Source organism: Cetorhinus maximus, chromosome 36 (genome assembly GCF_964194155.1).
Source record: "Cetorhinus maximus chromosome 36, sCetMax3.hap1.1, whole genome shotgun sequence".
Classification (NCBI taxonomy): domain Eukaryota; kingdom Metazoa; phylum Chordata; class Chondrichthyes; order Lamniformes; family Cetorhinidae; genus Cetorhinus; species Cetorhinus maximus.
This window is the reverse complement of record NC_135914.1, coordinates 4388644-4459466: the sequence shown is the minus strand read 5'-3', so window position 1 is coordinate 4459466 and position 70823 is coordinate 4388644. Positions and strand designations below refer to the sequence as shown.

Below are 70823 nucleotides of genomic sequence, written 5' to 3'. Positions count from 1 at the left end.
TTCTAAAAATGCTCCCAATCCTTAGGCTTACCATTTTTTTTTGGCAACTTTATACGCCTCTTGCTTTGATCTACTGCAATCCGTGATTTCTTTTGTTAGCCTTGGTTGGAACGCCTTCCTTGCTGGGTTTTTGTGCATCAAAGGAATGTACTTTTGATGTAAACCATATATTAGTTCTTTAAATGTTAGCCATTGCCTGTCCACCATCATACCCTTTAAAGTCGTTTCCCAATCCACCATATCCAATTTGCCCCTTAAACCGTCATAGTTTCCTTTGTTTAAAGTTAAGACCATTAGTTTCTGATTGAGCTATATCACTTTCAAACTTAACGTAAAATTCTATCATATTATGGCCACTCTTTCCTAAAGGCTCCTTTACAACAAGATTATTAATTAGCCCTTTCTCATTGCACAATACGAGATCGAAAATAGCCCGTTCCCTAGCTGGTTCCTCAACATATTGCTCTAGAAAACCATCTCTCATACATTCCAAGAACTTGTCCTCCACAACATTAGTACCAATAAGGTTTACCCAGTCTACATGTAGATTGAAATCCCCCATGACTATTGTATTACCCATGTTAAAGGAACCTCTAATTTCACAATTTATACTGAGATTTACATTACCACTGCTGTTTGGTGGCCTATACACAACTCCCACCAATGTTTTCCGCTCCTTGCTGTTTCTTAGTTCCACCCGAACTGATTCTATGTCTGGATCTTTAGAACTAAGGTCATCTCTCACTACACTACTCTCTTTAGTTAACAAAGCTACCCCACCACCTTTTCCCAGCTTCCTTTCCTTCCTGAGTGTCACATACCCTTAGATATTGAGGTCCCAGGTTTGGTTCCCTTGTAGCTAGGTCTCTGTAACGGCTAGCAGATCACCCATATGAATTTCTATTAGAGCTGACAATTCAACTGTTTTATTGTGATTGCTGCGGACATTCAGATGCAGAGTCCTTAATTCAGTTTTTTTTACTGTTTTTGTAAACTCTGGCCCTATTCACTGGCATAGTTTGCAATCACTGTACCTTTCTGCCATACTCTGATTATCGTTACCTTTATTGCTGCCGTGATCTATTGCCTTGTCACCTTCCTTTAATTTACTAAATCTTCCTTGACATGATCCCTCCCCCGCAACCATTTAGTTTAAAACCCTCTCTACTTTCCTAGGAATGCGGCTCACTAGAACACTGGTCCTAGTACGCTTCAGGCGTAGATCGTCCCAACGGTATAGCCCCCAACTTCCTCAGTACTGGTGCCAGTGCCCCACAAACCGGAACCCACTTCTCCCACACCAGTCTTTGGGCCACACATTCATTTCTCTAATCTTATTTACCCTAGCCAAGTTGCACGTGGCTCAGGTAATAATCCAGAGGTTATTACCTTTGAGGTTCTGCTTTTTATACATTTAGTGCCTAGCACCTCATACTTCCTCAACAGAACCTTTCCCAGCCTTACCTATGCTGTTGGTACCTACATGGAACACAACAACTAGATCCTCTCCCTCCCACTGCAAGCTCCTCTCCAGCCCCGAGTAGGTATCCCGAACCCTGGCACTGGGCAGCCAACACAGCCTTCTGGATTCTCACTCTCGGCTGCAGAGAACAGTATCTATCCCCGACTATTCCGTCCCCTGCTACCCACTAGATTCCTTTAATTACCCCCACGTGAATGGCTTCCTGTACGATGGTGCCTTGGTCAACCTGCTCATTTACACGACAGCCCTCACTCTTGTCCATACAAGCTGCAAGAACCTCGAACTTGTTGCTCAAATGCAAGAGCTGAAGCTCCTCCAATCCTACCTTCTCGATCCCCTTACTTGCCTGTCTCGGCTGTCACACCCTCCTCTCCCTGACCGCTTACCAAAGCAGATGACGCTAACCTAAGGGGTGTGACTGCCTTCTGGAACAAAGTGTCCAGGTAACTTCCCCCCCCCGCCCTCATGCATCGCAAAGTCTGCAGCTCAGCCTCCAGCTCATTAACTCTGAGCCGAAACTCCTCAAGCCACAAATGCTTACTACAGATGTGGTTGTCATGGATTGCAGTACCATCCAGAAGCACCCACATGCTGCAGCCGTGACGCACCACCCATCCGGCCATCTTTATTGTGTCAATTACGTTTATTTTTCTGAGTTAATTTATAACTCCCCTCTTCACAGAACCCCCTCACTCACCAAACTCTCAGCTTGATGCTCTGTGCCTCAAGCAACAGTCAGTGCAGACCAAGCAGCACTCAAAAACCCTTGGATTTATACTTTCTGAACAACAACGATGAGTCAAGCTCTGTGAAGGCTCAGAAACCAGTTTATACCGGCTACTAATTAGCTAGCTACGGCTGCTCTCAGAGAGCTTGTTTAAGCCTGGAAGAAACTTAACTTAGCTCTTAGCTTAAACAGTCATTTTAGCTAATTGCTAAATATAAACAAAAACTAGACTGTGGAGGAAGATTAGCCCTTAAAATCCCTCACTCACCAAACTCCCAGCTTGACATTCTGTGCCTCAAGCAGCACCCAGAATTAAAACAGCGAGGAGACTGCATTTGGGCAGCAGCTGTTGGTAGTGATTCAGCCGTTGCCATTGACACCTCCTCTGGACCTATCTTGTCTTTTTCTTTACTTGCCTCACAACGACTCCATTTTTAGCCTTGCACCATCATTCCCTGGTTAAGGATATGAACCTTTTATTTATTCATGGGACATGGGCATCACTGGCAAGTCCAGCATTTGTCACCTGTCCCTTGAACGAGTGGCTCGCTCGGCCATTTCAGAGGGGCAGTTAAGAGTCAACCACATGACTGTGGGTCTGGAGTCACATGTAGGCCAGACCGGGTAAGGACGGCAGATTTCCTTCTCTAATGGACGTTAGTGAACCAGATGGGTTTTTACGACAATTGATGATGGTTGTCATGGTCACCATTAATAAGACTAGCTTTCAATTCCAGATTTTATTAACTGAATTTAAATTCCACCAGCTGCCGTGGTGGGATTTGAACCACCTGGAGCATTAGCCTGGGCCTCTGGATTACTAGTCCAGTGACATCACCACTGCATCACTATCTCCCCTCAAAATTCTGCTCCCATTTACAGGACTAAGGCAGGCAGATGGAGTTAAGAGACAGACCAGACGGAACAGGCTCAAGGGGCTGAATGGCCTCCCCCCTGTTCCTACTGAATCCCTTTTCCCCTCCACACCACATCACAGACCTTCCAGATTATTCTTTCCTCCCCTCCCCTCTGTACTTTTTTCAGAGATTTAACGCTCATTCATTAGCAAAATCCTGCAGATGCTGGAAACACGAAATAAAAACAGAAAACGTTGCCCCCGTTTTTACCCCCAGCGCTGAAAGTGGCCGGATATAAACGTTGTTGCCCCTGTTTGTCCATGAACAAAATATCGCAAAAACTAAACGGGCGGATTTCATTGCAACTTGGTACACAGATAGGGTGTGGCCCAAAGAAGAACTGATTAGTTTTTGGCAAAGATCCGGATTTGGATTCTGGAATTTTTTTTTAATTATTAAAAGGATCCATTAAAAAAATTCTCAATTCTCCCAGTGTTAAGAATGTTGTGGGTTGCCTGATTTTGAATGTTGTTGACTGTTTTAGAACGTCACAAGATTGTCTCAGCCGCTGCGGTGCAGTCTGTCACAGCTGTCGGAAGGTGGGCAGAGTTTTCAGAGCAGGTTGTTGGAGGTGGATTGGCCTGAAGCCGCCTCAGCGAGTTGGAAGCTCTTGATAAAAAGATTTTTTTTTTCTCTCAGCTTTGTAGTTACAGAGAACCAGCTGGGCAGGGGGAAAAGCGCCCCATCAGCCCTCTCAGGTGGAGGCGAAAGATCCCACAGCCGCTAGCCGAAGAGCAGGGGAGTTGTGCAGGGTTTTAATTCCACGTAACAGGGTGAACATAAGAAATAGTAGCAGGGGAAAGCCTCAGGGAAGAGTTAGGTAATTGTAATAATGAGCTAACACAGCGTGGCGGAAGGATGCTCATTATTACAACTGAGTACGCTCTTCACTTATGTTATCTTTCGCTTGGCTGGTTTTGCTCTCCTTTCCCTTCCCCGTTTTTGCTTTCAGACGGCAGGTGTCGATCATTCTGCCATTCACACCTCCTCTAGACATCAGCTGTTTCTTTACTCGTCCCTCTGGCCTTGCTCTTTTGTCATTCCATCTCGCCCGTCTTTCCCTCCCATCGCGAACCTTCCCTTTCGCTCCTTTTCCCTTCCACTTGCCTTAAACCCGTGAGATTTCTAACCCACCTCAGACCCACCCACCCCTGCCAGCGCCACACCCCCCACCCCTCAACCCACCATCCTCCCAGGCTCGGCGCTCTTACCCGGTTGTAGGAACGTGCGTCCCGGTAATACAGGACTTTCAGGCAGCGCTCAACCAGCTGACGCGCCTCGTCTTTCGTGATCAGTGCCTGCCTTTCAGCGACCTCCCTCATCAGGGGCTGCGGAGACGGAAAAGGGAGAAGTCAGTCGGGAGCCGTGGCGGGGGGGGGGGGAGAGAACGGGAAAACAAGGAAGCTCGTGCGCGGGCGGTGGACTTACCTGCGCCAGGTAGGCCCCGAAGCCAGTCGCCACCGTCGAAGCCTCGTAGGCGACGCCGAGCTTGTCCACGTAACCTAGGAAACTGTTAAGAGGCAACCGGTGAGTTTGAAGCCAAAAAAAAAATCTCTCACGCTCTGGCCGGGTTTGACCGCGCGGCTGACCGACTCCGCTCCGTCACGGACACACGCACGCGTGTGTGGGTGATCAATCGATCCCTGCGACCCATCTCTCACTCTGCACCGGGTACCCTGGCACTCGGACCTGTGCACCCGGGAGGGCCAAGGGGGTTGGATTTGGTGGGAAAGAGCGCTGCTCAAACCCCCCCCACCCCCAAGCAGGAAGTCCCAAAATGAAATTGTTGTGAAAATTGCAACAGCAGAGGGTGCATCTGCCCTCTCAGGCGGATGTAAAAGATCCCACGGCCGCTACTGGAAGAGGAGGAGCAGTGGGAGGGGGGTAATTCTCCCCAGTGTCTTGGGGCCCAATGTTTATCCTTCAGCCGCTATCACGAAGAAAAAGAAGATTATCCGGTCAATGCTGTTTGTGGGAGCTTGCTGTTCATAAATTGGCTGCTCCGTTTCCTACACAACAATACTTCAAAAGCACTTCATTGGTGGTAGCATTAAATCCAGGTTTAAGGCACATAACTGTGCCTGGTGCCGACATGAGAGTTAATATTGCAGGGTGTCAACCTTGGCTCAGTGGGTCGCGCTCTCTCTCTCGCCTCGGAGTCAGAAGGTCGTTGGGTTCGAGGCCCCCACTCTAGAGACTCGAGCGCCATAATCCAGGCCGGCACTCCCTGGTGCCGGTCCCCAAGGAGTGCTGCACTGTCAGAGGCGCCGTCTTTCAGGATAAGACGTTCAATCCCCGCCTGCCCTTTCAGGTGGATGTGAAAGATCCCTACGGCTGCTAATGGTGGGGGGGAGGAACAGACCACTTGGCCCGTCTACCCTGCTCCGCCATTCACGACGATCCTGGCCAATCTACTGCCTCAACCCCACTTGTTCCGCACATCCCTCGATTCCCTCAGGGAGGAGAAAAAAAATCTGCCTGTCCCAGCCTTAAATGTACTCAACAATGGAGCATCCACAACCCTCTGGGGTTTATAATTCCAAAGATTCAACTGGTCAGTGTGTGAATCTTTGGAATTCTCTACCCCAGAGGGATGTGGATGCTCCATTGTTGAGTACATTTAAGGCTGGGACAGGCAGATTTTTGGTCTCTCAGGGAATTAAGGGAGACGGGGAGTGGGGACAGTGGAGTTGAGGCAGAAGGTCAGCCATGACTGCACTGAACGGCAGGAGCAGGCTCGAGGTGTTAATTGGATCCCAAGCCAGCTGAAGTGTGAAACTAGACACAAGCCCTTTCCTCGATAGTAGGTTTATTGACAGAATGCAGCATTACTTAGGTCTGCCCTAATATCTACTGACCCCCTACAGTCCCAGCAGGGTCTCTTTATACTCTTTTCAGCATCAATTAACTAATAAACAAAATTTTTTAAAAAAGAGTTAACCACCCCCTTCGAAGGGGACTATAACTAAAACAAAATTATTAAAATTAAAATGTCGTGATGGGGAGTGATAACGCACTCCAGCCACTGTGGTGCCCACTAGTCGCAGAGGGCCTCAAGCATGCACAGTGGACACTACTTACTCCCTCTCCAAGGGCACCTGGGCACGGATGTAACCGTGGAAGTGGGCAGGCACTCGGGCTGAATGACCCCCCCTCAACCTGCTCACCACTCTTTCTTTTTCACTCTTTTGGAGTAGACCAATTGAACAAATTAATAGCCCTTTACTTTCTGCTCCAGATGTTTTTCAATCATTCAACGCCCTTCACCTGTGTATACTCAAGCTCGAGAAGACAGGCGTGGTCTACTTCTGCTCCTATCTCTCATGTTCTGACGTGTTAGCAGAGTCACAATGAGGAGGCGGTGGCATAGTGGTATTGTCACTGGACTGGTAATCCAGGGACCCGGGGTAATGCTCTGGAAACTGGAATTAGGTCTAATGATGACCACGAAACCATTGCTGATCGTCGTAAAAAATCCATCTAGTTCACTAACGCCCCTTTAGGGTCCACATGTGGTTGACTCTTAAATGCCCCCTGAACAAGGGCAATTGTCCACATCCCATGAACGAATAATAAGATTATGTGCGGGCAGTGCAAGCGAGGTGGACAGGGAGGGTAGCAACAAAGCAGATGGATCTCCAGTGCACGTTACCACCAGATTATTAGATTTAATCTCACAGTTTTGACCGTAAAGCCAGGGCACGTTGCGAGTGTTTGCAGCTGCGTGCACGTCCTCAACTTACCTCTCGCCGTTGTTCATCCCGCCGATGATAACGGTGTTCCACAGAGGGTTCATCTTACATCTCCTGTAACAGAGAGGGAAAGGCTTGAGCCATGCCAGGTTCACAGTGCTTGATCAGCAGGTAGGGTTGCCCAGTGCCCCCTCGAGGCGACTTGATCTCGGGCACTAGCTAACCTTTCAACAAGCGAACAACATCACATCTGACATGTCTGCCAACAGCAACTTGCATTTATATAGCACCTTCAAACATTGTAAAACAGGTGCTTCACAGGAGTATTATCAGGGAAAAATTTGACCCCGCGCTACATAAGGAGATATTAGGGACAGGTGAGCGAGAGCGCGCAGCGGGAGGGAGAGCAGCAGGAGGGAGAGTGAGAGAGAGGCGGGAGGGAGAGAGAGAGACAGGCAGGAGAGAGAGAGGGGCTAGAGAGAGCGGTCACATAGATAGATAGAGAGGAGTGTAGGAGTTGAAGGAGGTTACAGAGAAGGGGAGTGGTGTAGGGGTTGGAGGAGGTTACAGAGATAGGGAGGGGTGTAGGGGCTGGAAGGGATTACAGAGATAGGGAGGGATGTAGGGGCTGGAGGAGGTTACAGAGATAGGGAGGGGTGTAGGAGCTGGAGGAGGTTACAGAGATAGGGAGGGGGTTGTAGGGGCTGCAGGAGGTTACAGAGATAGGGAGGGGTGTAGGGGCTGGAGGAGGTTACAGAGATAGGGAGAGGTGTAGGAGCTGGAGGAGGTTACAGAGATAGGGAGGGGTGTAGGGGCTGGAGGAGGTTACAGAGATAGGGAGGGGTGTAGGGGCTGGAGGAGGTTACAGAGATAGGGAGGGGTGTAGGGGATGCCGGAGGTTACAGAGATAGGGAGGTGGTTGTGGGGGCTGGAGGAGGTTACAGAGAAAGGAAGGGGTGTAGGGGCTGGAGGAGGTTACAGAGAAAGGGAGGGGTGTAGGGGCTGGAGGAGGTTACAGAGAAAGGGAGGGGTGTAGGGACTGGAGGAGGTTACAGAGAAAGGGAGGGGGTGCAAGGGCCATGGAAGGGATTTGAAAACCAGGATGAGAAATTTAAAATCAAAGCATTGCTGGACCAGGAGCTAACGTAGGTCAGTGAATGTAGTGTAACGGAGGCACAATCCCATGATTCAGCTGTTAGGATATTGCACTAGACGAGGCTGGGCCTGGATGTGAGGCCCCCATGGTGCACTTGCCTGCCAACACTCACCTGTTGTACATGACTCTGGTCAGCCAGGAATGGATCGCTTTTGGACTGTAGCTGTGACCATCTCCAAGTAGTTCTTCATCAATCCTAGGGACAAACGTAGGAAATTACACCAGATCCCCAGCACAAAAACAGGTCATTCGGCCCCTCTGCTCCGTGCTGGTGTTTCTGCTCCACACGAGCCTCCTCCCACTCCCTCTTCATCTCCCCCCCAACACCATATCCTTCTATTCCTTTCTCCCTCGTGTGTTTATCCAGCTTCCCCCCATTTCAACCCATCTCCGCGATTCACCTTGACCACTCCCCGTGGGTGCGAGTCCCACATTCTCCCCACTCCCCGTGGCAGCGAGTCCCACATTCTCCCCGCTCCCCGTGGGAGCGAGTCCCACATTCCCCCCGCTCCCCGTGGGAGCGAGTCCCACATTTTGGGAGCGAGTCCCACATTCCCCCCCGGTCCCCGTGGGAGCGAGTCCCACATTCTCCCCGCGGGAGCGACTCCCACATTCTCCCCGCTCCCCATGGGAGCGAGTCCCACATTCTGCTCGCATCCCACATTCTCCCCGCTCCCCGTGGGAGCGAGTCCCACATTCTCCCCGCTCCCCGTGGGAGCGAGTCCCATATTCTCCCCACTCACTTGTAAATGTGTTAAAAAGGATGCCCTGTGCAACCGATGAGCATTATCAAATAACTTGGAACAGAAAACACACATGCAGGCAGACACAGGCACACACACACACAGGGACACATACACGGGCACACAATGTGAAGTCACAGAATCTCCAAGGACTGAAATCAGATCCTGGTCTAACCACATATTGAGGCTGATGGCATCAATAATATCAAACCATCACAACCTCAATTTTTGATCAGAATGTTTATTGACACCACAACGTTCGGCTAAGAAGTTTGTGGTAAGGGTGAGACTTGACCACAAACAGTCCAATTCACATCACGCAGTCTACTCATGCAGCTAAAGTCTATTTAAACAGCGCACTACAGCTGTCTACAGAGTCTATTTAAACAGCGCACTACAGCTGCCTACAGAGTCTATTTAAACAGTGCACTACAGCTGCCTACAGAGTCTATTTAAACAGCGCACTACAGCTGCCTACAGAGTCTATTTAAACAGTGCACTACAGCTGTCTACAGAGTCTATTTAAACAGCGCACTACAGCTGTCTACAGAGTCTATTTAAACAGCGCACTACAGCTGTCTACAGAGTCTATTTAAACAGTGCACTACAGCTGTCTACAGAGTCTATTTAAACAGCGCACTACAGCTGCCTACAGAGTCTATTTAAACAGCGCACTACAGCTGCCTACAGAGTCTATTTAAACAGTGCACCACAGCTGTCTACAGAGTCTATTTAAACAGTGCACCACAGCTGTCTACAGAGTCTATTTAAACAGCGCACTACAGCTGTCTACAGTCTATTTAAACATTGCACCACAGCTGTCTACAGAGCCTATTTAAACAGTGTACCACAGCTGTCTAGAGTCTATTTAAACAGCGCACTACAGCTGCCTACAGAGTCTATTTAAACAGTGCACCACAGCTGCCTACAGAGTCTATTTAAACAGTGCACCACAGCTGTCCAGAGTCTATTTAAACAGTGCACCACAGCTGTCCAGAGTCTATTTAAACAGTGCACCACAGCTGTCTACAGTCTATTTAAACAGTGCACCACAGTTGTCTAGAGTCTATTTAAACAGCGCACTACAGCTGTCTACAGAGTCTATTTAAACAGTGCACCACAGCTGTCCAGAGTCTATTTAAACAGTGCACCACAGCTGTCCAGAGTCTATTTAAACAGTGCACCACAGCTGTCCAGAGTCTATTTAAACAGCGCACCACAGCTGTCTACAGAGTCTATTTAAACAGTGCACCACAGCTGTCTACAGAGTCTATTTAAACAATGCACCACAGCTGTCCACAGAGTCTATTTAAACAGTGCACCACAGCTGTCCACAAAGACTATTTAAACAGCATGCTACAGCAAACAGCCTAGAGTCTGTTTAAACAATGCACTACAACAGTCTACAGAGTCTATTTAAATAGTGCACTACAGCAAACAATCTACATAGTCTATTTTAAAAATAAGAGTCTCTTAAGAATTATGGCAAACAGAACTCATGCCCAAAACAACAGCAAGTCCCCCTGAGGACAAAGCAAGGTGATTTCTTCGCAAAATGCAGTGAGTGGAGGTCAGTTACAATCTTTGTTCTGGCTGGGAATAGTGGCGTTTCTACTATAAGCAGCCGTGTTTTATCGGCAGGTCTGTACTGCAGCAGAATAAGCTTTTGACCAATCAAGGACTCACTAATACCCAACGGTATCAAACTGGAGGCTGACTGTACCAATACCGTCGTGCTGGTCACTCACATCATCTGCTCGATGGCATGTTTGAGGTACTGGTAATCTGCGTAGTCGCCCGATGCTCCCAGTATTGTGCTGTTGTTCACCTTCATCAGCCTGGATATGTTACGGAACCTGGCCATCGACCCATAAGAGCCCAGCATGTCAGCGGCAAGGATGACCCCACCATCGAACTTCGCCCCCAGCACCGAGGTACCTGTCACCATCGGACTCCTGCAAAATCAAAGAAAAGGACGGATGCCTTAAGGACGCAGTGACAGCGGGAGGCCATTCAGCCCTTCGCACCAGTTCTGTCATCCAGCTACATCAAGGCTGAACTGTATCTGAACACCATCTGCCCACCTTGGTTCTGTAACACGTAATCCCCTCAACCCAACAAAAATCTATCCATCGCGGTTTTGACATTTCCAATTCACCACCCTCGACAGCTTTTTGTGGGGGAGGGAGTTCCATATTCCCACTCCCCCCTGTGTGTGCATGTGTGAAGTGCTTCCTGACATCACCCCTGAATGGCCTGGCTCCCATTTTAAGGTTCTGCTCCCCCTTGCTCCGGACTGTCTCCCCCTCTGACCCCCACCAGAGGAAATAGTTTCTCTCTATCGACCCGATCGAATCCTTGAATCATCTTAAACCCCTCGATTCGATCACCCCTTCATCTCCCACCCTCGAGGGAATACAAGCTGAGTCTGTGTGTGACCTGTCCTCGGAGTTTAACCCTTTCAGCCCCGGGATCGTTCTGATAAATACTGAAGAAAACCAGATAATTTGCATTTATATAGTTCCATATTCATGTCCTCAGGTACTCCCAAAATTCAGTCCATTCAAATGTCAACAATCCCTATAGATTTCTTCTGTTTTAAGCAGCTGGCTTTTTTTAGTGCACGGTACTTATAAATTTTTTTATGCTTGGCCGCATAAGTGTAGTGTCCTAAAGAGGGCAACTTGTGTTAATTATTAATTAACACTGTCCCACATAATGAGACAAATTGTCCCAGATCATCTGCTTTTCTTTTAGTGATGTTGGTTGAGGGATAAATATTGATCCCAAGAAGAATTACAACCCCACCCCCACCCCCAGAGTGTTCCAATAGCAGCCATGGGATCTCCTACATCCACCTGAGGGGGCAGAGGGGCCTTTGGTTTAAAGTCTCATCCTGAAACACAGCAGCTCTGGCTGCAGCACTCCCTCAGTACCCACCCTCCGACAGCGCGGCGCTCCCTCAGTACCCACCCTCCGACAGCGCGGCGCTCCCTCAGTACCCACCCTCCGACAGCGCGGCGCTCCCTCAGTACCCACCCTCCGACAGCGCGGCGCTCCCTCAGTACCCACCCTCCGACAGCGCGGCGCTCCCTCAGTACCCACCCTCCGACAGCGCGGCGCTCCCTCAGTACCCACCCTCCGACAGCGCGGCGCTCCCTCAGTACCCACCCTCCGACAGCGCGGCGCTCCCTCAGTACCCACCCTCCGACAGCGCGGCGCTCCCTCAGTACCCACCCTCCGACAGCGCGGCGCTCCCTCAGTACCCACCCTCCGACAGCGCGGCGATCCCTCAGTACCCACCCTCCGACAGCGCGGCGCTCCCTCAGCACTTACCCCCACGACAGTGCGGCGCTCCCTCAGTACCCACCCTCCTACAGTGCGGCGCTCCCTCAGTACCCACCCTCCGACAGCGCGGCGCTCCCTCAGTACCCACCCTCCGACAGCGCGGCGCTCCCTCAGTACCCACCCTCCGACAGCGCGGCGCTCCCTCAGTACCGACCCTCCGACAGCGCGGCGCTCCCTCAGTACCCACCCTCCGACAGCGCGGCGCTCCCTCAGTACCCACCCTACTACAGCGCGGCGCTCCCTCAGTACCCACCCTCCGACAGCGCGGCGCTCCCTCAGTACCCACCCTCCTACAGCGTGGCGCTCCCTCAGTACCCACCCTCCTACAGCGCGGCGCTCCCTCAGTACCCACCCTCCTACAGCGCGGCGCTCCCTCAGTACCCACCCTCCTACAGCGCGGCGCTCCCTCAGTACCCACCCTCCTACAGCGCGGCGCTCCCTCAGTACCCACCCTCCTACAGCGCGGCGCTCCCTCAGTACCCACCCTCCTACAGCGCGGCGCTCCCTCGGTACCCACCCTCCGACAGCGCGGCGCTCCCTCGGTACCGACCCTCTGACAGTGCGGCACTCCCTCGGTACTGACCCTGTCCAACAGTGCAGTGCGCCCTCAGTACTGACCCTCCGACAGCGCAGCGCTCCCTTGGTACTGGGGGATAGTGCGGGAAGGTGGTGTTGAGGTGAAACATCAGCCCCAGTCTTATTGAATGGCAGAGCTGAATGGCCTACTCCTATTTATATCTGAAGTGTTTCTATCACTGACAGCACCACCTAATGTCCTCAACCAACCCTGAACAGTACTCTACCGACAGGGATGATTTAGTTCATTGTGGATAATCCCCTCACAAATCAATAGAGATTACAGTCTAACTGATAACTCCTACACCCGGGACAGTGCACAAGCCCAGTTATCTCCCATTTGACAATCACTGGACCTTCAACTCAGTGTGAAGTAAGTTGTGGGTTCATGTCCAGCTCTCGATAATCTAATCAGGCATTCAGCATTGGGAGAGCGCTGCACTGTCGGGAGGATAAGGAGTTAACCCAAGCTGCAGTCTGCCTGTTCAAACAGCCGGACAAGATATCCCGGCGCTGTTTGAGAACAAGGTTCTCTCCTGGTGTCCCAGGCAACATTCCTCTGTCTCCCTCGCTCTCTCGAGCAATAACCAGGGTATATGTTGCAGTCAGCTATTGCACACCCAGCAGGTTATGCTACCTGTGAAGGCACCGTGTGTGGGGGGACGTCAGAGGTAAGGCCATAAGACGCAGGAGTAGGCCATTCGGCCCATCGAGTCTGCTCCGCCATTCAATGAGATCATGGCTAATCTGATAATCTTCAACTCCACTTTCCTGCCTTTTCATCATAACCCTTGATTCCCTCACTGATTAAAAATCTGTCCATCTCAGCCTTGAGTATACTTAACGACCCGCCCTCTGTGGTAAAGAATTCCACAGATTCACGACCCTCAGAGAAGAAATTCCTCCTCATCTTGGTCTTAAAGAGACGACCCCTCACTCTGAAATTATGCCCTCTGGTCCTAGACTCTCCCACAAGCTCTCAGCATCTACCCTGTCAAACCCCCTAAGAATATTATATGTTTCAATAAGGTTGTCTCCTGTACTCCAGATTGGTGCTATTGAACTGTTTTATCTCACCCTTAAAATCCATGTTTTGTGTGTCTTATGTGAGTGTGTGTGTGCGCGCGTACAGGGGTTTAAGAAGGGGTAGAGTTTAAGTTATTGAATTAGAAATTAGCAGTTCATATTTCTGTCTTTTGCCACTTGTTAAAGACAATTTGTTCATTAAACAGTTATTTACTGATTAAGTTTGCAAACCTGGTGCTCGTATTCTGTTAAGCTAAACAGTTGGGTAGAATTGGGGCAATCTGGTCAGACTTTTTACCTTTGTCGTTGCTCGGGGAGCAGTGGGGCTGATATTACAGCGCACTATCCCCAGTGAGTCGTGACACCCTCGAGTCCTTTCTAACCCTTCCAATCACTTTCATCTACCGCCCTGGTTATTGACCTCTCTGCCGAGGGCAATAGGACCTCCCTATCCACTCTATCTAGGCCCCTCACACCTCAATTCAATCTCCCCTCAGCCTCCTCCGTCCCACAAGAACCAACTCCAGCCCTGTCCAATCCTTCTTCGTTGCTAAAAATTTCCCAGCCCCAGCAACCTCCCCGTAAATCTCCTCTGCGCTCTCCCATGTGCGATCACACCTCTCCGGTGATGCCGTTAATCCGGAATAAAAAGCCAGTATCGGGTATTAGTGGTCGCAAAGCTAACCTGACTGTCACAAAAAAAACCTACCTGGTCCCTCTGGGGAAAAGAAAACTGCCGTCCTTACCCGTTCCCCACACACAGTGTATGTGAAACTCCAGACCCACAGCAATGGGTTAGCAAAAGAGGTGGGGATTTGAAGGAAAGACGCTCAGTCGTGTCGGAGAGGGCTGTTCACCACCACCTCTTCAAGCAGCCACACCACATATTCTGGCGACTCCTCCACCCCTGCTCCACCCACCGCCCCACCTGCACACGCCCTCCCCACTCCACCCCCACACCTCATCTCCCCGCAAACCCCCACTACTCCCAACCCCCGCCTGCCATAACACACACCCCCAACACCCACCACCTCATCCACTGTCCCCCCAACCCCCACCACTTCGTCCACTGTCCCCTCCCAACCCCCACCACTTCGTCCACTGTCCCCTCACCAACCCCCACCACTTCGTCCACTGTCCCCCCCAACCCCCACCACTTCATCCACTGTTCCCCCCAACCCCCACCACTTCATCCACTGTCCCCTCCCAACCCCCACCACTTCATCCACTGTCCCCCCCAACCCCCACCACTTCATCCACTGTTCCCCCCAACCCCCTCCACTTCATCCACTGTCCCCTCCCAACCCCCACCACCTCATCCATTGTCCCCCCAACCCCCACCACTTCATCCACTGTCCCCTCCCAACCTCAACCCCCCTCTCCAATTCCAACATCCCCATCTTACCACCACCACCACCTCCTCACCCCCCAATACCACCACTCCCACCTCACCCCGCCAACCCCTACCCGCCTCACCAGCTCCCCATAGCAAATGAATAATGCGATGCCCCACGTGGCCGAATAGCCAGGAACCCTAAACACACCCCACCCCCCTCAACAAAAGTAAATAAAGTTGACGGTTTTAATAGGAGGAGGAGGAATGACCACCCACCACCACCTTTTAACCCCCTCCACCGTGATTAAAGAGGTGGGGAGAGGAAAGGGGCTAATTTTACCCTCTCAAAGTGAAAGGGTGACTCAGCAGAAAGAGCTGGATTTACTGTGTGTGTGTGTGTGTGTGTGTTTTTGCGGAGTGGTTGTACTCACAGGGTGTGTGTGGCCGGGCCCAGGTTGGAGCCGGGCACCGTGTAGAACCGGCCAGGCTCAGGCCCCTCGGCCCACATCCCGCTCCTCATCGCAGCCGCCGCCATTTTAGTGCCGGCAACCCACTGGACTGTACCATTCACACTTATCCCTCCCCCTTCACCGACACAGAGAGAGGGGGGGTTCACCACAACACCGCTCGACATAAACCCCCTCCAACCCGCACCTCAACCCCTCCTCACTCACAATACCAGAGCATTAACTTTGTTAATCATCGATTCACCCATCTCTGTCCCAGCCATCAGGCTTCAACTAACTTTTACACTTTTTATTCCTTTAGATTCCCCCCTCCCCCCGATTTGGAATGGTATGGCGCCTGTCAATCAAACCCTGGGGTTCCAGACTGCACCACATACAGAGGAGGGGAGTTCATTCCCTACCCTTTAACACGAACCGCCTCAAACCCTCACCTCATCCCCTTTCCTCTCCCATAGCACCCGACTAATCCCTAGATTTACCATCATTTCACCCATCTCTGTCCTTGCCAGCGGGCCTCTGCCGGCTTTTAAACCTTTCACTGGTTTTGTTTCCTCCGTCCTCCATTTGGAATGGAATGGGCCCCATCAATCAAACCCCTGGGACGGTCTCGACCGCACCACTCATAGGGAGAGGGGGTTTCACTCCCTACCACACCCCAAACCCACCTCAAACCTTCACCTTCAACAGCCTCAACCCCAACACGCACAGAGTTCACATGCAAATCATAATTCAACCCATCTCCGTCCTTGCCAGCACACCTCGGCTGACTTTAACACATTTTATTCATTTTGTATTCCTTCATTTGGAATGGTATGTCCCTGTCAATCAAACCCTGGGGCTCTGGACCACACCACGCACAGAGAGAAGGGGGTTCACTCCAACGCCACTCAACACAATCCTACCTCCAACTCTCACCTCAGCCCCCTTTTCCCAACACCCGCATATTATATCCAGTTAAATTATCATTTAACTCATCTCTGACCCAGCCAGGACGCATTTGCTGAGCTGAGGTTTACACTTTTTATTCATTTTATAGCCCCTCATTCGGAATGGTATCTCCCTTGTCAATCAGACCCTGGCATCCCAGACAGCACCACACAAAGAGGGGAGGTTCGCCTCCAACCCACTCAACATAAATAACCTCAAACTGCACCTTCAACGTTCCCTCACCCCCAACTCCAGCAGTTTCATCTATTTTTATCAGTACCTAAGCCACTGTTGGCCCTCTCAGGAGGGGCTTTCTCACTGTGTCAACCAATTATTCAATGCTTCCCCCCCTCCATTTGTAATGCATGGTACTCTCCCAGTCAATCAAACCCGGAGGGGGTTCCGGACCGCACCACCCAGAGAGAGAGGGGTATCCTATCGTCCACACATCACATTTGCACCCCAACAGTGCAAATAAAAAACACCTCCTTTATCTCAACTTTAATATTAAAGCATATTTCAATCATCCACCCTCTTGGATTATTATTCTGTTGGCATTCGGGCTTCTTTTCCTCCATTTGAGTCTGTTACCCCCCCCCAAAAAAACCAGCCCCAGTGGGTGTTCCCTCTTCATGCTCTTGGAACACTCCTTTCTTTGAGTTGAGCTTGGGCTCCTGGCTCCCCCTCGAGAGTATGTGATGCGGTCCGCCAGTCCATTCTCTAACCTGGCAGTCCAGAATGTGCCATTGTCAGAAAAGGGGAAGCCTTCCCCCCCCCACTGACTCTGCAGATACCTGAGGACAGGCGAATTAAGGGCAGGAGTGGGCCACTCGGCCCCTCTAGCCTGTTCAACCATTCAATAAGGTCATGGCTGATCTGGCTGTGGTCTTAACTCCGCTCTCCCCCCATAACCCTGCCTAATCAACCTTGAATAGACTTAGTGACTCACAAAGTTCCAAAGACTCATGACCCTCTGAAAGAAGAAGTTACTCCTCGTCTCCGTCTTAAATGGGAGAATCCCTCATCTTGAAACCGTGTCCCCATCGTTTTAGGCTCCCCCAGGAGGTGGGGGGGAAACATCCTCTCAGCATCCGCCCTGTCAAGTCCCCTCAGGATCTGATATGTTTCAGTAAGGTCGCCTCTCGTTCTTCTAAACTCCCAACGGGCACTGGTCCAACCTACTCAACCTCTCCTCATAAGACAAACCCCCCTTGGTCCCAGGAATCAGCTGAGTGAACCTTCTCCGAACTGTTTCCAATGCCAGTGTATCCCCCCCCTGTCTGATGTCCTTGCATGTGACTCTAGACCCACAGCAATGTGAACAAATGCTGGCCCAGCCATTGATGCCCACATCCCCTGAACACATTAAAAAGGAGACCAAAACTATGCACAGTCTAGGTGCAATCTCACCAACGCCCTGTACAGTTGTAGCAAGACTTCTCTACTTTTATACTCCATCTCCCCACCTCGCAATAAAGACCAACACTCCATTTGTCTTCCTAATTACTTGCTGCACCTGCATGCTGATTTTATTTGTGATTCATGCACCAGGACACCCAGATCCCTCTGTACCACAGCGTTCTGCTGTCTCTCTCTCTCCACTTAAATGATAATCTGCTTTTCTGTTCTCCCTGCCAGAGTGGACAACTTCACATTTTCTCACGTTACATTCCATCTGCCAAATGTTTTCCCACTCACTTAATGTAACTATATCTCTTTGCAGGCTCTTTGAATCCTCCTCACAACTTGCTCCCCTACCTATCTTTGCATCATCAGCGAATTTAATTACAATACAGTCAATCCCTTTGTCAGTAATAGGGATTTATTACTGGCCCCAGAACTGATTCCTGTGGCACAGAAAATGACCCATTTATGCCGACGCTTTATTTCCTGTAGGCTAGCCAATTCTCTATCCAAGATAATTGTGGGAGAATAAAATACATATACAGGATAACAAAGGGTTAAGTGGTTAAAATATATAATGGAATATTACAACAAAGTGTCCTTGTAACTAGGCCCATCCGTTTTCTCACTAGCACATAAAATAATAGACTAGTCGCACTATGAGCTACCTTCCCAGACTAATGGGCGCCAGATGGGTTCTGCAAGTGTCAGATGTGGTTGTAAACGAAAAGAACTATTGTGTGCATGCCAAAAGATATGTACTTTTGTGCTATAACTATGTGTGTACTCTGATGCTTCCTCAGAGTGTCGGCTAGCTCCATTGTATGCTGCTGGGCTCTCCGTGATATCACGATTTAATAAAGGCTTCCGAGACAAACCTCCTGGGTCTGAGTGTTCACTCCGTTTTCCGCGACAATAATATATCATCCCCAACGCCATGAGCTCTTATCTTGTGCAGTAATCTTTTGTGTGGCACCTCACCAAATACCTTTTGGAAATCCAAATACACCACATCTACTGGTTCCCCTTTATCTACCTTGCTTGTTAATTCCTCAACGAACTCTAATAAATTTGTCAAACGTGATTTCCCTTTCACAAAACCATGTTGACTCTGCCTGATTGTATGATGATTTTCTATATGTCCTGCTATTACCTCCTTAATAATGGGTTTCAGCATTTTCCCAATGACAGATGATAGACTAACTGGCCTGTGGTTCCCTGCTTTCTGTCTCCCTCCTTTCTTGAATAGAGGTGTTCTTTTTGTGGTTTTCCAATCCACTGGGCGCTTTCTAGAACCTAGGACATTTTGGACGATTACAACCAATGCATCCACTATCTCCGCAACCACTTCCTCTAAGACCCTAGGGTGCAGGCCATCAGGTCCAGGGAGACTTGTCAGCCTTTAGTCCCATTAGTTTTCCTACTACTTTTTCCCTAGTGATCGTGATTGTTTTTAAGTTCCTCCCTCCCTTTTGCCTCTTGACTTTCTACTATTCTTGGGATGATTTTTGTGTCTTCTACTGTGTAGACAGATGCAAAATACTAGTTCAAAGTCTCTGCCATTTTCTTGTTTCCCATTATTAATTCCCCAGTCTCACCATCTAAAGGTCCAGTGCTCACTTTAGCTACTCTCTTCCTTTTTATATACTTGAAGAAGTTTTTCACTTCATACTTCTTGCTAGTTTTCTCTCATTCTCCCTCTTTATTATTCTTTTAGTCATCCTTTTCTGGTTTCTGGCCTACCACTAATCTTTGCAGCATCTTTTCCTTCAATTTGATACCATCCTTATTTCCCTTACTTAGCCACAGATGGTGCATCCTTCTCATCGAGTCTTTCTTTCTCAATGGAATATATCTTTGTTGAGAGTTATAAAATATCTCCTTAAATGTCTGCCACTGCGTCTTTATTGTCTTACCTTTTAACCTATTTTCCTAGTCCACTTTAGCTGATGCTGTCTTCTTATCTTTATGATTGCCTTTATTTATATTTGAGGCTCTAGCTTCAGACCCAAACTTCTCACCCTCAAAGTGAATGTGAAATTCCATCACGTTATGATCACTCTTTCCTAGTGGATCCTTTGCTGTGAGGTCATTTATTACATCGATTACACATTAGCAGGTGTAAAATTGCCCATTCCCCTGTATTGCTGTTTTTGGGAGCTTGCTGTACACATTTCTGACCTCACAATAGTAGTCAGGCTTCGAAAAACAAATAAATACTTTGTTGGGCTTTGGGTTATCCTGAGGTGGTGAAAGGCAGACGCCAGAGGAATTGCAAAGTATGTCTTCTTATTAACTTCCAACTGGCCTGTCACCAACTGGCAAAAGGGTGAAGAAACGGAGGTTTAATGCTGAGCAGAGCTTCTAACCTGGGCTGCAAAGAGTTAAAAGGATTGTGTTTTTGGATTGGCTGGTGACGTAGCAAGTCAGCTTCACTTGAATTGTGTACTTTGGTCTGTTGCTTCGCTCTCTCTCTCTCTCTCTCTCTGAGTTTGTATGCATGTTGGCTTGTTTTTTCTGTCTCTCTCTCTCTCTCTCTCACTTGCCAAGGTACTCCCAACCATTTTGTGCCCTCTGTCCTGCCTGTGAAAGCAAGATTCCTTGTGCTGGAAAGTATGGGTAAGGCTCCTGTTTGCTTTTCTTGCCATGCATCGACACTTACTTGCGAGAGGCTGCAAGCAGCCTGCTGTGTTGGGGGCTGCGCAGTAACTCCAGTGTTGTCGTTTCCAACAACTAGCTGGAAAAGTTATAGCCACGGTCGGAATGTCGAGTCCCTGGTGATAAAGGTTCCATCTCCGGCCAGTGGAAGGGTCATTTAAGGGCACCAGCAACGGCGCTTTGGCATTTCTGCAGCGGGGGGTGGGGTGGAGGGTGGTTGGGGGGGTGGTGGTGGGGTGGGTGGTGGGGCGGTGAGGGGATTGGGGATCCCGAATGGTCTCAAAAGCAAATTGGACGGGCTCTTGAGGGAACTAAACTTGCTGGGCTACGGGGTTGGAGTGGGGGGGTGGGGGGAGAAATGGGACTGACCGAGGTGGGGGGGTGGGTCGCCCGCCAGAGGGGCTAGCATGAACTCGAGGGGCCGAATGGCCTCCTTCCGTGCTGTTAAGACCCTACATTGGAAACGTAGAAACCTTAAGGCGCAGGAGGAGGGCCACTCAGCCCCTTCCGTCCGTGCCGACGGAAAAAAAGAGACGTCCAGCCCAATGGCCCCCTCTCGCTCCACGCGGGTCAACACACCTCAAGCACCTTGACAAAACGTGTTTTTTAAATGCATCTCTCGTCGAGGGGGCAATGGCCCCGGGGGAGTGGGGGTGGTGGAGGGGGGGTGGTGCGGGGGAGTGAAGGAACGAAAGAAGCAGTCCCGGTGGGGAGAGGTGGCCGGGAACCCAGTCCGAGGGGGTGGGTGGGGTGTTAAGAAACCTTCCGAAGGAGGGAAAGGTGGGAGGGTTAGGGAGGGGGTTCCAGAGTCTCACGGAGATAGGGTGGTTTATTATTCCCTCACTCATGCTTTATCTTCGCCAGACGCCTTGCTGACAGAGCGAATCCCCTGTCGCTAACAGCCTCCCTCGTCGATTATCACCACGTCTATTCAGAAAGAAAGGACTTGCATTTCTCAAGCTCCATTTGCCACCCTCAGGATCCTTACCCACCACCCCCCTCCCCAAAGCGCCTCACAGTCAATAGCGCACTTTCTTTTCTCGCAGTGCGTGCACTGTTTTAATCTGGCACACGTGACAGCTGGCTTGCGCACAGCAAGCTCCCACAAACAGCTACGTGCTGATGGCCCACGGCATCTGTTTCTCAAGAGTTGCCGGTTGAGGGAAAGATATTGGCCCCGGGACTGCGGGGAGATCCCCTCCACCTTTCCGCTTCCAATAGCGGCTGGGGGAGCTTTTACACCCGCTTGAGTGGGGCAGACAGGTGTCATCTGAGAGCTGGCACCTCCGACAGTGCGGCCCTCCCTCAGTACTGACCCTCCGACAGTGCGGCGCTCCCTCAGTACTGACCCTCCGACAGTGCGGCGCTCCCTCAGTACTGACCCTCCGACAGTGCAGCGCTCCCTCAGTACTGACCCTCCGACAGTGCCGCACTCCCTCAGCACTGACCCTCCGACCGTGCGGCGCTCCCTCAGTACTGACCCTCGAGAGTGCAGCATCCCCTCAGTACTGACCCTCCGACAGTGCGGCACTCCCTCAGTACCGACCCTCCGACAGTGCGGCACTCCCTCAGTACTGACCCTCCGACAGTGCGGCACTCCCTCAGTACTGACCCTCCGACAGTGCGGCGCTCCCTCAGTACTGACCCTCCGACAGTGCGGCGCTCCCTCAGTACTGACCCTCCGACAGTGCAGCGCTCCCTCAGTACTGACCCTCCGACAGTGCCGCACTCCCTCAGCACTGACCCTCCGACCGTGCGGCGCTCCCTCAGTACTGACCCTCGAGAGTGCAGCATCCCCTCAGTACTGACCCTCCGACAGTGCGGCACTCCCTCAGTACCGACCCTCCGACAGTGCGGCACTCCCTCAGTACTGACCCTCCAACAGTGCGGCACTCCCTCAGTGCTGACCCTCCGACAGTGCAGCACTCCCTCAGTACTGACCCTCCGACAGTGCGGCGCTCCCTCAGTACTGACCCTCCGGCAGTGCGGCGCTCCCTCAGTACTGACCCTCCGGCAGTGCGGCTCTCCCTCAGTACTGACCCTCCGACAGTGCGGCGCTCCCTCAGTACTGACCCTCCGGCAGTGCGGCCCTCCCTCAGTACTGACCCTCCGACAGTGCGGCACTCCCTCAGTACTGACCCTCCGACAGTGCGGCACTCCCTCAGTGCTGACCCTCCGACAGTGCAGCACTCCCTCATTACTGACCCTCCAACAGTGCGGCGCTCCCTCAGTACTGACCCTCTGACAGTGCGTCACCCCCTCAGTACTGACCCTCCAACAGGGTGGCGCTCCCTTAGTACTGACCCTCCGACAGTGCGGCACTCCCTCAGTACTGACCCTCTAACAGGGCGGCGCTCCCTCAGTACTGACCCTCCGACAGTGCGGCGCTCCCTCAGCACTGACCCTCCGACAGTGCGGCGCTCCCTCAGCACTGACCCTCCGACAGTGCGGCGCTCCCTCAGCACGACCCTCCGACAGTGCGGCGCTCCCTCAGCATGACCCTCCGACAGTGCGGCACTCCCTCAGTACTGACCCTCTGACAGTGCGGCACTCCCTCAGTACTGACCCTCCGACAGTGCGGCCCTCCCTCAGTACTGGCAGCGGGAGTGTCGGCTTGGATTAAAGGCTTCAGTTTCTGGAGTGTGGCCTCGAGCCTGGTTGAACTCAGCTGACTCAGAGGTGAGAGAGAGAGAGAGAGAGAGCTGTCGGCTGATGTTGAGCGACAGACGTCGCTGTCTATCACAAAGGGCCCCGTGACACAGTGTATAGTCTGCACTGAACTACTCAGGAATCCATGACTGCATTTTGCCTTGTTCTGTGCCTTATTTCTGGCAGGAAGAACTGCTTTCTCCCTAAGCGCAGACGATGCTGAATTACAACCCACGCTAGACTCCCCCAGGGTTGGGAACAGGCCAACAGGAGGAGGCCATTCAGCCCTTCAAGCCTATCCCACTGTTCAATCAGATTACAGCCGATCTCTATCTTAACTCCATCTTCTCGCCTTGGTTCTGTAACCCCAAATCTCCTTAACCTTCAAAAATCTAACCAACCCAGTTTTGAAATTTTCAACTGATCTGAACACTTTCTTGAGTTCCAGATTCCCACTCCACCCCCTGGGGTGTGAAGTGCTTCCTGACATCGCCCCTGAACGGCCTGGCTCCCATTTTAAGGTTCTGCCCCCCCCTTGTTCTAGACTCTCTCCCACCCCGACCAGAGGGAAATAGTTTCTCTCTATCGACCCGATCGAATCCTTGAATCATCTTAAACCCCCCTCGATCCGATCACCCCTTCATCTCCCACCCTCGAGGGGATACAAGCCAAGTGTGCGTGTGTGTGTGTGTGACCCGCCCTCGGAGTTTAACCCTTTCAGCCCCGGGATGGTTCTGGTCAATCTGCCCTGCTCCTCCCCGCCTCCGAGGGCCAATATGTCCTTCCTGAGGTGCGGGAGAGGGGCCCAGAACTGGACCCGGTTACTCCCCGATGGGGAGGGGGGGTGTCGGAGCAGAGCTTTCCCAAAAACTGAAGCTCCCTCCCCCTTCGCAACCCCCGGTTCCCCTCGGGATTAAGGGCAACGTCCCATCCTTTCGAAATGATTTTTTGGCAGGCTGAACCAGTCCAAGTCTGACGCGTCCCGGAAAGGGCAAGCCGGGATTTAGGGCCGGATATACTTCCGAAGAATGTAAACAAACTGCAAATCGTTGAGGCCAAACCGATGGAAGCAAACATTACTGGAAAGCCCTGCGTCTGGTGTGTCGGACTTTGAGCTTGTGGAGAGCTGCCGTTTAACCATTGCGCTCCCTGGTGCTGGTTATGGGTAGTGCGATTTGGAGCGCGTTGCTGAGAGTCAGGAACCCAGCCGGGGCCTGTGGGATTGGCGCTCGAACCGAGGGGGGGGTACATTGTAGAATGTTAAGCCTGTGTGGGTTTTTTTTTTTAAATTCTTCTTTCACGTGGGTCAGTGCTCGTTGCCCATCCCCAAATGCCCCCTCGAGAAGGTGGGGGTGAGCCGCCATCTTGAACCGCCGCCGCGCCTCGTGCTTTTTTTGTCATGTCCGATCGAGTCGCTTGCCAGACCATTTCCAGAGGGGGGTGGGGGCGGGGGGGGCAGTTAAGAGTCGACCACGTGGGCTGTGGGGGTCTGGAGTCACGTGGAGGGCCAGACCAGGTAAGGACGGCAGATTTCCCCTCTCCCTAAAGGGGGGCATTGGTGAACCAGATGGGGGTTTTTACACCAATCTGGTCGCCTCATTATTAATGCTATTAATTAAATAAAGAGAGCTAGCCTCATTAATTAAATTTATTTAATTAATAGCATTTATTTGCAATCAGGTTTATTAATGATGATTTAATTGATTAATTAACTGCACTTTTTAAATTCCCCCAGTGTGGGATTTGAACTGAGGGAGAGCTACCAGTGAATAGGCCCTCACTGAAGGAGAGCTACCAGAGAATAGCCCCTCACTGAGGGAGAGCTACCAGAGAATAGGCCCTCACTGAGGGAGAGCTACCAGAGAATAGGCCCTCACTGAGGGAGAGCTACCAGAGAATAGGCCCTCACTGAGGGAGAGCTACCAGAGAATAGGCCCTCACTGAGGGAGAGCTACCAGAGAATAGGCCCTCACTGAGGGAGAGCTACCAGAGAATAGGCCCTCACTGAGCGAGAGCTACCAGAGAATAGGCCCTCACTGAGCGAGAGCTACCAGAGAATAGGCCCTCACTGAGCGAGAGCTACCAGAGAATAGGCCCTCACTGAAGGAGAGCTACCAGGGAATAGGCCCTCACTGAGGGAGAGCTACCAGAGAATAGGCCCTCACTGAGGGAGAGCTACCAGAGAATAGGCCCTCACTGAGGGAGAGCTACCAGAGAATAGGCCCTCACTGAGGGAGAGCTACCAGAGAATAGGCCCTCACTGAGGGAGAGCTACCAGAGAATAGGCCCTCACTGAGGGAGAGCTACCAGAGAATAGGCCCTCACTGAGGGAGAGCTACCAGAGAATAGGCCCCCACTGAGGGAGAGCTACCAGAGAATAGGCCCCCACTGAGAGAGAGCTACCAGAGAATAGGCCCTCACTGAGAGAGAGCTACCAGAGAATAGGCCCCCACTGAGGGAGAGCTACCAGAGAATAGGCCCCCACTGAGAGAGAGCTACCAGAGAATAGGCCCCCACTGAGGGAGAGCTACCAGAGAATAGGCCCTCACTGAGGGAGAGCTACCAGAGAATAGGCCCTCACTGAGCGAGAGCTACCAGAGAATAGGCCCTCACTGAGGGAGAGCTACCAGAGAATAGGCCCTCACTGAGCGAGAGCTACCAGAGAATAGGCCCTCACTGAGGGAGAGCTACCAGAGAATAGGCCCTCACTGAGGGAGAGCTACCAGAGAATAGGCCCTCACTGAGTGAGAGCTACCAGAGAATAGGCCCCCACTGAAGGAGAGCTACCAGAGAATAGGCCCTCACTGAGCGAGAGCTACCAGAGAATAGGCCCTCACTGAGGGAGAGCTACCAGAGAATAGGCCCCCACTGAGGGAGAGCTACCAGAGAATAGGCCCTCACTGAGGGAGAGCTACCAGAGAATAGGCCCTCACTGAGGGAGAGCTACCAGAGAATAGGCCCTCACTGAGGGAGAGCTACCAGAGAATAGGCCCCCACTGAGGGAGAGCTACCAGAGAATAGGCCCTCACTGAGGGAGAGCTACCAGAGAATAGGCCCTCACTGAGGGAGAGCTACCAGAGAATAGGCCCCCACTGAGGGAGAGCTACCAGAGAATAGGCCCCCACTGAGGGAGAGCTACCAGAGAATAGGCCCCCACTGAGGGAGAGCTACCAGAGAATAGGCCCTCACTGAGGGAGAGCTACCAGAGAATAGGCCCTCACTGAGGGAGAGCTACCAGAGAATAAGCCCCCACTGAGGGAGAGCTACCAGAGAATAGGCCCCCACTGAGGGAGAGCTACCAGAGAATAGGCCCTCACTGAGGGAGAGCTACCAGAGAATAGGCCCTCACTGAGGGAGAGCTTCCAGAGAATAGGCCCTCACTGAGGGAGAGCTACCAGAGAATAGGCCCCCACTGAGGGAGAGCTTCCAGAGAATCGACTCTTAACTGCCCCCTGAAATGGCCGAGCAAGGCCACTCGGTTCTAGGGGCAATTAGGGATGGGTAACAAGGAATTTTAACACACTGAGGCGTTGCAATACCCTGTGTTTATTCTGCAGCTAAGTGTGGACAGCATGGTCCCGGATTCAGGACTCCACGCGAGGCTATGAAAGGTACGCTGCTTTGCGTGTTGAAAAGAAATGTTTCTCTCGAGTGCCGTTCGCCACCTCAGAACATCCCACATCGCTTCACAGCCAATAAAGTGCTTTCAAAGAGTGCTCACTGTTGTCACGTAGGAAACGGGGCAGCCAATCTGCGCACAGCAAGATCCCACAAACAGCAACGTGATAATGACCCAGGTCATCTGTTCTTTTTTAGTGCTGTTGACTGGTGGATATTGGTATTGGCCCCAGGACATTGGGGAGAACCCCGCCCTGCTCTTCTTAACAATAGTGGCTGTGGGATCTTTCACATTCGCCTGAGGACAGATGGGGGCCTCGATTTAATGTCTCACCCTGAAACACAGCACCCCTGACATTGCGGCACTCCCTCGGTACTGACTCTCCGACAGTGCAGCACTCCCTCAGTACTGACCCTGCGACAGTGCGGCGCTCCCTCAGTACTGACCCTCCGACAGTGCGGCACTCCCTCAGCACTGACTCTCCGACAGTCGGCGCTCCCTCAGCACTGACCCTCCGACACTGCGGCGCTCCCTCAGCACTGACCCTCCGACAGTGCGGCGCTCCCTCAGCACTGACCCTCCGACAGTGCGGCGCTCCCTCAGCACTGACCCTCCGACAGTGCGGCGCTCCCTCAGCACTGACCCTCCGACAGTGCGGCGCTCCCTCAGCACTGACCCTCCGACAGTGCGGCGCTCCCTCAGCACTGACCCTCCGACAGTGCGGCGCTCCCTCAGCACTGACCCTCCGACAGTGCGGCGCTCCCTCAGCACTGACCCTCCGACAGTGCGGCGCTCCCTCAGTACTGACCCTCCGACAGCGCGGCGCTCCCTCAGTACTGACCCTCCGACAGTGCGGCGCTCCCTCAGTACTGACCCTCCGACAGTGCAGCACTCCCTCAGTACTGACCCTCCGACAGTGCGGCAGTCCCTCAGCACCAGGACTGGGATTGTCGGCCATTTTGGGCTCAAGTCTCTGGAATGGGGACTCAAACCCATGACCTTCTGACTCAGAGAGAGAGAGAGAGAGTGTACAAGCCACTGAGCCTCGGCCTGACACCGATATCATTAGGATGGGACAAAGGGGTGACATACAAATGGGTTGCGTTGTTTTCATACACTCAATCTCGCAGCCATAGACCATAAGACCATAAGACATAGGAGCAGAAATTAGGCCATTCGGCCCATCGAGTCTGCTCCGCCATTCAATCATGGCTGATAAGTTTCTCAACCCCATTCTCCCGCCTTCTCCCCGTAACCTTTGACCCCCCTTACCAATCAAGAACCTACCTATCTAGCGTAAGAACGTACAAAGCGGTCCTCTCTCAGTGCCCTCTCTGATGCATACTGAGACCCCAGGGCATGTCCGAATCAGCCTCCGTCCAATTGCCTCAGATGTGAGGGCCCCCACCTTCAACCTGCCTCAGCGCCCCCGGAGCTAGAAAGGAGGCCACAACCCCAAACCTGTTTCCAACAAGGAGCCATGCAACGGTACAGTACAGGAGTAGGCCATTCTGCCCTCCAGTGCCTTCCTATTTGTCCCACTCCCTGGCTCCTGCACCCCCACCACAGTCTGTTGGCATGAAGAGGGGTCAAAGGTTAACTTGGGCAGGGAGATGCAAGCAGTTGGTATCAGAGTGACACCCCGCTTGATATTCGAATGAATTGGCAGTAAAGGAACCTCACACTACATCCGATAAAGAGTCTATCAAATTATCAACCCCGTGCTCGGTCATGAGCAACTTACAAGCCAGGACTGAGAGGCAATAAACTAGCCGGAGAGGCTTGGAGGGTCCTCTCTCTCGAAGGCCGAGGGGTGGGGGGTTGACCTGATCTTCTTCAGTTCACCGCCCAACGGCGGGTCTGACCCACAGTGCCGCGGGCAGCACAAGGTGGCACGGCCCCGAATCTGTCCCCAGCCAGGATTGGGGGGAAATCGAACCCTATCTGATCCACACCGGCCAACCGGCCAATTGAACCAACCGGCGACCCCGCCCCTCCCCCCCCCCACACGCCAAGGAGTCCGAGTTGCCGTGGTAACATGCACTTTTTTACGCACATGTTGTTGTCTGGAGCGATGGATGGTGATGGTGGAGGCTCCAACTTTCTTTCCATCACACGGCTGACCAGGAATCTCTCCCGCTCTTGCCGCCCGCCATTGGCGTGTGCTGGAAGGATTCACAGGTTGATGCTCGACCTGTTTGGCCGCGTTAGGAACGCACCTCCCTCGGACATCAAGTCCTGGAGCGGGACTCGAACCCAGAGCTTCCGGCTCGGAGGCAGGGACGCCACCCACCGCACCACAAGAGACCTCCTCGGTGACCTGATCAAAGCCCTTAAAATTCTGGAAGGGTTTCGATAGGGTCGACATAGAGAAGATGTTTGCATTCATGGTGGGGGAGACACCAGAACTAGGGGGTCCATCAATATAAGACAGTCACTGATAAATCCGATGGGGAATTCAGGAGAAACGTCTTTACCCAGAGAGTGGGGAGAATGTGGGACTCGCTCCTGCGGGGAGCGGGGAGAATGTGGGACTCGCTCCCACGGGGAGCGGGGAGAATGTGGGACTCGCTCCCACGGGGAGTGGGGGAGAATGTGGGACTCGTTCCCACGGGGAGTGGGGGAGAATGTGGGACTCGCTCCCACGGGGAGTGGGGGAGAATGTGGGACTCGTTCCCACGGGGAGTGGGGGAGAATGTGGGACTCGCTCCCACGGGGAGCGGGGAGAATGTGGGACTCGCTCCCACAGGGAGCGGGGAGAATGTGGGACTCGCTCCCGTGGGGAGCGGGGAGAATGTGGGACTCGCTCCCGCGGGGAGCGGGGAGAATGTGGGACTCGCTCCCACGGGGAGTGGGGAGAATGTGGGACTCGCTCCCACGGGGAGTGGTCGAGGTGAGTTGCAGAGATGGATTGAAAGGGTGGGGGAAGCTGGATAAACACATGAGAGAGAGAGGAATAGAAGGATATGTTGATGGGGGGAGATGAAGAGGGAGTTGGGAGGAAGTTCCTGTAGAGCAGAAACATCAGCACGGAGCAGAGGGGCCGAGTGGCCAGTTTCATAGCTGGAAATGCTATATAAATCGATGTAAATAACGTGAATCTTTGCCCCAGAGGGCTGTGAAGGCTCAGTCATTGAGTCTTTTTAAGACTGAGATCGATGGATTTCTACATATTGAAAACGTCAAGGGATACGGGGATTAGTGGAGGAAAATGGCGGTGAAGTGGAAGATGAGCCATGATCTCATTGAATGGTGGAGTGGGTTCAAAGGGCTGGATGGCCCTACTCTTGCTCCTATTCCATGATGTTCTGATGACCCTACCTCCAGTGAAGCCAGGTCCCGGTTTTGGTGGCTCCCCACCGCTGGACAGTTGGGAGGTTAGCGGGCCCACTGGGTTGGAGCTCCTCCTGCCTGCCGAAGGAAGGGGGTCTCCCATTCAGGGACGGAAGGGGGTGTGGGGGGGGGGAAGAAAACGGAGGGAGGAGGCTCGTTGCCGTGTTTCACATCGAAATGACCTGTGTCTTGTCTCGTTTGAAAAGGCGCGCGGGAGGAAATCGTCTACGTGCCCTGTATCTACAGGAACACAACGGTCAACAAACCCGACTACCTGGCCACAGTAGATGTCGATCCCAAGTCAGGCACTTACTCCCAGGTACGTTTAGCTCTGGCAGGCACTTGGTGCGGGTGCCCCCCAATGTTACTGGGACGCCAAGGTTTAAATTACAAGGAGAGATGACACAAACTGGGCTTGTATTCCCTGGAATAGTGAAGGTGCAGCGTGGGTAGGGTGGGGGTTGAGGAGCGTTGATTCGATTGCGGCTTTTAGTTCTTTGACCGAGAGGAACTCTTTTAGCCCACTAGTGAGGGGAAGAGTCCAGGGTGAAGGGGGCATAATCTTAAAGTTAGAAGCAGGGAGAGGCCGAAGGAGAAACGTCTTCAACATTGCTGAAGAGAGGGACGCGTTGCCCCAAGTTTTCATTCGGCCAGCGTTTACTGCTTTTTTTTTGCGGGGACAGAGTTCCTCACTTCCCTCCACCCTTTGTGTGGAGAAGTGTTCAAGCAGTCGCTCGGCAGTACAGAACTTGAATCATGCTGAAGAGGAGAGTCAGCTTGCCGAAGTTTCTCGTCTTGCACTCGTCAGGACAAACACAAGAACACCAAATTTCAAAGGATCGCAATGGCTTACACGACAGGGCGAAAAGAATGCTGATTGGCCGGCAAATCGTCTCCGATTGGCCAATTGGAGAAAGCAACAGGGAACTGGGTGCTCCCCGAACTCCCGGGTGACTCAAAAAAGGACACAAAGCTGGAACATATTCCTTTCGATAACAGAGAATGGGTCCCTGCCTATGTCCCTTCCAGCAAATGGCTTCTGCCAAGCCTTGCGCCTTTTTTTGAATTACCCAGGAGCTTGGTGGGGGGGCCTATCATTCCCTGTTACTTACTCCATGGTAACACCTCGGCCAATCAGAGCCAACTTCTCAACCAGTCAGCTCCCCTTTTCTCCTGCTCCTATCCCGACAGCGGGTGTAAAAGATCCCACGTGTATTCTCCCCGGTGTCCTGGGGCCAATATTTATCCCTCAGCTGTGGGATCCTTTACATCCGCCCGCCAAGGGCATCTTTTTGACGTCTGATCCTAAAGATAGCGCTCCCTCAGTACCGGCACCAGGAGCGTGAGCCTAGGTTATGGGGCTCAAGTCTCCGGGACGGGGATTCGAACCCACGACCTTCTGACTCTTGGTTGCCAACCCTCCAGGATTGGCCTGGAGTCTCCAGGGATTGAAGATCGGTTCCACTTGGGTAATGAGTCCTGGCTTTCCAATTGGCGCGGGAAGGCAATGCATCACAAGGATGGATGTGTTGGTCCGGCTAATGGCTGGGAGCGTGGGGGGGCCTAGTCATGCGGAGAAACCTCCGGGAATATGTTGAACCACGGTGGGTGACCCTCTTTGACTCAGAGGCAACCAGAGCGACCCAACTGAGCCAGAGCAGCAAGGAGGGGGCTGAAAATGCAATACCGCCTCTCTGAGACGATCAAAATGACCTCCTCCGGGTGGGAGGCGAGGATAATTTAATCGATTCAATCATGGGGATGGAGGGAGGGCTAGGCCAGCATGTCTTGCCCGCCCCCTAACTGCCCCTTGAAAACACAGCGGGCCCCACCCAATCTCCGGCGGGCGGGGAGACGATCCCCGCCGGAGAAGCGGTCCCTGCCGCCATTTTAACAGGGTGGGTGGGCCAATTCAGGCCCGCCCAGCGTGACGTCCGGCGGGAAGCGCTATGCGCTCCCTGTGCGGGCCGGGAGGTGGGGGAGGGATTCCCCAAAAGCGAGAGTGCGCTCTTTCGCGCACGCGCACGACAGGATGCGCATCTCCCTGAGGCTAAGTGCAGCCTCAGGGAGATCGCTGACACTTTCAAACATATGAAAAATAGAAGAAGATAAATTCCCTAACGTGTCCCCCTCATGTCACACGAGATGGGGCACGTTCATAATTTACCTAATAAGCTTATTAAACTTTTTAAAACCCTGCATGAAACCTCATCCCACCGCTGGATGAGGTTTCGTGTTTTATCTATTCTCCGCCGGGGCTTCTGGCCTGCCCGACAAACCTTAAGGTCGGACGGTCAGGTCCTTTAATTGTATAATCGATCCTGTCAATGGCCTCAATTGACCATTGACAGGTCGGCGGGCGCACAGCTGATTTTACTGCGCCGGCCCCCCTACCCCCGCCTCCCTGACAATTTAAATGGGGCGCGGTGACGGTCGGCATCATCCGGCGTCACTATACGTGTCTGGCGAGCGAGCCCCGCCCCCCCACCCCCAGCTCGCCGACGGCAAAATTCTACCCAGTGTCTCGCTCCGCCATTTCAGAGTCAACCACCTGGGCTGTGGGGCCTGGAGTCATGTGTAGGCCAGACCGGGTAAGGATGGCAGATTTCCCCTCCCCCTAAAAGGGGGGCACGAGCGAACCAGATGGGGTTTTTTTTTTTTAACCACGACAGTTCCACGGTCAGAGCTTTCAGTGAGTTCAAATTCCACCCATCTTCCCCCCCTCCCCCTCCCCCCACCGGTGCCCAGAGCGTGACGATAAAAGCAAAAAGTACCGCGGATGCTGGAAACCTGAAACGGAAACAGAAAATAGCCAGGAAAACTCAGCAGGTCCGAGACCGTCTGCGGAGAGAATAGAAACAAGAGTTTGCATTTCGAGTCCTTATGACTCGCCCTCCTCACCCCCAACAAGGGCCCGTCTGTCCACTTGGGTCATGTTGTTCTTTCCAGAGTGCTTACCCTTGTCCTGCTACTCTCACATTCTGCTTTCTGACCTTCATGCCACCATCAACACCCCTCCTTTGGCCAGTGCCGCTACCGTTAACCCCCGCTTTGTCCATGACGTCTCTGGCAATCTCTCCTTTGCCTCCGTCGATCGCTGGCCTTCTCTCCAGCTTCACCTCAAAACAGGATCGACTTCATGACATTTTTACTTCTCTCAAGCTCTGAAGGAGAGTCATACGGACTCTCTGTTTTTTTTTCACTCTCTCCCTCTCTCTCTCCGCAGATGCTGTTAGACCTGCTGAGTTTTTCCGGCATTTTCTGTTTCTGGTTCCCCAAGGGCATGACCCTGGGTCCTCCGGACGGGCCTAGTCTGGCGACAACACAACTAAGGCACCATCTCTGCAGCTGCAGTGTGACCTCAGGGATTGTGCACCGTAGATCAGTCCTCAGTTCTGCTTTGGGGTTGGGTCTGACGTTTTAAGGTCGCCATGAAATTGTTGTTACCCTCCTATGAGGGAAACAAGATATTTTCCAGGTTTATTTGAAAGCTAACCAGGAAAGCTGAAACCTTAACAAAGACAAAAAATAGCTGGAAAAACTCAGCAGGCCTGACAGCATCTGCGGAGAGGGACACAGTTAACGTTTCGAGTCCGTATGACCCTTCAACAGAACTGAGGAAAATTAGAAGGGAGGTGAAATATAAGCTGGTTTAAGGTGGGGGTGGGACAGGTAGAGCTGGATAGAGGGCCAGTGATAGGTAGAGATAACCAAAAGATGTCACAGACAAAAGGTCAAAGAGGTGTTGAAGGTGGTGATATTAGCTAAGAAATGTGCTAATTAAGGGTAGAAAGCAGGACGAGCAAGGTACAGATAGACCTAGTGGGGGTGGGGTGGGGGGTCTAAATAGCTCTACCTGTCCCACCCACCCCCTCTTAAACCAGCTTGGCTAGCTGCATTGTTCCAGTGAAGCTCAACGCAAACTGGAGGAACAGCACCTCATCTTCCGACTAGGCACTTTACAGCCTTCTGGACTGAATATTGAGTTCAACAATTTTAGATCATGAACTCTCTCCTCCATCCCCACCCCCTTTCCGATTCCCCCCCCTTTTTTCCAATAATTTATATAGATTTTTCTTTTCCCACCTACTTCCATTATTTTTAAATGTATTTCCATCCATTGTTTTATCTCTACCTTTTAGCCTATTTTGATCCCTTCCCCCCACCCACCCCCACTAGGTCTATCTGTACCTTGCTCGTCCTGCTTTCTACCCTTAATTAGCACATTCCTTACATAATATCACCACCTTCAACACCTCTTTGACCTTTTGTCTGTGACATCTTTTGGTTATCTCCACCTATCACTGGCCCTCTATCCAGCTCTACCTGTCCCACCCCCCTTAAACCAGCTTATATTTCACCTGGAAAAACTCAGCAGGTCTGGCAACATCTGCGGAGAGGAGCACAGTTAACGTTTCGAGTCCGTATGACTCTCCAACAGAACACAGAGTCATGCGGACTCGAAACGTTAACTGTGTTCCTCTCCGCAGATGTTGCCAGACCTGCTGAGTTTTTCCGGGTATTTTTGTTTTTGTTTTGGATTTCCAGCATCCGCAGTTTTTTTTTTTGCTTTTAAGCTGAAACCTTAGTCCAGGCAGCGCACAAAGGGCGATATTGTTTTGGAGGTGTTGTTTGCAGGGACCGGCCAGGCGATCTCAGTGGGGCTGGGCTCACCTCGTAGCCTGTAGCAAGCGTGCGATGTTGGCGAGGGGGCCCAGTTCTGTTCTCAATGTTGTCGAAGACTATCCAAGACCCCCCTCCCTGGGAGGGCTGGTGGTCTTGGGTAGGAGGGCCAAGGGAAGCACAGCCAAGGCTTGGGAGTGTCTCGCGGACGGCAGGGAGGGTGGTGGTCAGCTTCAAGGTTGGGGGGCGTGGGCGGGCTGGCTGAGTGGGTGGGCGAACGGCAGGCTGAACACAGAGGCCTGCCAAGTGATATGCTCCGGACGGCAGACCCGGGGGGGTGGGGCAGTAGAGGGGCCATGTCAGGTAAAACAATTCCCCAAGCAGGGTGAAACCTGTCCAGGCCGGCTCGAGGCTGGCCCGGCTTGGAGTTGTAGGAACTGGTTTTATTGCGGATGATGCTGGAGGCGATGGATTAACTCGATGTATCGAGCAGCTCGGGCCTCCCGCTTGTTGAGCTGGTGTCGGTGCTTTTTTAGCTGAGTCCAGTGGGAGCCGTGGCAGGTTTTGTCCCTCTTACTCAGGGCTCAGAGAGGGTCTCAGTGTCAGTACAGGGGCATGGGCCATCGGTCAGTGGGTTCAGAGGTCGGAGAGGCTCAGGAGTGAACTAGGCCCCCCCCCTCTTAGCCTGTCAGGGGGTGCGTTACCCCAGACCACCCCCCTCCCTCAGCCTGTCAGGGGGTGGGTTACCCCAGACCCCCCCACTCCCTCAGCCTGTCAGGGGGTGTGTTACCCCAGACACCCCCTCCCTCAGCCTGTCAGGGGGTGGGTTACCCCAGACCCCCTTCGCTTAGCCTGTCAGGGGGTGGGTTAGGGTTACAATTGTAAAAGAGGTGCAGGAGCAGAGGGACCTTGGGGTATATTGTGGTCTTTTAAAACCAGTAAAATAAACTAATGAACTAATCGGAAGCATCCTAAAGGGGCACGGTAGCAAAAGGCAAAACTTTAACAGGAAACCTAATAAATCAAATGAAAGGGTTCCCAGGGCTGCTGATGCTCTCCAGGCCCGGCGGTGCCCACTGGTCAGGGAAGGCCTCAGGCTCACTGGCAGAAACCGTCTGATCCCTCTCCAGGGGCACCTGGGCACAAGGGTAGCTGCAGAAGAGAGTCAGCGGGGCTGAGTGACCCCCACAACCCCCTCCCCCTCCCAACAATTGCCCCCACCACCGCCCGGGGTCTTTTACTGGCCACCTTGGCCTGGCCCAGGGAGGGGCAGGCTTATGAGTCGGTCCACCCCTCCTGCCCCCACCCAACTCTGACCGCACTGGGTGGCCGACGGTCAGGAGGGTGGGGCCCAAAGTGCCACCAGAACTTGAGGAGCAGGCCCCCTCCCGAAAGCAGCCTCGCGCAACCTATGGACGCCCGGAACACGGACTCCTCAAGGCCGCAGAGTGGCTAGGAGGCCTGGTGGGGGGGGGTCCGTGAACCAGCTTAATCTTCCACTGCGCGGGGCTGCTGCGCGCCACACCCTCCTTGCCGACTCCCCGATGGTAAAGGGGGAGGACCGGTCATCAAGCCCCTATCTGTTCTAATCCCATTTTCCAGCACTTGGCCCGTAGCCCTGTGTGCTATGGCGTTTCAAGTGCTCATCTAAACACTTCTTAATTGTTGTGAGAGTTCCTGCCTCTACCGCCCCCCCTCAGGCAGTGAGTTCCAGATACCCCCACCCTCTGGGTGAAAAAAATCTTTCCTCAAATCCCCTCTAAACCTCCTGCCCCTTACCTTAAATCCGTGCTCCCTGGTTATTGACACCTCCGCTAAGGGGAAAAGTTTCTTCCTATCTACGCCCCTCTTGGTTTTGTACACCTCTCTCAGGTCCCCCCCCTCAGCCTTCTCTGCTCTAAGGAAAACAACCCCAGCCTATCCCGTCTCTCTTTATACGCGATGACTCTATGACTCCCGCATAGAGAGCCCTGTACTGGGCACCGCACTCACCGTCACCAACTCGATGGCCAAAGCCCTGGGCGTATATGTGTGCAAATTGCTGAAGGCGGGTTGAGAAATGGTCAATAAGACGTCCGGAGGCTGGGCTTTATAAATAGAGGCACAGATTACAGAAGCGAGCAGCTTATGGTGAACCTCCATCATGCTCTGGGTCGGCCTCAACTGGTTTTACTGCTTCTGGTTCTTTTGGGAAAGGATGTGAACGCTTCGGAGAGAGGGAGGGTGCAGGAAAGATTCCCGCCAACGGTCCCAGGGGGTGAGAGACTTCTCTAGAATGGAGAAGCTGGGATTGTTCTCCTCGGAGAAGGGGGGAGGCCGAGAGGAGATTTGACGGGGGCGTTGAAAACGGGCGCGGTGGGGGTCTGGACGGAGGAGAGAGGGAGCAACCGTTCCCACTCGCGGCAGGATGGAGAACCGGAGGTGATTGGCGAAAGGAGCGACGGAGACACGAGGAAAACCTTTTCTTTTTTAAAAAAAAAAATGCAGCGAGTGGTTAGGATCTGGAGTGCGCTGACTGAGAGGTGCCGGTGGGGAGGCAGATTCATTTGGGAGGCTAGCTGAAGAAAAAAAAAATTTACGGGGCGGCGGGGAAGAGGAGCCGGGGGGTGTGGGGCGAGCTGAGGCGCTCTTGTGGAGAACCAGCACAGGCACAACGGGCCGAATGGTCCCCTTCTGCGCTGTAACCGTACTGTGACGTCGAGGAAATGGAGTTAAGATACAGATCACATGACCTGGGTAGCCCATGTCCCTTGGAAAAGCAAAGACTAGATCACAAACCAAATCCAATTCTTTCCGAAAGGGAGTGACAGGAAAGCGTAGCTCGTGCTGACGCTCGCCGACATGAACTAACCCGTCGCCAACTCTCCTCAAAGGAGGGAATGTTTTTTTTTCCCAAAAAGGGCCCAAAACAGAGCCTGGGCTGAGATTAGTGAGCTTGGTACAGCCCAGGAGCTGGAGTTGAGGTCTTGAGCCATCCCAGCGATGAGAAACTCCTCCCCCCCCTCGAAGAAAGATCATTCAAACTAATAGCGGGACAAATTATCTTGACGCTTCTCTCCTTGACGGGGAGGATGGGGATTTAATGAAACTTTTAATGCGTCACATCAGACACATTCTGTTGAACACAGACAAGACAAACGATGGTGTTCAAACAGGGGAGATGATGCAGGGGTAATGTCACTGGGCTAGTAACCCAGAGGCCCAGGCGAATGCTCTGGGGTCAGGGTTCAAATCCCCTCATGGCAGCCCGTGGAATTTAAATTCAATTAATAAAACCTGGAATTGAAAACTAGTCTCAGGAAACTATCATGGATTGTCGTAAAAACCCCATCTGGTTCACTAACGTCCTTTTAGGGAAGGAAATCTGCTGTCCTTAACCGGTCTGGCCTACATGGGAAGGCTCTGTCTCTCCCCACGTTCAATGGATCCTTTTACCCACCTCCAATATTCTCCCTCCACCTGGACCCCTCCCTCTGGATTCTTACCTGCTCTTGATCTTTTCATTGAGAACTGTCAGCGTGACATCAGTCGTCTCAATTTCTCTGCTCCTCTCACCCATTCTAACCTGTCTCCTTCTGAACTTGCCGCACTCCGTTCTCTCAGGTCCAACCCCAACATTGTCATCAAACCCGCTGACAAGGGTGGTACTGTTGTTGTCTGGCGCACTGACCTCTACCTCGCGGAGGCTGATCGTCAACTCGCAGACACTTCCTCCTACCTCCCCCTGGACCATGACCTCACCACTGAACATCAAGCCATTGTTTCCAGGACTGTCACTGACCTCGTCTCCCCTGGAGATCTTCCTCCCACAGCTTCCAACCTGATAGTCACCCAACCTCGGACGGCCCGCTTCTACCTCCTACCCAAAATCCACAAACAGGACTGTCCCGGCAGACCGATCGTGTCAGCCTGTTCCTGCCCCACCGAACTCATTTCTTTCTATCTTGACTCCATTCTCTCTCCCCTTGTCCAGTCCCTTCCCACCTACATCCGTGATTCCTCTGACACCTTACATCACATCAACAATTTCCAGTTCCTGGCCCCAACCGCTTCCTCTTCACCATGGATGTCCAATCCCTCTACTCCTCCATCCCCCCACCAGGATGGTCTGAGGGCCCTTAGCTTCTTCCTTGAACAGAGGCCCGAAAAATCCCCATCCACCACTGCTCTCCTCCGTCTGGCTGAACTTGTTCTCACACTGAACAATTTCTCCTTAAACTCCTCTCACTTCCTCCAAATAAAAGGTGTGGCTATGGGTATCCGCATGGGCCCCAGCTATGCCTGTCTCTTTATGGGGTATGTGGAACATTCCTTGTTCCAGTCCTACTCTGGCCCCCTCCCACAACTCTTTCTCCGGTACATCGATGATTACTTCGGTGCTGCTTCATGCTCTCGTCTGGACCTGGAAAAATTTATTAATTTTGCTTCCAATTTCCACCCCTCCATCATTTTCACATGGTCCATCTCTGACACTTCCCTTCCCTTCCTTGACCTCTCTGTCTCAATTTCTGGTGATAGACTGTCCACCAATATCCATTACAAGCCTACCGACTCCCACAGCTACCTCGACTACAGCTCCTCACACCCCGCTTCCTGTAAGGACTCCATCCCATTCTCTCAGTTCCTTGGCTTCCGTTGCATCTGTTCTGATGATGCTACCTTCAAAAACAGTTCCTCTGACATGTCCTCCTTCTTCCTTAACCGAGGTTTTCCACCCACGGTGGTTGACAGGGCCCTCAACTGTGTCTGGCCCATCTCCCGCGCATCCGCCCTCACGCCTTCTCCTCCATCCCAGAAACATGATAGGGTCCCCCTTGTCCTCACTTATCACCCCACCAGCCTCCGCATTCAAAGGATCATCCTCTGCCATTTCCGCCAACTCCACCATGATGCCACCACCAAACACATCTTCCCTTCACCCCCCCTGGCGGCATTCCGTAGGGATCGTTCCCTCCGGGACACCCTGGTCCACTCCTCCATCACCCCCTACTCCTCAACCCCCATCTATGGCACCTCCTCATGCCCACGCAGAAGATGCAACAACTGCCCCTTCACTTCCTCTCTCCTCACCATCCAAGGGCCCAAACACTCCTTTCAAGTGAAGCAGCATTTCACTGGCATTTCCCCTAACTTAGTCTACTGCATTCATTGCTCCTGATGCGGTTTCCTCTATATTGGAGAGACCAAACGTAAACTGGGCGACCGCTTTGCAGAACACCTGCGGTCTGTCTGCAAGGAAGACCCAAACCTCCCTGTCGCTTGCCATTTTAACACTCCACCCTGCTCTCTTGCCCACATGTCTGTCCTTGGCTTGCTGCATTGTTCCAGTGAAGCCCAACGCAAACTGGAGGAACAGCACCTCATCTTCCGACTAGGCACTTTACAGCCTTCCGGACTGAATATTGAATTCAACAACTTTAGATCTTGAACTCCCTCCTCCATTCCCACCCCCTTTCCGTTTCTTCCCCCTTCCTTTTGTTTTTTCCAATAATTTATATAGATTTTTCTTTTCCCACCTATTTCCATTATTTTTAAATCTATACCTGTAATGCCCTGTCAGTCTTTCCACCCCACCCCCACTAGAGCTGTACCTTGAGTGTCCTGCCATCCATTCTTAATTAGCACATTCGTTTAGATAATATCACCACCTTCAACACCTCTTTGTTCCTTTATCTGTGACAACTTTTGATTATCTGCTCCTATCACTGCTTGCTTGTCCCCACAACCACACCCCACCCCCACTTCTCTCCCCCCACCTCCCCCCCCACCTTAAACCAGCTTATATTTCACCCCTCTCCTAATATTACTCAGTTCTGCTGAAGGGTCATGAGGACTCGAAACGTCAACTCTTTCCTTCTCCGCCGATGCTGCCAGACCTGCTGAGTTTTTCCAGGTAATTCTGTTTTTGTTCTGTCTCTCAGTTGTGTACTGAAGTGTGACATGCCCTTGAACAAGTGTCTGTTCCCCACACAATGAGTGTTGGCAAGCTATTGAATCACAGATTGATTCTTTTTTTAAATTCATTTATGGGACATGAGAGTTGCTGGGCTGGTCCAGCGTTTATTGCCCATCCCTAATTGCCCCTTGAGAAGGTGGTGGGTGAGCTGCCTTCTTGAACCGCTGCAGTCCCTGTGGTGTAGGTACACCCACGGTGCTGCTAGGGAGGGAGTTCCAGGATTTTGACCCAGCGACAGTGAAGAAACGGCTGATATATTTCCAAGTCAGGATGGTGAGTGGCTCGGAGGGGAACTTGCAGGTGGTGGTGTTCCCATGTGTCTGCTGCCCTTGACCTTCTAGATGGTAGAGGTCGTGGGTTTGGAAGGTGCTGTCTAAGGAGCCTTGGTGAGTTGCTGCAGTGCATCTTGTAGATGGTAAACAAACTGCTGCCACTGTGCGTCGGTGGTGGAGGGAGTGAATCTTTGTGGATAGGGTGCCAATACCTGTCCTGGGAGTGTTTGATGGGGACAGTGTAGAGGGAGCTTTACTCTGTATCTAACCCCGTGCTGTACCTGCCCTGGGAGTGTTTGATGGGGACGGTGTAGAGGGAGTTTTACTCTGTATCTAACCCCGTGCTGTACCTGTCCTGGGAGTGTTTGATGGGGACGGTGTAGAGGGAGCTTTACTCTGTATCTGACACCGTGCTGTACCTGTCCTGGGAGTGTTTGATGGGGACGGTGTAGAGGGAGCTTTACTCTGTATCTAACCCCGTGCTGTACCTGTCCTGGGAGTGTTTGATGGGGAAGGTGTAGAGGGAGCTTTACTCTGTATCTAACCCCGTGCTGTACCTGTCCTGGGAGTGTTTGATGGGACACTGGTACAGAGAGCAAATAAAAAGAGGGAAACTGTTCCGTTCTCAACACAATCTCAATAGCCACAGACACAAAATGACCTCCGATGCTCTTTGCTGTCAGGCAACAACTGCCACCTGCATTAATATAGCACCGTAAATTGCTTCACAGGTTCAACATTTGACCCTGAGCCACATAAGAAGCTATTAGGCACATGTGACCAAAAGCTCGGTCACAGAGGTTGGTTCTAAGGAGCCTCTTAAAGGAGGGGAGAGAGACAGAGAGAGAGAGAGAGAGGGAGAGACAGAGAGAGAGAGTGAGAGACAGAGAGAGAGAGAGACAGAGAGAGAGACAGAGAGAGAGAGAGAGAGAGAGAGTGAGAGACAGAGAGAGAGAGAGACAGAGAGAAAGAGACAGAGAGAGAGGGAGAGAGAGAGAGAGAGAGGGAGAGGCGGAGAGGTTTAGGGAGGGAATTCCTGAGCTCAGGGTCCCCAGGCAGCTGAAGGCATGGCCGCCGATGGTGGAGCGATGGGAATTGGGGGATGGGTGAGAGGCCAGAATTGAGGGAGCGCGGAGGCTGCAGGCCCAGGTAGGGAAGAGGAGGGGTTTAAACAGGAGGTTGAAGCCTTGAAAATGAGACCCTGTGATTCACCCCAAACTATCGCCTTCCTCGAAGGTTATTCATCGCCTCTCAATGCCCAACCTCAAGGATGAGCTCCACCATTCCGGGTGGAACGCTTGCAGCAGTTGCCATGGAGACGCATCCAAAAAGCGCAACCGTCTGATTCTGCCTTCCCTGATCTCGTCCAGGATCTACGTGGTCGATGTTGGGACGGATCCCCGAGCTCCCAGGATGTTTAAGGTGACCGCTTCCACTTGTACACCTCGACGGCACTTACTCTCGCGGCACTGCACCCAATGTTCCATCGCATTCAGGGGGCCATGGGCCTCAAAGCCTGTGAAAGAGTTTGTTAGGGTCGACGGAGAGATGTTGTTTCTGATCGTCATCCGATTGTCAGAACATAGGGGCCATCGATCAATATCAAACAGTCACCAATAAACCCGATGGGGAATTCAGGAGAAACTCCTTTACCCAGAGAGTGGGGAGAATGTGGGACTCGCTCCCACGGGGAGTGGGGAGAATGTGGGACTCACTCCCACGGGGAGCGGGGAGAATGTGGGACTCGCTCCCATGGAGAGCGGGGACAATGTGGGACTCACTCCCACGGGGAGCGGGGAGAATGTGGGACTCGCTCCCACAGGGAGTGGGGAGAATGTGGGACTCGCTCCCACGGGGAGCGGGGAGAATGTGGGACTCGCTCCCACGGGGAGCGGGGAGAATGTGGGACTCGCTCCCACGGGGAGCAGGGAGAATGTGGGACTCGCTCCCACGGGGAGCGGGGAGAATGTGGGACTCGCTCCCACGGGGAGTGGGGAGAATGTGGGACTCGCTCCCACGGGGAGCGGGGAGAATGTGGGACTCGCTCCCACGGGGAGTGGTCGAGGTGAATCGCAGAGATGGATTGAAGGCGGGGGGAAGCTGGATAAACACACGAGGGAGAAAGGAATAGAAGGATATGCTGATGGGGGGAGATGAAGAGGGGGTGGGAGGAGCCTGGTGTGGAGCAGAAACACCAGCACGGAGCAGAGGGGCTGAGTGGCCTGTTTCTGTGCTGTAAATACTTGTGATGAAGGTGCTATATGATCAACCTAATTCAGGCCTGGGGCTCTCTTAGTTTCAGGAGGACAATAAGCTTTTGCCGAGAGGACAGGATAGATTTTACCAGCAAAATGAATTCTGTTTTATACAGTTCTGAACAACAACAACAGATTGCATTTATTTAGCACCTTTAACATATGTGGTATGGAGAGGGGGGAAGAGAGAGAGAGATGGAGAGAGAGAGATGGAGAAAGAGAGAGAGGGAGAGAGAGAGAGAGAGAGAGAGAGAGAGGGGTGGAGAGGTTTAGGGAGGGAATTCCAGAGCTCAGGGTCCCCCCCAGGCAGCTGAAGGCACGGCCGCCAATGGTTGAGCGATGGGAATCGGGGGGATGGGCAAGAGGCTGGAATTGGAGGAGTGCAGGGATCTCTGAGGGTTGTAGGGGCTGGAGGAGGTTACAGAGATAGGGAGAGGTGTAGGGACTAGAGGAGGTTACAGAGATAGGGAGGAGAATAGGGGCTGGAGGAGGTTACAGAGATAGGGAGGGGTGTAGGGGCTGGAGGAGGTTACAGAGATAGGGAGGGGTGTAGGGGCTGGAGGAGGTTACAGAGATAGGGAGGGGTGGAGACTAGAGGAGGTTACAGAGATAGGGAAGGGTGTAGGGGCTGGAGGAGGTTACATAGATAGGGAAGGGTGTAGGGGCTGGAGGAGGTTACAGAGATAGGGAGGGGTGTAGGGGCTGGAGGAGGTTACAGAGATAAGGAGGGGTGTTGGGGCTGGAGGAGGTTACAGAGATAGGTAGGGGTGTAGGGGCTGGAGGAGGTTACAGAGATAGGGAGGGGTGTAGGGGCTGGAGGAGGTTACATAGATAGGGAAGGGTGTAGGGGCTGGAGGAGGTTACAGAGATAGGGAGGGGTGTAGGGGCTGGAGGAGGTTACAGAGATAGGGAGAGGTGGAGGGACTAGAGGAGGTTACAGTGATAGGGAGGGGTGTAGGGGCTGGAGGAGGTTACAGAGATAGGGAGGGGTGTAGGGGCTGGAGGAGGTTACAGAGATAGGGAGGGGTGGAGACTAGAGGAGGTTACAGAGATAGGGAAGGGTGTAGGGGCTGGAGGAGGTTACATAGATAGGGAAGGGTGTAGGGGCTGGAGGAGGTTACAGAGATAGGGAGGGGTGTAGGGGCTGGAGGAGGTTACAGAGATAAGGAGGGGTGTTGGGGCTGGAGGAGGTTACAGAGATAGGTAGGGGTGTAGGGGCTGGAGGAGGTTACAGAGATAGGGAGGGGTGTAGGGGCTGGAGGAGGTTACATAGATAGGGAAGGGTGTAGGGGCTGGAGGAGGTTACAGAGATAGGGAGGGGTGTAGGGGCTGGAGGAGGTTACAGAGATAGGGAGAGGTGGAGGGACTAGAGGAGGTTACAGTGATAGGGAGGGGTGTAGGGGCTGGAGGAGGTTACAGAGATAGGGAGGGGTGTAGGGGCTGGAGGAGGTTACAGAGATAGGGAGGGGTGGAGACTAGAGGAGGTTACAGAGATAGGGAAGGGTGTAGGGGCTGGAGGAGGTTACATAGATAGGGAAGGGTGTAGGGGCTGGAGGAGGTTACAGAGATAGGGAGGGGTGTAGGGGCTGGAGGAGGTTACAGAGATAAGGAGGGGTGTTGGGGCTGGAGGAGGTTACAGAGATAGGTAGGGGTGTAGGGGCTGGAGGAGGTTACAGAGATAGGGAGGGGTGTAGGGGCTGGAGGAGTTTACAGAGATAGGGAGGGGGTTGTGGGGACTGGAGGAGTTTACAGAGAAAGGGAGGGGGTTGTGGGGACTGGAGGAGGTTACAGAGATAGGGAGGGGTGTAGGGGCTGGAGGAGGTTACAGAGATAGGGAGGAGTGTAGGGGCTGGAGGAGGTTACAGAGATAGGGAGGGCGGCAAGGCTATGGAGGGATTGGAAAACAACGATGAGGACTCTGAAATGGAGCTGTTTACCGGATGAGGGGCCAGTGTAGTTCAGCGAGCACAGGAGTGGGGGGGGGGTGTTGCGTGAACGGGACTCGGTGTGAGTTAGGACACGGGGGCAGCGGAGGCATGGGGAATGAGCTGAAGTTTATGGAGGGTGGGATGTTGAGGGCCAGGCAGAGGAGTGCATTGCAATTGTTGAGTCTGGAAGTAATGAAGGTGCGGATGAGGCTCAGAGCAGGAGATGATCTGAGGAGGTGGCGTTTCTATGACAAGACCCCGAGGTTCAGCCTGGGACAGGTGCCAGGGAGAGGGATTGAGTCGGAGGGGAGAAGGCAGGTTTCACTTTATAAAATGAGCCAATCGTTGACAGGTACAACACAGAATCTCACTGCTGTATGGTCGGGGGGCGGGGGGAGTTTTCCCTGCGATGCAGTTGCTGTGTTTGCCCACGTCACACTCATTGTACTTCACTATAATGTTCCTGAGGCATGGTTAGCACTGTGGAAATAAATAATCAGCCCAGCGAGTTAATATCCCACCCTTTGCAGGTCGTGGAGCCAATTGACATGTTCTGGAAGTGTAACGTGGCAAATCCCCACACCACACACTGCCTGGCCAATGGGGAGGTGATGATCAGTACAATTGGGGATCCCTCTGGGAACGGCAAAGGTAAGGTGAATCCAGTCCCTCATGTCCCCTCCCCTCACCAACCCCCCCACCCCCAGTCGTGGATGTCATGTGATGGGTGGGGAGGGGGTTCTACCGCATCAGCCCATGGGCTCAGCGTGTTGCTGGGAGGGGGCTGCCCCTCTTGAGCCTGTTACACAGGAACTGGAGGAGGCCATTCAGCCCCTCTTGAGCCTGTTACACAGGAACTGGAGGAGGCCATTCAGCCCCTCTTGAGCCTGTTACACAGGAACTGGAGGAGGCCATTCAGCCCCTCTTGAGCCTGTTACACAGGAACAGGAGGAGGCCATTCAGCCCCTCTTGAGCCTGTTACGCAGGAACTGGAGGAGGCCATTCAGCCCCTCTTGAGCCTGTTACACAGGAACAGGAGGAGGCCATTCAGCCCCTCTTGAGCCTGTTACACAGGAACTGGAGGAGGCCATTCAGCCCCTCTTGAGCCTGTTACACAGGAACAGGAAGAGGCCATTCAGCCCCTCTTGAGCCTGTTACGCAGGAACTGGAGGAGGCCATTCAGCCCCTCTTGAGCCTGTTGCACAGGAGCTGGGGGAGGCCATTCAGCCCCTCTTGGGCCTGTTACACAGGAACAGAGGGAGGCCATTCAGCCCCTCTTGAGCCTGTTACACAGGAACAGGAGGAGGCCATTCAGCCCCTCTTGAGCCTGTTACACAGGAACAGGAGGAGGCCATTCAGCCCCTCTTGAGCCTGTTACACAGGAACAGGAGGAGGCCATTCAGCCCCTCTTGAGCCTGTTACACAGGAACAGGAGGAGGCCATTCAGCCCCTCTTGAGCCTGTTACACAGGAACTGGAGGAGGCTATTCAGCCCCTCTTGAGCCTGTTACACAGGAACTGGAGGAGGCCATTCAGCCCCTCTTGAGCCTGTTACATGGGAACAGTAGGAGGCCATTCAGCCCTCTCAAGTCTGTTACATGGGAACTGGAGGAGGCCATTCAGCCCCTCACGGGTCTGTTACAAGGGCACAGGGGGAGGCCAATCAGCTCCTCTTGAGCCTGTTACAGAGGAACTGGATAACGCCATTCAGCCCCTCTTGAGCTTGTTACATGGGAATAGGAGCAGGCCACTCAGCCTCTCAGAAGCCTGTTACAAGAGAACAGGAGGGGGCCATTCATCCGCTCTTGAGCCAGTTTCACAGGAACAAGTGGAGGCCATTCAGCCCCCTTAAGCCTGTCCCACTATTGAATTAGATCATGGACTGATATCAATCTTAACTCCATCTACTCGCCTTGGTTTCATGACCCTTAATCTCCTTACCCAACAAAAATCTACCCATCTCAGCTTTGACATTTCCAATTGAACTCTATCCCTCCCGCCCCCCTCAGCCTCCACAGCTTTTTTTGGGGGGGGAAGAGTTCCAGATTCCCGCTCCCATGTGTGTGAAGTGCTTCCTGACATCACCCCTGAACGTCCTGGCTCTCATTTTAAGGTTCTTCCCCCTTGTTCTGGTCTCTCCCCTACCCACCCCGACCAGAGGAAATAGTTTCTCTCCATCAACCCGATCGAATCCTTTAATCATCTTAAACCCCCCTCGATTCGATCACCCCTTCATCTTCTATTAATGAGGGGATACAAGCCAAGTATGTGCAATTTTTACACTATGGCAATGGTACTGAACCCCTGAGAGAAGTGAAAATTTAGCCAGTGTAGCCCACTCCAATGAGACCTCTGTAAGCACATGCCTGGATATCATGTGCCAACAACAACTTGTATTTATATAGCACTTTAACAGAGTAAAACGTCCCAAGATGATTTGCAGAAGCTTTATCAGTCAAAATTTGACACTGTGCTACAGAAGGAGAGAGTGACTCGTAGTTCTAGACTATGCAGCCAGGGGAAAACAGCCTCTGGCAAACGCACTGTCAAACCCCTCTAAGAGTTTCAATGAGACTATAGAATGATACAGCACAGAAAGAGACCATTCTGCCCATCGTGTCCGAGCCAGCTCTTTGAAAGAGCTTTCCAATTAGCCCTAACACCGCCCCCCCCCGCTCTTTCCCCGCAAAGCCCTGCAAATTTTTCCCCTTCAAGTATTTACCCGATCCCCCCCTTTTGAAAGTTCCTATTGAATCTGCTTCCACCGCCCTTTCAGGCAGCGCCTTCCAGATCACAACAACTCGCTGTGTGAAAAAAACCATATTCTCCTCATCTCCCCCTCTGGTTCTTTTCCCGATTCTCTTTGAAGAGGAGATGTTACACTCTCCGATCCCGCAACGACCACAGAGACTCAGGCCTCCTTTTAACCGGTCTAATTCAAGCATAAGCAAGGGAGCCGCAATCATTCCTAAGAATAAAGATCCAGCTCCCTGACTGATTACATTTCACTACTTTTGTACTTTTTCTTATCATAACACATTTGGGTACATTTGAATACATCCAATCGGTAACCGACACACCGGTTCCATACTAACTCTGTCCTATTGAGTACATAAACATGTGATTTTGCTAGCTAATTATTCTAAAGGATGTGTACATAATTATATTATCCAATCAGAATTAAAACACGTACGCAAAGACCTTGGTTCTTACAACTCAAGACTGTTTGGGTTTCATTAAAGCTCCCTCTTTGTCCATTGTTCATCTTCCCATATCTAAGCTAAAACCATCTGCCCCTTCCCTGTGTGAGAGGGGAGTACACTTAATCCAATTTATGTCATACTTTTGTCTCCAGTCTGACTCTTAAGGCTGTGCAATGTTCATCTGGTAATCTTCAACTCTTTATATGTTTAGCAGCCATGTCTGCCTGGAGGTTTTAGGGGTTTTTCAGTAAATTCTTACTGTGCTCTCTTTTAGCATTCTTAATTTCCCCCCAACGCCTTCAATCTGTGTCCCTCTGGTTACCGATACCCCCTGCCTGTGGAAACAGTTTCTCCTTATTTACCCTGTCAAAAATCCCTTCATGATTTTGAACGCCTCGATTAAATCTCCCCCTTAACCTTCTCTGCCCTAAGGAGAACAATCCCAGCTTCTCCCAGTCTCTCCACATGAACTGAAGACCCTCATCCCCGGTCCCGTTCTGGGTAAATCTCCCTCCCGCAGCCTCTCCAAGGGCCTCGGCCTCCTTCCTGAAGTGCGGGGCCCGGAATTGGACACGGTACTCCAGCTGAGGCCTGAGGCCTAACCAGAGATTTATAAGAGGGTGTAGCCTAACGTCCGTGCTCTATTCTAACCCTCTGTTTATAAAACATAGGATCCTGCATTCTTTATTTAATAGCTTCTTATCCTGCGGTTGTTAAAGTGCTATGGGAAATAGATTCTGCTCCGAATCCAGTGACTGGTATCAATCTGGTAATCGGGCTCCCTCGCAATCATTTTTCACAACAATTAGATAAACTGGCTGAACAGTAGGTTGGTTTTGTGTTTCATCCTAGAGTTGGCATGTCACAGGCAGAAGTCAACAGAGTAAGGGAGGTAAAGGGCAATCAAGTAGGTAAGCGTTGAGCTTTATAAATCTAAGTAAATCAGCACAACATGAGCCATTGTGGAGCGGCCCAGTTGAAAGAAACTAGCTAACAGGGAAGATTACAATGCGTGCAGAGTGATTCAAGCCTTCCTTCATTCTTCACTCTTAAATGGAGCGAACGTTTCCCGGGAGAAAGTTGACATCTGATAGTGAAAGGCATTCCCCACCCACCCCCCACCCCGCCCCAGCCTCGGTGCTCTCCACCGTTGTCCTGAAGGTGGTTTCCTTCCTTTATGGGGATGTGGGTGTCGCTGGCTGGACCCAGCATTTGTTGCCCATCCCTAACTGCCATAAGACCATAAGACATAGGAGCAGAAATTAGGCCATTCGGCCCATCGAGTCTGCTCTGCCATTCAATCATGGCTGATAAGTTTCTCAACCCCATTCTCCCACCTTCTCCCCGTAACCTTTGATCCCCCTTACCAATCAAGAACCTATCTATCTCGGTCTTAAATACACTCAATGACCTGGCCTCCACAGCCTTCTGTGGCAATGAATTCCATAGATTCACCACTCTCTGGCTAAAGAAGTTTCTCCTCATCTCTGTTCTAAAAGGTCTTCCCTTTACTCTGAGGCTGTGCCCTCGGGTCCTAGTCTCTCCTACTAATGGAAACATCTTCCCCACGTCCACTCTATCCAGGCCTTTCAGTATTCTGTAAGTTTCAATCAGATCCCCCCTCATCCTTCTAAACTCCATTGAGTATAGACCCAGAGTCCTCAAACGTTCCTCATATGTTAAGCCTTTCATTCCTGGAATCATTCTCGTGAACCTCCTCTGGACCCTCTCCAGGGCCAGCACATCCTTCCTGAGATGGGGGCCCAAAATTGCTCACAATATTCTAAATGTGGTCTGACCAGAGCCTTATAAAGCCTCAGCAGCACATCCCTGCTTTTATATTCTAGTCCTCTCGAAATAAATGCCAACATTGCATTTGCCTTCCTAACTACCGACTCAACCTGCAAGTTAACCTTAAGAGAATCCTGGACTCGGACTCCCAAGTCCCTTTGCACTCCAGATTTCTGAATTCTCTCCCCATTTAGAAAATAGTCTATGCCTCTATTCTTCCTACCAAAGTGCATGACCTCACACTACCCCACGTTGTATTCCATCTGCCACTTCTTTGCCCATTGTCCTAACCTGTCCAAATCCTTCTGCAGCCTCCCCGCCTCCTCAATACTACCTGTCCCTCCACCTATCTTTGTATCATCTGCAAACTTAGCCAAGATGCCCTCAGTTCCTTCATCTAGATCATTAATGTATAAAGTGGAAAGTTGTGGTCCCAACACTGACCCCTGAGGGGTCACATTGCGCCTGTTTCAGCTAAACAAAATAAGTGATAGCCATTCACTGGTTCATTCCTCAGGGCAATGCCTTGACCAATCAGAGTCAAGCTGCCTGGTTTAAAATTCGTTCTGTTCCCCATCTGGCCTGACCAGTGAGGGTTGGCCCTATCCTCTCCCCATCTGAAGCCCACGTGCACCAGACATTCCAGCCCTGGGATGACAAGAAGGAGGCCATTCGGCCCATCATCCCTGTGCTGGCCCTGCTGTTGCTGAATGGGGGTGCAGAATACAACAACAACTTTTTGTTTACATAGTTAATGTAGTAAAATGTCCCAGGGCGCTTCACAGAAGAGTTGCCAGACAAAATTTGACCACGAGCAGCATAAGGAGATATTAGGGACAGGTGGCCAAAAGCTCTCTGGAAAGTGACATCTGGAAAAGAACATGTCAGCATTTTGACCATTTGATCAGAGCTGAAAAGCCGCAGAGATCTCTTCTAGAGGGTAAAGCGGAGGGCAGGAGAAAGAGGGGTTGACATAGGTGTTGTTGGATGACGGACGTTACAGAGCAGTTGCAGACAAGCCTCACTGGACGTGTGAAGATGGTGCAGGGCAGACGAATGTGGCTTACCATGACAGCAGATGTCCTGGCAGGAGTAGCTACAAGTCGGTTTTAAGAAGCATCTTAGAGGAGAGAGAGTGAGAGAGAGACAGAGAAGTTTACAGAGTGAATTCCAGAGCTTAGGGCCCCCAGGCAGCTGAAGGCACGGCCGCCAATGGATAGCTCTTTCAGAGAGCTGGTAGAGGCATGATGGGCTGAATGGTCTTCTGATCTGTATTACTCTATGATTGACCTCAATCAGAGCCTGTTTCGCACTGCTGGAGAACACCAATTTCACCCCTTCCCTCCCTCAACGATCCGGTTAAATTGTGATGCTTTTAGTAGTCGAATAGGCTACTGGCACTCACTCGTGAAGGACCCATTCCAGAAGAATGCTGTGTTAGAGTTGACCAGTTTCCATTTCCCACGCCAACTCTTCTAGGGCGAGGGTGAGATTCTATTTCCCGTGAGGGCGACTGTGTGGTCCTGGGAGATCCGGTCGATGGGAGCCGGGTTTAACTTGCTCCCAGCACTGTTTGCACCTTCTTCGGCCCATGTTCAAACCTTCGCGCATGCCTTGTTTTACAGGCGGCTTTGTTCTGCTGGACGGCGAGACGTTCGAAGTGAAGGGGAACTGGGAGCAGGATGGACACGCGGCTCCCTTTGGTTACGACTTCTGGTATCAGCCCCGGCACAACGTCATGATCAGCACGGAATGGGGCACGCCTAAGGCCTTGGCTGATGGATTTAAGATAGAGGACGTCAAAGCCGGTGAATAGACAATAACTAACACCCGCTTCTCTCACCTCCTATCCTGTTTCCAGCATGAAAATAGGCCATTCGGCCCCTCTGCTCCATGCTGCACATGAGCCTCCTCCCACCCCCTCTTCATCTCCCCCCATCACCATATCCTTCTATTCCTTTCTCCCTCGTGTGATTATCCAGCTTCCTCCCCTTCAATCCATCTCTGTGATTCACCTCGACCACTCCCCGTGGGAGCGAGTCCCACATTCTCCCCACTCCCCGTGGGAGCGAGTCCCACATTCTCCCCACTCCCCGCGGGAGCGAGTCCCACATTCTCCCCCGCTGCCCGTGGGAGCGAGTCCCACATTCTCCCCACTCCCCCGTGGGAGCGAGTCCCACATTCTCCCCACTCCCCCGTGGGAGCGAGTCCCACATTCTCCCCGCTCCCCGTGGGAGCGAGTCCCACATTCTCCCCACTCCCCGTAGGAGCGAGTCCCACATTCTCCCCACTCCCCGTGGGAGCGAGTCCCACATTCTCCCCGCTCCCCGTGGGAGCGAGTCCCACATTCTCCCCACTCCCCCGTGGGAGCGAGTCCCACATTCTCCCCGCTCCCCGTGGGAGCGAGTCCCACATTCTCCCCGTTCCCCGTGGGAGCGAGTCCCACATTCTCCCCACTCCCTGCGGGAGCGAGTCCCACATTCCCCCCACTCCCCGTGGGAACAAGTCCCACATTCTCCCCACTCTCTGGGTAAAGACGTTTCTCCTGAATTCCCCATCGGGTTTATCAGGGACTGCCTTATATTGATGACCCCACCTAGTTCTGGTCTGTACCCCCCACAAATGGAAACATCTTCTCTACGTCGACCCTATCGAAACCCTTCCAGAATTTTAAAGACCTCGATCAGGTCACCCCCTCAGCCTCCTCTTTTCTAGAGAGAAGAGCCCCGGGCCTGTTCAGCCTTTCCTGATGGTTATAACTTCTCTGTTGTTGTATCACCTCCGTAAATCTTTTTTTAGGCGTCTTCTCTGATGCCTGAACTTAAAGTGCAGTCTGGCCAACATTTCACACGGGTTTAACATAACCTCTCTGTTTCTCAATCCTGTTGCTCGAGAGGTTAGCCCCGGTGTATGGTTAGCTTATTCTATTGGCCTTATTAACCTGCATTTCTCATTTATGAATCTGTGCCCCTTCCTCTTCTTCCCCCATTTTGACTTATTTTCCAAGTACATAAAAGAATAGGAGCAGGAGGCCAATGGGCCCCTTGAACCCGTTCCACCAGTCAATAAGATCATGACTAACCTTCTACCTCAAACTCCCCTTTCCCGCCCATCCCTCGATCCCCTTAGTGTCTGAAGATCTATCCATCTCCACCTTGAATCTACTCAACGACTGAGCGACCGCAGGTCTCTGGGGGTTAGAGAATTCCAAAGATTCACAACCCTTGCGAGTGAAGAAATTCCTCCTCGTCTCAGCCCAAAATGGTCGACCGCTTATCCTGAGGCTGTGGATCCTGCGTTCTAGACTCTCCAACCTAGGGAAACAGCCTCTCAGCATCTACCCTGTCAAATCCTTGAGGAATTTTATGCATTTCAACGAGATCACCCTCTCAGTCATTACAAAATCATAAGAAACAGGAGCAGGAGAAGGCCATTCGGCCCCTCGAGTCTGCTCCCCCATTCGATAAGATCATGGCTGATTGGACTGCGGCCTCAATTCCTCTTTCCTTTCCCCATAACCCTTGACTCCCTTGTCTATCAAAAACCTGTCCAACTTGAATATCAATGACCCGGCCTCCGCTGCTCTCTGGGGAAGAAATCTCCACCGACTCACCATCCCCTGAGGGGAGAAATCCCTCCTCATCTCCTTCTTAAATGGGGGACCCCTTATTTTGAAACTGTGACCCACCCCCTACCTCGTTCTAGATTTCCTCATGAGGGGAAGCATCCTCTCGGCATCCACCCTGTCAAGACCCCTCAGATAAATGTTCCTTCTAAGCAGCGCAGAGCATGGTCCCAAGGGTTATGAGGCATCCCGATTCCCCTGACTAAAATGAATCCATAGCAACATTGAAGTTCATCCGGCCGCATAGATGCCAATGATGTATGTTAGTAACCTATGAAGGTCTTCACAATTTTGCTGGAATTTATTCTATACACAAGGACACTATGGGCACAGCCTCCATGTCTGGGACTGGACCAAGCACACGCGGGTGCAGACGATCGACCTTGGACAGGATGGCTCCATCCCACTGGAGGTCCGCTTCCTCCACGACCCCAGTGCCGCTGAGGGGATGGTCGGCTGTGCCCTAAGCAGCTCCGTCTTCCGCTTCTACAGGACGGAGGTATGTCTGATAGGCGGCGGGTTTCCTGCTGAGGGGGAGGGAAGGGGCAGGTGGACAGGGATGAGGGCGTGTGCCTCTTTTGAGTAATTATTCCGTAATAACCTTTGATGTGGCACCTTATCAAATGCCTTCTGGGAAATCCAAGGACAGTACATCTACAGGTTCCCCTTCATCCATGGCACAAGTTACTCCTTCAAAAAAACTCCAATAAATTGGTTAAACATGATTTCCCTTTCACAAAACCATGTTGACTCTTCCCGATTACCTTGAGTTAAGTGCCCGTTTGAACCAGGGAGGGCAGCTAACAACCTGAGCTCTCTGCTTACGATCCCATGCTCTAATGTTCTTGGACTGCGTCGGAGAGTCTACAAAGCGTTGGGGGCAGTGCAGGGAGTTTGTATCATGTCTGAGCTTACAAGGCCCGGACTCCCGCAGTAAAGATTCCCACAAGTGGTTCCAGGGATGAGGAACCTCAGTTCTGTGGCTAGATTGAAGAGGTTGGGGACTGGTTTCCTTGGAGAATAGAAGGTCGAGGGGAGATTCGATCGAGGTGTTTGTTCAAAGGGGCCCGGAGAGGGTAGAGAGGGAGAAACTGTTCCCACTGGCGGAGCGATGGAGAACGAGGGGGCACCAACTCAAAGGCGTTTGGCGAAAGGAGCAACGGAGGCACGGGGAGAGCCTTTCTCCCACGTTAGGATCCGGAATGCGCTGCCTGAGAGCGTGGGGGGAGGTGAAAGGCAGGGTCAATCGAGGCGTTCCAGAGGGAATGGGGTCACTATCTGAAAAGGAAGGACGTGCAGGGGTACGGTGGGGGGTGGGGGGAAACGCTGGGGAGGCGGGATGAGGGCCAGCGCTGACACAATGGGCTGAACGGCCTCCTTCCGTTCTTTAACCACTCTGTGACTCTGTGAGTTTTGAGCGGCGTTTGGAACCGTGGTGAGATTATAAGGCGGTTCTAGGCTAGGTCGTCGGTGCCAAAGTTCACCTCACATCCTACCGGCACAGGCCAGACGCTTAGTGAAACACTGACAAACTCCACCAAGCATTGGAATGAAAACAGAAAGTGCTGGAAAACCTCAGCTGGACTGGCAACGTCTGGGCTCAGGGGAACGGAGTTCACGTTTCGAGTCCAATATGGCTCAAGGATATCAGTAAGATTGAGAGAGTGCAGAGAAGATTCACTAGGATGTTGCCAGGTCTTAAGGAGTTGAATTACAGGGAAAGATTAAACAGGTTAGGACTTTATTCCTTGGAGCGTAGAAGGATGAGGGGAGATTTGATAGAAGTTTACAAAATTATGAGGGGTATAGACAGAGTAAATGCGAGTAGGCTCTTTCCACTTAGATTAGGAGAGATAAACACGAGAGGACATGGCTTTAGGGTGAAAGGGGAAAGGTTTAGGGGGAACATTAGAGGGAACTTCTTCTCTCAGAGAGTGGTGGGAGTGTGGAACGAGCTACCATCTGACGTGGTAAATGCGGGCTCACTCTTAAGTTTTAAGAATAAATTGGATAGATACATGGATGGGAGGGGTCTGGAGGGTTATGGACTGGGTGCAGGTCAATGGGACTAGCGGAATAATATTTCGGCACAGACTAGAAGGGCCGAATGGCCTGTTTTCTGTGCTGTCGTGTTCTATGGTTCTTCTGGGAAGGGTTTTTATTTCAGATTTCCAGCAGTGTTTTGCTTTCATTTTAATCCAGTTGCGCCGGGTCGATGTGGGGAGGGCTCCAGCCAGGGGCGTGGGGAGTTTCCCTTTTTACCGGAGCTCAAGCTCTTGTGAGACTTTTCCTGAATGTGTCTTCTGCCTCGTTCTGATTCCTCCCACAGAAAGGAGACTGGGCTGCAGAGAAAGTCATTTCTGTCCCCAATAAGAAAGTCGGAGGCTGGATTCTGCCCGAGATGCCAGGTAAATATTAAAGAGGAGCTGCGATCTGCTTCAATCCCACCCCCCCGCCGAGGGTCTGTGTGGATGGGTGATGCTCATGCCCGGCTTGGACCTAAATGCCAATATCGGGCTCTTGAACGCGTTACTTGGTTAGGCCGCATGGACCGGCCGTCCAGGCGTTTGTCCGCGGACGAGACGTTAAACTGAGTCCAACTGCAGACCACCACCCTCCCTCCCCACCGCCCCCAACCCCCACCACCAACCTCTGTCCCCCTTCACCGCCTGCCCTCGTCGGGTGACCCTCCCTTCAGAGGCGAGCTGGTGTAGCCGGGCTGAGTGACACAGCTGCGTATTTTGCTCAGCACCCTTGGCCGGGTCTTCCTGGCCGCAAATCGGCTGCCCCCTTTGCTTTGTGTGTGTGGGGGGGTGGGGGGGGGGGAGACACGTGACACTTCAGCAGCACCTCGACGGCACCTTAGGAAGCCCCGAGGGCGCTATGGGAATGCAGGCTTTCCCATCTTCTGCATTAACCCGGAGGCCGTGGAGTTGGAATCCCTGCGCGGCAATGTAGGAATTTCGAATTCGGTTTGAACAATACCTGGGAGTAAAATGGCGGTGTGAGCAAAAAGCAACCATGGGGCCACGGGAGTACATTCATACGAATATACGGAATAGGGGCAGTAACCCATTCGGCCCCTCGAGCCTGCTCCGCCATTCGATAAGATCATGGCTGATCTGTTTGTATTACTACCACCACATCCCCATCTAACCCCGATAACCTTTCACTCCCTTGCCTAACAAGAATCTATCTGCCTCTGTCTTAATAATATTCAATGACCCCGCCTCCACCATCTTCTGAGGCAGAGTGTTCCAAAGTCACACAACCCTCTGAGAGAAAAAAATTTCTCCTCATCTCTGTCCTAAAAGGGCGACCCCTAATTTTAAAACAGTGCCTCCTAGTTCTGGACTCACCCACAAGAGGAAACATCCTTTCCACGTCCACCTTGTCAAGGCCGTTCAGGATCTTGTAAACTTCAATCAAGTCACCCCTCACTCTTCTAAACTCCAGTGGAAACAAGCCCAGTCTGTCCTTTCCTCATAAGACAACCCACTCATTCCAGGTATCAGTCTAGTAAACCTCCTCTGAACCACCTCCAATGCATTAACATCCTTCATTAAATAAGGAGCCCAAAACTGCACACAGTATTCGAGGTGCGGTCTCACCAATGCCCTGTATAACTGAAGAATAACATCCTTACTTTTATGTTCAATTCCTCTTGCAATAAAGGATAACATTCCATTAGCCTTCTCAATTACTTGCTGTACCTGCATACTAACTTTTTGAGACTCATGCACTAGAACACCCAGATCCCTCTGCACCTCCGAATTCTGCAGTTGGTTCTCCATTTAAGTCAAACTCTGCTTTTTTACTCTTCCTGCCAAAGTGAACAACTTCACATTTTCCCACCTTGTACCCCCTCTGCCAGATCTTTACCCACTCACTCAACCTATCTATACCTGTCTGCAAACTCCTGTCCTTTTCACAACACTGTCCTACCTATCTTTGTGTCATCTGCAAATTTAGCCACCATGTCTTCACTCCCCTCATCTAAGTCATTGATGTAAATTGTAAAAGGTTGACCTGCTGGATTCCGCTCATCACACTCTGCCAATCAGAAAGAGACCCATTTATGCATACTCTCTGCTTCCTGCCAACCAGCCAATCTTCTATCCATGCTAACATGTTACCACTACACTGTGCGTTTTTATTTTCCGTAATAACGGATCTTAAGGAGTTGAGTTACAGGGAAAGATTAAACAGGTTAGGACTTTATTCCTTGGAGCGTAGAAGAATGAGGGGAGATTTGATAGAAGTTTACAAAATTATGAGGGGTATAGACAGAGTAAATGCGAGTAGGCTCTTTCCACTTAGATTAGGAGAGATAAACACGAGAGGACATGGCTTTAGGGTGAAAGGGGAAAGGTTTAGGGGGAACTTCTTCACTCAGAGAGTGGTGAGAGTGTGGAACGAGCTACCATCTGACGTGGTAAATGCGGGCTCACTCTTAAGTTTTAAGAATAAATTGGATAGATACATGGATGGGAGAGGTCTGGAGGGTTATGGACAAGGTACAGGTCAATGGGACTAGCGGAATAATATTTCGGCACAGACTAGAAGGCCCGAATGACCTGTTTTCTGTGCTGTAGTGTTCTATGGTTCTAACCTTTGATGTGGCACCTTATCAAATGCCTTCTGGGAAATCCAAGGACAGTACATCTACAGGTACCCCTTCATCCATGGCACAAGTTACTCCTTCAAAAAGCTCCAATAAATTGGTTAAACATGATTTCCCTTTCACAAAACCATGTTGACTCTTCCCGATTACCTCGAGTTTCTCTAAGTGCCCGGCTATAACCTCCTTAATGATCGATTCTAACACCTTCCCCATGACAGACATCAGGCTAACTGGCCTATAGTTTCCTGCCTCCCTCCCTTCTTGAGTAGAGGGGTTATATTTGCTACTTTCCAGACTGATGGGACCTTTCCAGAATCTAGGGATTTTTGGAAAATTAACATCAACACGTCTACGACCTCATTAGCCACCTCTTCAAAGTTCCTAGGATGAAGCCCATCAGGACCCGGAGACTTGTCAGCCCGCAGCTCCATCAGTTTGCTCAGTGCTGCATCCCCAGTGATTGTAATTTCACCAAGTTCCTCTCTCCCTTCCACTTCCTGATGTACAGCTATTACTGGAATGTTTTTCGTATCCTCTGTCGTGAAGACAGAAGCAAAATATTTGTTCATTTCACCCGCCATTTCCTTATTATCTACTATTAACTCCCCACTGTCGCTCTCTAGAGGACCAACATTCACTTTACTTACTCCTTTCCTTCTTAAATATCTGAAGAAGCTCTTGCGATCTGTTTTGACATTTCTAGCTAGCTTCCTCTCGTGCTCTAATTTCTTTCTCCTGACTAACCTTTTAGTCATTCTCTAACATTCTTTATATTCTGACCAATCATCTGACCTGCCACTCATCCTTGCGCAGTTATATGCTTTTTCCTTAAGTTTGATGCTTTCCTTAACTTCTTCAGTTAAACACGGATGGTGGCTCCTCCCCTTAGAATATTTCTTTATAGAAGGAATATACTTATTCTGAAATGTCCCCTTAAATGTCTCCCACTGCTCCTCTATTGATCTATCCTCTAGCCTAGTATCGCAGTTCACTTCAGCTCTCATGCCCACAAGGTCACCCTTATTTAAGTTTAAAATACTTGTCTTAGACCCACACTTTTCTCTTTCAAACTGGACGTAAAATTCAATCATATTGTGGTCACTGAAAAGCCAGTGGGATCCCTGGTATCCTTCGGGAAAAGAAATCTGCCGCCCTTACCCAGTCTGGCCCGTGTGTGACTCCAGGCCCACTGGAGTGGCAGATTCATAAACGATTTGCATTTATGTAGCGCCTTTAACAGAGTAAAACGTCCCCCAAGGACGTTTTCAGATAGAATTTGACCCCGAGCCACATAGGAAGTTATTAGGGGCAGGTGATCAAATGCTCGGTCAAAGAGGTTGGTTTTTAAGGAACGTCTGAAAGGAGAGAGAGAGAGAGAGGGAGAGAGAGAGAGTGAGAGAGAGAGAAAGAGAGAGAGGGAGTGAGAGAGAGAGAGAAAGAGAGAGGAGAGAGAGAGAGAGAAAGTGGGGGAGAGAGAGAGAGAACGAGAGGGAGAGAGAGAGCGAGAGGGAGAAAGAGAGAGGGAGAGAGAGAGTGAGAGAGAAAGAGGGGGAGAGAGAGAGAGAAAGAGTGGGAGAGAGAGCGAGAGGGAGAAAGAGAGAGAGGGAGAGAGAGAGTGAGAGAGAAAGAGGGGGAGAGAGAGAGAGAGGGGGAGAGAGAGAGAGAGAAAAAAGGGAGAGAAGGGAGAGAGAGAGAGAGAGAGAGGGAGAGAGAGAGAAAGAGGGGGAGAGAGAGAGAGAGAGAGGGGGAGAGAGAGAGAGAGAAAGAAAGAGGGGGAGAGGTTTAGGGAGGGAGGGTAATTCCAGAGCTCAGGGCCCCAGGCAGTTGAAGGCACGGCCGCCAACGGTGGAGCGATGGGAATCGGGGGGGATGCTCCATTTGAAATTAGTGCCGTCAATTCCTTTGGCACTCGGTGGTTGATGTTTATCCCAATCCGTCCGTCCAGGTGGTGGGATCAGTGGAAACAGGGCGTCGGCCGGGACGATTAGCCCGACCCCGGTCCTGCAGGGACCGACTGCGGCCGTCCTTTGGCAGTGCGCGACCCTGTCCATTTTATTATTTCTCTTCCCCCCCCCTCCCTCCGCAGGTCTCATCACCGACATCCTCATCTCCCTGGATGACCGCTTCCTGTACTTCAGTAACTGGCTCCACGGGGACATCCGGCAGTACGATATCACGGACACCCGCAAACCCAAGCTGGTCGGGCAGGTCAGGGCGGCGCTGATCCGGGCGTCCAGTTCGTTGGCGGGGTGGGCGCGATGGGAAGTGGCGCGCGGGCGATCCGAACACTCGTTGGCAGGGGTGGTGGGGCCTTGGTTTTGCTCCGTGTTCTGGTGGGTTACTTGGTGCCTTTCACAGGGTTAATAAGCCCCGATACCCAGGGCCCTCAAACTGCTTGGGCGTCGCGGTGCGTTCTGGATTCTGATGTTCGAAATCCACCTGGTTTACGGCGCGGGGCAGGTAACGCAGGTGGATCAAAGCAGCCTAGGTCGCAGGAGTCATTGTGAGGCAGCTTTGTGGCCTGGGCTATGTGCAGCAGCAGTGGAGTGCCACTTGTAGTCTTCCGCCAGTCTGACTCTGTCCCCTCCCACCGTGTAAGCCTTATCGACAGATTGAATTGACAGAGCGCCCGGTACACATCTCAAGGCGCGTTGTGAGACTAAATCTGACCCCGAGCCACATGAGGAGATATTAGGGGACGGGGTGACCAAAAGCTCAGCCAAACAGGTCGGTTTTTAAGGAGCGTCTTAAAGGAGGAGAGAGAGAGAGAGGCAGGGAGGTTGAGAGAGGGAATTCCAGAGCTCAGGGCCCCCAGGCAGCTGAAGGCACGGCCGCCAACGGTGGAGCGATGGGAATCGGGGGATGCGCAAGAGGCCGGAATTGGAGGAGCGCAGAGATCTCGGAGGGTTGTAGGGGCTGGAGGAGGTTACAGAGATAGGAAGGGGTGCAGGGGCTGGAGGAGGTTACAGAGATAGGGAGGGTTTAAGGGGCTGGAGGAGGTAACAGAGTTAGGGAGGGTTGTAGGGGCTGGAGGAGGTTACAGAGATAGGGAGGGGGTGTAGGGGCTGGAGGAGGTTACAGAGATAGGGAGGGGTGTAGGGGCTGGAGGAGGTAACAGAGATAGGGAGGGTTTAAGGGGCTGGAGGAGGTAACAGAGATAGGGAGGGTTGTAGGGGCTGGGGGAGATTACAGAAATGGGGAGGGTTGTAGTGGCTGGAGGAGGTTACAGAGATAGGGAGGGGTGTAGGGGTTGGAGGAGGTTACAGAGATAGGGAGGGGTGTCGGGATTGGAGGAGGTTACAGAGATAGGGAGGGGTATCAAGGTTGGATGAGGTTACAGAGATAGGGAGGGGTGTAGGGGCTGGAGGAGGTTACAGAGATAGGGAGGGGTGTAGGGGCTGGAGGAGGTTACAGAGATAGGGAGGGGTGTAGGGGCTGGAGGAGGTTACAGAGATAGGGGGTGTAGGGGCTGGAGGAGGTTACAGAGATAGGGAGGGGTGTAGGGGCTGGAGGAGATTACAGAGATAGGGAGGAGTGTAGGGGCTGGAGGAGGTTACAGAGATAGGGAGGGGAGTAGGAGTTGGAGGAGGTTACAGAGATAGGGAGGGGTGTAGGGGCTGGAGTAGGTTATAGAGATAGGGAGGGATGTAGGGGCTGGAGGAGGTTACAGAGATAGGGAGGGGTGTAGGGGCTGGAGGAGGTTACAGAGATAGGGAGGGGTGTAGGGGCTGGAGGAGGTTACAGAGAAAGGGAGGGGTGTAGGGGCTGGAGGAGGTTACAGAGAAAGGGAGGGGTAAGGCGGCAATGGGGGGATTTGGAAACAGAAATGAGAATTAGACATGGAGGTGTTGCTGGACCGAGAGCCAAGGTAGGTCAGCGAGAATAGAGGGTGATGGGTGAAGAGGAGTTGGTACGAGTTAGGAGACAGGGGCAGCAGAGTTTCAGACGAGCTGAAGATTATGGAGGGTGGAAGCTGGGGACCAGGGATGGGAACATTGGAATAGTCGAGCCTAGAAGTAACCAATGTATGGGGAACTAGGCAAGAGGGCTTGAACCTTTTCAGGATAGTTGAATGGTAGCCTCCTCTTTAATCGCTTGAAGAAAATCCGCCTGTTTGTGGATTAACATCTTGCGTTTCCCCCCTAGATTTTTATTGGAGGCTGCTTTGTGAAGGGGGGACCAGTGAAGGTTCTTGAAGACAAGGAAATGAAGAGTCAGCCTGAGCCCCTCGTGGTTAAAGTAAGACTATTCTTCGATTCTGTTCCAATATTCCATCTCCTTTGAATGTGCTTTTATAAACAAAAATCATTTTGGGGATGTGAGCGTTGCCCATCCCTAATTGCCCCTTGGGAAGGTGGTGGGTGAGCTGCCTTCTTCAACTGCTGCAGTCCCTGTGGTGTAGGTACACCGAGGGAGGGAGTTCCAGGATTTTGACCCGGCGACAGTGAAGGAACGGCCGATATATTTCCAAGTCAGGGTGGTGAGTGGCTCGGAGGGGAACTTCCAGGTGGTGGTGTTCCCCGTGTGTCTGCTGCCCTTGTCCTTCTAGATGGTAGAGGTCGTGGGTTTGGAAGGTGCTGTCGAAGGAGCCTTGGTGAGTTCCTGCAGTGCATCTTGTAAATGGTACACACACTGCTGCTACTGTGCGTCGGTGGTGGAGGGAGTGAATGTTTGTGGATGGGGTGCCGATTGAGCGGAGCTGCTTTGTCCTGGATGGTGTTGAGCTTCTTGAGTGTTGTGGGAGCTGGGGTGGGGGGTCGTGGCATTGTCACTGGGCTGGTAATCCAGGGACCTGGGTTCAAACCACGGCAATGGTAGGAAACTTGAATTCGATAGAAACCTGGAATGAAAAGCCTGACGATGACCATGAAACCATTGCCCGATTGTCATAAAAAGCCCATCTGGTTCACTAAGGTCCTTTAGGGGGAAGCGAATCTTCGTTTCACTGCGTCATCCATCGAAGCAATAAAGTACAAATCAAGACTTTGCCATGCCAGTAAAGAGCCTTTTTCACGTTGAAACAGGGGACGAGGATTTGGGGCGGACCACAGATGATCCAGCTGAGCTTGGATGGGAAGCGTCTGTACGTCACCACCTCCCTGTACAGCGGATGGGACAAACAATTCTACCCCGAGATCATCAAGTGAGTCCAGCAGAGCGCTCACGCTGCTTGTCGAGGGCGGCCGGCCCCTTGTGAACCTCGCCAGACTTCCCCATCCAATTTCCCCCTTTCTCGGGATCACAGGATTGTAACCAGCGTAGGCCGGTCACGTCAGTGCTGCATCTCAGGTGGAGCCTGAAGCCACTCCCTGTAACCCTGCACGTTCTCCCTTTCCCGGATAATCATCCAATTCCCTCTCGAAAGCCTCAATTGAACGTGCCTCCCCACCCCAACGCTCTCAGGCGGCGCATTCCACACCCTAACCGCTCGCTGCGCGAGAAAGCTCCTCCTCCTCACGTCTCCAACGCGTCTTTTGCCAATCACCTTAAAAATCTGTGGTGCCTCTCGTTCTCGATCCTTCCACGGGCGGGATCGGCTTCTCCCTCTCTCTACTCTGTCCGGGGTGGGGGGGGGCCCCCTCGCGATATCGAGCACCCCGAATCAAATCCCCTCTCGGCTTTCCCTTCTCCGAGGAGGTCAGTCCCGACCCCTACCACCTACCCGCACCACTGGAGCCTTCCCCCGTGAATCTTTTTTCTGCAGGGAGAGTTGGGAGCTCAAGGCTTTGACTCCTGGATGGGTGCTCTGTGTTGCAGGGAAGGGTCGGCGATGCTGCAGATCGACGTGGACTCAGAAAGAGGAGGCTTGACGGTCAACGAGAACTTTCTGGTGGACTTTGGGAAAGAACCAGATGGCCCAGCCCTCGCCCATGAAGTCCGATACCCTGGTGGTGACTGTAGCTCCGATATTTGGCTGTAGGGGCAGATATGGAAGTCAAAGGAGGGCCGGGAGATCCTTGGGTACTTGGACCCTGGGACCATTACGATCAGTGTCCATTTGGTCAACATGACAATCTCAGTCACGCCTCATGAGCACGCCTATGAAGGATTCTACTTCTTTTTTAAAAAAACTCAATAGTTTCCCTCTCGAATCGACGCGCATAAACGCGAAGCTGATTTGAGCAATCGTTTCATGACAAGCCCCGATTTAAAAAAAAAAATTCTTTCACAGGATGGGGGCGTCGCTGGTTAGGTGGGCATTCGTCGCCCATCCCTTATTGCCCCTCGAGAAGGTGGTGGGTGAGCTACCTTCCTGAGCCGCTGGGGTCCGCGCGGTGTGGGTACACCCGCCGTGCTGATGGGGGGAGGGAGTTTCTTAGCTCGCGAATTGAACGGGTGGGTGACGTTGAGGATGAGACCTTATTTCCTCCACCCCCTCTCCCTCACAGCCTGATAGAAGGCCGGGGGTTGGATCGCTGGTGCGTTCGGAGCGACAGGCTCGAAACAGGGGGCAGGCGGGTAGACTGCAACTGGCCTCAGCCGCACTTCCTGATCCCTGTTGATCCACAGCAATTCCCAGGATGGGAGGCCATTCAGTCCCTCTACCTATCCTGTCCCGCCATTCAATTAGATCGCGGCTGATCTTAGCGACACCTAACACCTCGGTTCCCTAATCCTGAATCCCCTCCACCCAACAAAAATCTATCCATCTCGGTTCTGATATTTTCTGATGGCCTCCCAGCCTCAACAGTAGTTTTTTTGCAGGGGGCAGTGGTGGATGGAGAGAGTTCCAGATTCCCACTGCCCCCCTGTGTGTGTGAAATGCTTCCTGACATCACCCCTGGCTCCCATTTTAAGGTTCTGCCCCTCCCTTGTTCTGGACTCTCTCCCCCCCCGACCCCGACCAGAGGGAGGGAAATAGTTTCTCTCTATCGACTCGATCGAATCCTTTAATCATCTTAAGCCCCCTCGATTCGATCGCCCCTTCATCTCCCACCCTCGAGGGAATACAAGCCTAGCCTGTACCACCTGTCCTCAGAGTTTAACTCATTTAATCACTCTCTCTTCTGGGCTTAATTCCGATTAAATGCTCCTTTGAATGGAACCTGCTTGTTACCACTCAGTGAATAAAATAATTGTGCACTTTGTAAAGCAGAAATCAATTACGATCGCGAGGTTTCCCTGAGCACACGACGCGATGAGCTTTCAGTTATTTCCTTTGGGAGGTTTTGTATGGTGTCTTGCCTCTTTCTCCAGTTTTCCCCTTCACAATCCAGAGGATGTGAGGTCAAATCCCACCCGAGATTAGAAGCAAAATACTGCGGGTGCTGGAAATCGGAAACAAAAATAGAAAATGCTGGAAAAACTCAGCAGGTCTGGCCGCGTCTGTGGCGAAGGAAACAGAGTTAACTGATCCTCTGACAGTGCGGCGCTCCCTCAGTACTGACCCTCCCACAGTGCGGCACTCCCTCAGTACTGACCTCCCACAGTGCGGCGCTCCGCACTGTCAGAGGGTCGTACTGAGGGAGTGCTGCACTGTCGGAGGGTCAGTACTGAGGGAGTGCCGCACTGTCAGAGGGTCGTACTGAGGGAGTGCTGCACTGTCGGAGGGTCAGTACTGAGGGAGTGCTGCACTGTCAAGGGTCAGTGCTGAGGGAGTGCCGCACTGTCGGAGGGTCAGTACTGAGGGAGCGCCGCACTGTCGGAGGGTCAGTACTGAGGGAGTGCCGCACTGTCGGAGGGTCAGTGCTGAGGGAGTGCTGCACTGTCGGAGGGTCAGTACTGAGGGAGCACCGCACTGTCGGAGGGTCAGTACTGAGGGAGTGCCGCACTGTCGGAGGGTCAGTACTGAGGGAGTGCTGCACTATCAAGGGTCAGCAGCGAGGGAGCACCGCACTGTTGGAGGGTCAGCGCCCGAAACTCTACCTCCCAGCAGAACTGAGACTGGGTCTGTTCTGTGCAGATAGTAGCAGGGGTGTGGGAGGGAACCCCATGGGGTAGCTGTACTGCCCACCCAAGCCTTAGCTGGCAAGTACTGCCCGTTGTACCGCTTGCTGTGTCAGAGAACCTCCACAACACTGTGCAGGTTTAATGGTGGCAATTACTGCCCTGTTCTGGATTCCCCAATCAGGGGAAACAACCTCTCAGCGTTTACCCTGTCAAGCCCCTTCAGAATCTTGAACATTTCAATGAGATCCCCTCTCCTTCTCTCGAGAGAATCGGCCCACTCTAAAGGAATAGGAGGAGATGTTGATGGGGCCAGCAGTGGGAGGAGCACAAACACCAGCATGGTGCAGAGGGGCCGAATGGCCTGTTTCTGTGCTGTCGATCCGACAGTTCCATCAGGTTATAGCCTGGGGGCGGGGGGGGGGGTGGTGGGGGTGGTTTTTTGCCTGAGCTCAGATGACAAACATCAGAATGGGAGGAGGCCATTCAGCCCCTCGAGCCTGTTCTGCCATTCAATGAGATCGTGGTGGATCTGCAACTGCAACATGACTCCATCTACCCACCTTTGCCCCGTGTCTCTTTGGTTAACAGAACAAAAGTCGACCAATCTCGGGTTTAAAATGAATTGATCCAGCATTGGTTACCGTTGGGGGAAGAGAGTTCCAACCCACCTTTCGTGTGAAGAAGTGTGTCCTAGTTTCACCCCTAAAAGGCCTGGCTCTTATCTTTTAGACTCTGTCCTCCACCTCGTCCTAGACTCCCCAACCAATGGAAATAGCGCAGATAGAGAGAAACTATCTGTGCCCCTTAATATCTTGGAAACTTTGATCAAATCAAAACCCTTAACTTCCTAAATCTCAGGAGACAACAACCGAAGGATTTGCATTGCTATCGGGGTCGGTTTGATCCCAGGACATTGCCCATGAATGTTCTACAATCGGGAATCAGGGGACACAGTTTCAAAATAAGGGATCTCCCATTTAAGACAGTGGTGAGGAGTGATGTGGGAATATATGATTAATTTGCGTTATAAATTAAGTTATAAGACCATAAGACATAGGAGCAGAAATTAGGCCATTCGGCCCATCGAGTCTGCCCCGCCATTCAATCACGGCTGATAAGTTTCTCAACCCCATTCTCCCCGTAACCTTTGATCCCCTTGCCAATCAAGAACCTATCTATCTCGGTATTATACTCACGAAAGCTGTCTCCCTCACTGTAGTGATGCCGTTGTACCCTTGGCCTACACATCTGCGATTGTTTTCCTCGATGTGTTTTGCTAGAGATGGAGTCACTACAGCCGATCAGCCCAAGCGACCTTCGCCTTGCATTTCCTTTCCCTTACATCCTGTACTTTCCCACTGCCTTGCAGACCAAGGAGCCAGGCCAACTGCAACTGCGCTGTGTATAAACGTATGTTGTTGTAGATGCTTTTTTTGAAATGCTTCGGTGGGCTGAAGCGATCCCCCTGCACGTGTGGAACAGATTCCCCAACTTTAACCGACTCTGGACTCCGATCGGGCATTGGTCCCACGGCAAGGAGGAGTTTCTTCTCTCAGAGGGTGTCGAGGCCCCACGGACAGGGAGTTGGCCCTGGGGGACCGAATAGGCCAAGCGTTGGATTGAAATTCTTGGCGTAAACATGTCTGTCCATCTTTGGGCTCCCAACTCGTTCTCTCCTGGGGCTTTTAAATAAAAAAAAATGGTTGAAAAAGCCAGAGTTAACTGACCTCCAGGGACAGTGGTGATGAACTGGCTCCAGAGTTTTGGACGTTTGGCTGGGTGACCGCGCTAGCTCAGCCCCTTGAGCCACATCGCGCGCATCGACCCCTGACCTGGCACCAAGGTGATGGACGATCCGGCTCGTAGACGTTTACAGCGCAGGAGGAGGCCATTCGGCCCATCGCGTCCGCGCCGGTCGACGAAGATCCGACTACACGGAACCCCCCCCACCCCTGTTTTCCAGCGCTAGGCCCCATAAGCCCTGGAGGCTACGGCAACGCAGCCTGTGGTCAGCAGCGCTCTGCTGCTCGTGGGATCTCGCTGCGCGCAGACCTCCCGCCTCACGCCGCCTGCTTCGGCGGCCGTGAAAGGGACTCTGGTGGGGCGCCCTGCGGCGGCGGTGACAGGCGCTGCAGGAATGCAAGCCTCCCCCCCTGCTTTGCCTGCCATGGTGGCTCCATGTCCCTCGCTACCTTTTGCCCGGCTCAGTCTTCCAAGCTCCGAAGGTCACCCCGCTCCCTGCCCCCAGCAGCAACAGCCTTTGGGAGGAGGGAGTTCCAGGTTTTTAAGAAGTATTTCCTTTGGCGTGCGAAAGTGAGGAGGGTGACGTCCACTCCCCCACTCTCCATCGCTGTGGCTTCGGTGTGCACTGACCCAGGCTAGCTCAGCAGCACTCTGCAAGTGCACCCCCAACCACACCACCCAGGCCTATGGTGTTCTGTACCCCTGAATAAAAATAATCGGCAAAAGAACCAGAGTGGGGGAAATTTCTTCTTTAAACGCAGCGAGTGGTTGCGATCTGGAAGGCGCTGCCTGAACGGGCGGTGGGAGCAGATTCAATAGGAACTTTCAAGAGGAAGGAATCGGATAAATACTGGAAGGGGGAGAATTTGTCAGTCTTTGGGGGATAAAGAAGGTGGGGGGAGGTGGTGGTAGGTGGGGCGCAGGAAAGAGTGGGACTAATTGGATTGCTCTTTCAAAGAGCCGGCATTCCAGAAGAAAGAAAAAAAATACAGTAAAACTTGGAAATGAAGGGGGGCCAGTCCAAACGGGTCTCCCATACCTTAAAACGGAACTCCAGTGTTACTGGGGGATTTGAAAATTTTGAACTAGTTTTTTTTCCCCCTGGGACAGGCACAATGGCTGTGGCATTCCATGATACTTTTAAGACCGTAAGACACAGGAGCAGGAGTAGGCCATTCGGCCTATCGAGTCTGCTCCGCCGTTCAATGAGATCACGGCTGATCTGAGAACCCTCGACTCTACTTTCCTGCCTTTTCCCCATTACCCTTGACTCCCTTACTGATTAAAAATCTGTCTATCTCAGCCTTGAAACTACTTAATGACCCGCCCTCTGCCGACCTCTGCGGTAAAGAATTCCACAGATTAACTACCCTCTGAGAGAAGAAATTCCTCCTCATCTCTGTCTTAAATGGACATCCCCTTACTCTGAGATTATGCCCTCTGGTCCTAGACTCTCCCACAAGGGGAAACAACCTCTCAGCATCTACCCTGTCAAACCCTCTAAGAATCATATGTTTCAATAAGGTCGCCTCTCATTCTTCTAAACTCCAATGAGTACAGGGCCAACCTACTCAACCTCTCCTCGTAAGAAAATCCCTCCATACCCAGGATCAACCTAGTGAACCTTCTCTGGACTGCCTCCAATGCCAGTATATGTTTCCTTAGATAAGGGGACCAAAACTGTTCACAGTATTCTAGGTGTGGTCTAACTAGGGCCCTGTATAGTTTTAGTAAGACTTCCCTATTTTTATACTCCATTCCCTTTGAAATAAAGGCCAACATTCCATTTGCCTTCCCTATTACCTGCTGAACTTGTATGCTAGCTTTTTGGGATTCATGCACAAGGATTCCCAAATCCCTCTGTGCTGCAGCTTTCTGTAGTCTTTCTCCATTTAAGTAATATTCAGCTCCTCTATTCTTCCTGCCAAAGTGCATAACCTCACATCTTCCCACATTATATTCCATCTGCCAAGTTTTTGCCCACTCACTTAACCTGTCTACATCCCTCTGTAGACTCCTTGTGTCATCCTCACCACTCGCCTTCCCAACTATTTTTGTGTCATCTGCAAACTTGGAGATAATACATTCACTTCCCTCATCCAAGTCATTAATATATATTGTAAATAATTGAGGCCCCAGCACTGATCCCTGTGGCACTCCACTAGTTACAGGCTACCATCTGAAAATACCCCCCTCATCCCAACTCTCTGACTTCTATTAGCTAGTCAATCCTCTATCTATGCCAATACACCACCCCCAACCCCATGGGCTCTTATCTTATTAAGCAGCCTTACGTGTGGTACCTTATCAAATGTCTTTTGGAAATCCAAATATATTACATCAACTGGTTCCCCTTTATCTACCCTGCTTGTTACCTCCTCAAAGAATTCGAATGAATTTGTCAGGCATGATTTCCCCTTCATGAAACCATGCTGACTCTGCTTGATTATCTTATATATTTCTAAATGCTCTGCTATTACATCCTTTATATGTTGCGACTGAATTTTTCTTACAGTATTATTTCAGCGTAATACTATTTATTTCCACATCTCAGTGCTGAAACTGAAATAAATTGGGTTGGGTTGGGTCCTGGGAAACTGGACATATACACTGGCCATAGGGGGAGTGCAAGGAAGGCTTACCAGGCCAATCCCTGGGTTGGCGGGTTTGTTCTATAAGGAGAGGCTGAGGAAACTGGGCCTGCATTCTCTGGAGTGCCGAAGGACGAGAGGTGATCTCACTGGAGACGTGCAAAATTCTTCCAGGGCGCCACATGGATAGGACGTTTTTCCCTGGTTGCGCGGAGCGGGGGAGCCTAGGACCAGGGGACACGGTCCCAGGACAGCAGGCAGG

General features: G+C 52.1%; 2 protein-coding genes across 2 annotated transcripts in view; one reads left to right on the top strand and one right to left on the bottom strand.

Annotated features, from left to right (window-relative positions):
* psmb4 (proteasome 20S subunit beta 4) overlaps positions 1-15594 on the bottom strand; it is a 20859-nt gene extending 5265 nt beyond the window's left edge. The window contains exons 1-6 of the mRNA XM_078534062.1: positions 15436-15594; positions 10467-10673; positions 8088-8171; positions 6871-6933; positions 4556-4637; positions 4339-4455 (exon numbers count right to left, since the gene is read on the bottom strand). Of these exons, the coding sequence (XP_078390188.1) occupies positions 4339-4455; positions 4556-4637; positions 6871-6933; positions 8088-8171; positions 10467-10673; positions 15436-15539 (657 nt within the window). The 5' untranslated portion in view covers positions 15540-15594. The remainder of the gene's footprint in view (positions 1-4338; positions 4456-4555; positions 4638-6870; positions 6934-8087; positions 8172-10466; positions 10674-15435) is intronic.
* A 4671-nt stretch (positions 15595-20265) lies between these two features.
* Positions 20266-64978, top strand: selenbp1 (selenium binding protein 1). The gene is made up of 12 exons (XM_078534056.1): positions 20266-20421; positions 26667-26720; positions 30268-30380; positions 42149-42334; positions 45626-45746; positions 51714-51896; positions 54031-54212; positions 56043-56121; positions 60424-60545; positions 62484-62576; positions 63362-63480; positions 64095-64978. Exons 1-12 carry the CDS (start codon positions 20418-20420, stop codon positions 64255-64257), a joined length of 1419 nt encoding a protein of 472 aa, XP_078390182.1. The 5' UTR covers positions 20266-20417; the 3' UTR covers positions 64258-64978.
* The last annotated feature ends 5845 nt before the right edge of the window (positions 64979-70823 follow it).

Bases quoted from the DNA above. Each gene is read 5' to 3' on its own strand.
- selenbp1 (XM_078534056.1), top strand. The intron at 45,747-51,713 runs GTAAGGTGAATC...CTTGTTTTACAG, and splicing joins TCCCTCTGGGAACGGCAAAG to GCGGCTTTGTTCTGCTGGAC. The intron at 56,122-60,423 runs GTAAATATTAAA...CTCCCTCCGCAG, and splicing joins GATTCTGCCCGAGATGCCAG to GTCTCATCACCGACATCCTC.